At 41.2% G+C, this 72,089-nt stretch overlaps 1 protein-coding gene across 1 annotated transcript; it reads left to right on the top strand.

Annotated features, from left to right (window-relative positions):
• Window positions 1-19,010: 19,010 nt before the first annotated feature.
• rnf180a (ring finger protein 180a) lies at window positions 19,011-71,586 on the top strand. Its single transcript, XM_007892231.2, has 7 exons — window positions 19,011-19,043; window positions 27,555-27,674; window positions 28,662-28,757; window positions 32,477-33,523; window positions 65,509-65,737; window positions 69,755-69,880; window positions 70,451-71,586. Exons 1-7 carry the CDS (start codon window positions 19,011-19,013, stop codon window positions 70,651-70,653), a joined length of 1,854 nt encoding a protein of 617 aa, XP_007890422.1. The 3' UTR covers window positions 70,654-71,586.
• Window positions 71,587-72,089: the final 503 nt, after the last annotated feature.

Genomic DNA, 72,089 nt, shown 5'->3' with positions numbered 1-72,089 from the left:
AAAAAGACCATGGTTCATCTATTTCGCCTTCCACCTTCCTGGCGGTCCATGCATATATTGCCCAAACTACCCATGTACTATATCCTATAATGTTATTACCTAAAATAAAACTATCTAATCTGTGTTTGAAAGAATAAGGGACAGGGGAAATCATCTGTGATTTTCTTGCTTAAACATCTTTGCAATGTTTGAAAATAAATGCTTCAGTGACCAGTAATTTGTATTTAATTCTTCCTCTTGAATCAGATAGAGCAGATGAGGGCTCCAGACTCTGAATTCATGGTAATATGAGTTCTTCATGTTTGTCTTTCATCGTATCTGATTCATGCTTTCCTGCAGGGCCAGATGTTCCTTACGTCCACTGATATATTGTTACATATTTCAGGCAGGATGGCATCTAAAACCAAGTGTGACCATTTACTGCTGGTATTAGGGAAAAAACAGTGGCAGAAGCTGTAAATAATTTCGATCTAGAATATATCATATTGTGCACTCGGGAGATGATTTCCCTTTAACCTATACCCATATAGATTCTGCTACAGAATATCTGAGGCTGCAATCAGTTACAGTATAATGACATTGGCTGCAGCAATTCTACTAAGCACTCTCCACTGCTCTCTAGAATATCAATCAAAACTCTAGAATGAAAAGCCGATTTGAAGAGTCAATGAATACAAATATTACCTTCTACGTTTTCGCAGCTGATTACGATACACTTTTCTTTCATATTAGGCATTATGCTGGCTCTGAGTCAGAAAGTCGTGGGTTCATGCCCCACATTTGGGAACTCACAATTTTCGGAGCTCCAATAATGGCTCAGTGTTGATTTTCCCTCTGATTCTATTAGCATATTAAGTAACCCTAGTAATTTATTGGCTATATTATCCCAGAGATAGATTGTTGGAATGGAAAGTGCACTCTCTCCCTAAAGGGACGCATCCGCTTACCTAATTTCGGAAAATATTAGGCACAAGTTGACAAGAGCCTAGGCTTGGGGACCCCAGAGTGTGCTTGGGGTACTGCTGTGTCTAACCAGCTAAAGCCGTATAGCTTGCCATTGATGCTTTCCAGCTGCTTGTCCAGCTACGACCACCCTACCAGTTAGGGCTTTGGCTTTCAGGTTAACAGGAGAGGAATGAGCTGACTCCCTACCATCAGTGACTGGTCTGCCTTTCCAGATCCTGCTGATGAGCCAGGTTGGCTGTTTTATATTTGTAAGCTAACACAGCAGCCCATTTGCCCACAGAAATGCCTTGCAAACAGCCATGATGTCAACGAACAATTTTATTTGGGGGATTGTTAGCCAAGACACCAATTCCTTCTCTTTTTGACTAGTGACAAAGGATTTTTAAAGTCCACCTGAACTGGCAAGCAAGCCTATGGTTTAACATCTATTCCAATGTAATGCACCTCCAAAAATGCAAAGCATCAGCAGCGATGCCTTGGAGTATCAGTGTAGCCTAGACCATGTGAGTTCAAAGTCCTGAGGTGGGAAATAGAAAGGCTGCTCAAGTTAATTTATTCTTCCATCTGGGTGTTGGAAATGCCAGATGGCACTCTTGGCTATTGGGAGTGTACATCAGAACAAAGTGATAAAGCAGAAATTAGAGAAATTATAATTGCAAAATTCAGAGGTCGGTTGGATACAGAGGAATTGCGCAATCAATAATAGCATCACCTGCTGTAGCACCAAACTATATTAACTAGAAGTTTCCAATTATGAATCCCAGTTTGAACTGAATTAGCTGTTCTGAGCAGGATCTGTGGTTGAAGCATTAGAATTGGCTATATGATGAATAAAGAGTGAATTGAGATTTTCTAGTAAATTGCCCTTCCTGCATTACCCTTTCTACCGTAAATGTTTTTGTTGTTGCATCTAAACAACTGTAAGGTGAGTTGTCGATTTCTTGTTTTGTATTTATCTTTGGATTTAAACAGTAATTGGTTGTGATGTGTCAAATCTGCACTGCTACCTCATAATATTTTGATAGCAAAATAATTTTAGTAACAGTATAAACTCAATCACATTTGTAATGTTTCAAGCACCTACATCCACTCTTCAGTGTGATGCTGCAGCATTAATTAAGGTCTAACTTAATTATTTGTTAATATGGATTATAACAGGTCGATCAAAATTTTGTTACTAAATCCATAACTGTTTGTGGGACATTGCTGTGCGCAATTGACTGTCCCGTTTCGCCCACAAAATATACAGTCAATTCACTTTGCAGTATATCCTGTGAAGTGCTTTGAGATGTCTCAATCACGTGATAAGGCACTATATCAAATCCAATAATTATTATTATTAAATAAACCTGCACTCATTCAGATATGGACATAGTCAATTGGAGCAAATTGAGTTTTATATTCAGTTTATTATGTTTTGTATTCTGGTACCATTTCTAAGTCTAATTGTGAAATGTTATTTTTTAGCTGCCCCGTTTTGTGAGGTCTGTCAACTTCATCCCCTTACCTTCCGAAGGGCTTACACGTTCGGTGCTGAACAACAGATATACTCGAAATGTAGAGTATTAGACTCAAGGTTTTATTACAAATGGATAGGTGATCAAACTATACAAATTGTAAGGGTTGCGTCAGGATTCTCTGACTGTTCTGTCCCTTCAGACTTCCCTTTTGACTGTTCTACTCCTACATATAGTACATATTATATATATACTATTTATTATATATATATATACATACGGGGCAGCTAAAAAGTAGCTGCAAAACTGAACAAATTTGTCAGAATTTGCTAAATTCTAAACACTTTGAAATGCTACATAAATTTCCTTTGATTAACTATACCAGATGTATATACATATAATATATATTGGAACATACTCATAGAAAACAAATAAATTAACAATTTGGTCATTCAATCCACAGCTGTTTGTGGGACATTGCTGTGCGCAATTGGCTGCCGCGTTCGCCCACAAATATACAGTCAATTCACTTTACAGTATATTCTGTGAAACGCTTTGGGACGTCTAGAAGACATGAAAAGCGCTATATCAAATGCAAGGATTATTATTATTATTATTATTATTCTGTGAAGCGCTTTGAGACATCTAGAAGATGTGAAAAGTGCTATATCAAATGCAAGGAGTATTATTATTATTACATTCTCAGACTGTTCTGCTCCCATCAGCTTCCTTCAGCTCCCTCTCTGCTCCTACATTCTCCCTTCATCTACCACATTCTCACTTCGGCTCCCACATTCTCCCTTCAGCTCCCTCTCAGCTCTTAATTTCTCCCTTCATCTCCCAACGATTACTGGAAAAAGCTCTTCCTTATATCCCCAAACTATCCTAAGCTTGTTTTCCACAGATCCCTTAGAACCTCATGTTTTGATTCCTGTGAGGTGTCAAGTTATCAATGTCGGCTATTTGCCAAGGACCTCTTTATCATTTTCCTTGAGCTTCCATAACTAAGTCTCTCTACTATCTCTTTCATACAGTCCTCTGGGTGACTTGTATGAATGTTATGGTCAACAAGCATGGTCTTCCTTTGTGTCTCTGTGATTAAATTTTGGAGTGCCGGTACATCTGATAAGGTCCCAAGTGCTAAAGTTCCAACTTTTGAAGGAATGGAGATACCTTTGTTTTCTCCTTTATCCCTCTATCGTATATTTCACATATTTATTTTAGACTGAATGCAAAGTCAAGTACTTGTGATGGTTCAGTATTCATTTACTTATCTCAGGAGAAATCAATACTTTTGCCATTGGAGGATTTATAATAAGTGGCTAATTGCTTTAAAGCACAAGGGATCAAGAGCTCAAAGGCACTAATATTTATAAACTCATGAAAGGAATGACAATGAATAGGAAGGAATTGTGGAACTAAACAGGATTCCTACAGATGCCAGTTTAACCAGTAACTCTGGCATTGCAGGGGCCAGTGGCAATGAGTGACAATAAATGAATCAGTTTGATATATTTCCTTCTTTCTTTTGCTTCCAGGTAGCAAATCATTTCTCCGCATAATCCTACTGGGATGAATGGTTCAAAGTTGTTAGCCTTGAGAAGTATTTTACTTTCCTTTATATTAATTTAAGAGTTTTACCGCTCAAAGTATCTGTCTGAGGTGGGAATAAGCTCTCAAGATTGAATGTTTAGTATATTAATGTGTGACTACTGGGTAATTCAGTTAGTTGAGCACGAGACCAGGAAGGGTTCAAATCCTTGTAGGTCCACTCATCATTTTTAGGTTAATAAAACAAATAATAAAACAAATAACAATACTACAGATAAGTTCCTTAAGGTGGAGGATCCCCCTACTTGTGGGATCCAATACTGAGAAGACAAGTGTTACAAGTACCTCCATGGAGTTGAATACGTGCGCTCAATTCAAATATAAAGCCACACAGGGCGCCAGAACCTGGACAAATAGCACATGTTATTAATTATAGACTATGCTTTATATTGTGTCCATTTCTAAATGAGATTGGTGAGGTCTGTTGGGTTGAGGCATACCCACGATCCTCCATGTTACTAAGTCCTGATTTCAGCGAGGCACTGATGTGTGGAGAAATTCCAACTCAGTCTAGATTTACTCTGTTCATATGGCATTTTAGACCATCCATAATTTGACAAATTATTAATGTTGTCAGTTTTAACGTTGATGTTAGTTTACTGTAGTTCTTTTTTTAAATTTAAATTAAATAGAGTAAATCTAGAACAAGGTGGAATTTCTATCCAGGGTGTAACATAGGTTAAGAGTTGTCAGATGAAAAAATGGCATTGAAATCTCCAGCATTCGTTCTTTCAGTACATCAACTCTCCCATTGTTGCATTTAGTTGTATTTTGAAAAACTCTTAATGGGATTGAAGTAGCACTGATCTTGAAAGAGATGATGAAACTGGCACTTTGACATCAAATAATACCCATTGCAATTCAAATAGCATTTTCTACCGCTATAGACTTTGGCTCCATTCCAAGCTCTTTGCTGAACAAGATCTTTGTATGTCAACTTGAAGCACAGAGCAATGTGGATACAGACAATACAGACAACACAATTTATGTTTTTTTTTATAAGGTCGGTTTGGATGAAGAAGGCTCTTCAGCCCATTTGATATCATCCATCCGGAAAACCCATGTTAACATCTACCCATCACAGGATCAACCTTTTTTTACTAGCTGCCAGGCACAATAAACATTACCTCTTACCTCAGGAACACTTTGTCAGACTCCATTGCATTGTCTTTATTACCTTGTTTGATAACTTATAAATTGTTTGATAAAGATTTAGAATAAGCCAAGGCAGCAGGACAAGAGGGCTATGGTCAGGATTGTGAAGGCAATTTTAGAACAGACAAGTATTTTATGCAAGTACAGTTTTTCTCTACAGAACATCAATGAATAGCAAGAAAAGGGTTACTAGGAAGATACTAGATTCCACGGATGCTGAACTCATTTCAGAATTAGCTGATGTTATGATCTGAAGAAGGTATCCACCCTTCTCAGCCAGGCTCCAGCACACCAGACAGATACGGGGTGTTGTCACCTCCATAAGAAGGCACCTTCCTGCCCTGTGGTCCGAGTTCCCGCTACAATAAAAAAGAAAAGAGAATGGAGGGAAAAGAAGAGTAAGTTGGCATCACAGTATCAGTTGAATTGTTGTGAAAGGCACAACTAGACAGTAAAGTGACAGTTTCAGTGATCTACACATTACCTAGCTGAGGTCATGGTTCATTTTCTTAGTGACATCTGAAACAAAAGTTCCCAGAATGAAACCTAATGTAAAACGGTACGTCTATCAACAAACAGAGTCTCTCAATTCTAACAATTTTGTCCTTTAGTGAAGGAATTGATTTACGATTGAATTATAATCTGGCACCGTAACATTCAGTTCTGCAAGGCATTTATGATTTCCTAGCAGAACCACTATATACGAGATACAGTAAAAAAAAAACAACGCATTCAATGAAATCAAGAAAGATAAAGTGAAATAAATGGGAAAAGCGGAAAAACTGAACACTAATAAAATTATTACAGATTAATTAATAAATAATTAGATAAAACAGGAGGGGTCCCAGTACACACCCCTGAGTCATCACTTTAATATCTCCCCCGTTTTTGAAGCAGTTCCCCCAGTAAAGAACTTTCTCATGTCTGCTTCTTATCCACCGTCAATCAGTTCCTCCATTATCACTAATTTCCCTCCATCTCCAATGCTATTCAGTTTCATAGGAAATGTGCCATCAGGGCATATTCTTTGTGTCAGTGAAATTCTTTATTGATGCTAAAAATGAATAGAGTGCATTACTTTGTAGTATTTTCTGTCACTGTGAGATGAAGAGACAGCAGCAAATGGCCTTGGAAGGAAAAGCAGAAGAGGCTTTGAAATAGGTGGGAGCATACGATTTGAGGCGAGCAGGGGTTTGGAGGGGAAGGGTTTGAAAATATCACTAAATCTTGGGGAGGAGAGAACTGAGATTTGGCTCAGGTAAACAAAGAGATGACTTGAAACTGATATTGAATTGAAACAGTCAGACATTCAGCCATTTCATCAGCAGTTTCAATATCTAAATGTCAAAGAATATAATCTAATGCATGTTTAAGCATTACAAGTAGCAGTGAATTGATAACAGTGATAAATTATTAACTAACTCTAGCAAGTACAGTTCAATCACAGAGTACTTACAACTCTTTTATATGTGATCAAGGTCAATAGGGAGAAAGCCGAATGTGATATGTATACATTTCACTGCTTGTAGTCTAAGTGATAAAGTATTTGTAACAAATTCAGATGAATTGTGTTTTCTCAGCATAGTTCCGATACCAGTTCTTCCATTGTCCTTCTTATTTGTCTATTTTCCACGTATTCCTGCAATGTGGTTTTAACTTGCGCTCATTACTCTCGCTCCACTATTCAGCTACCTTATTAAGTCTTCATGTCTCCAAAAGCACAACCTTTTGTCCTTTCCAAATCTTTGTAAAATTACATGAATATGGAGCCTTTCTTTGACAATGTCTCAATGTCAGTTCATTCTACAGGGAGCACATTATTGTGTTGTGGGGGTTAAAGCAATAACGTGTCTATCAGAAGAATTGCTGATTGGAATCTTTAGAAAATCAAAACCAGGCAGATTGATTACAATTATCATTTGGGAATTGCCACAAGATATTTCTGCAAGTAAGAAAGTAAATATCAATCAGTTTTCTAAATCATCAAAAGATGTACTGCGCAGAGGAGAAAGTGGCAGAAACTTCAATAAATAATAATAATAATCCTTGCATTTGATATAGCGCCTTATCTCGTCTTCGAGACGTCTCAAAGCGCTTCACAGAATATACTGTAAAGTGAATTGACTGTATATTTTGTGGGCAAGAATTATTGCATTTTATTATAATATATTATTACTAGCTGTACATGTTACAGCTTTGCCTGCAACTAAAGGATCCAATATGGAATGTAGATTTCAGTGATACCACTCACCAGTTAACATGCCATGTGTGTTCACCTTAAGCAAAACTGCCATACATGTGCGATGAGCTTGTTTGGGTCATAGCTCACGAAAGAAAATAACACTGCATTATTAGTGGGTAACGATTATTGATAACTCCACAAAAAAGCATTAAAATGTTTCTTCTAAATTATTTTATCCTTTCAGAGATTGTGCAATTAATAGCTGCTGTAAAATAATATAATGCAAAACAACCTCTTCCATCTTACAGGACGGGTGATTTAAATGACTCAAATGGTCGAATAACTCAATGTTCTGTAAAATATGTTGAGAAATTATATTGGAATTTTATTGTTAAAATGGGCAATTTATAGTTACTTTATCATTGACATTAATTGGCTGTTCAAGAGAACAGCATGATATTTATACTATAGAACAACTATTCTATTTACGAAAAATAATAATAATACTTGCATTTGATATAGCGCTTTTCATATCTTCTAGATGTCTCAAAGCGCTTCACAGAATAGACTGTAAAGTGAATTGACTGTATATTTGTGGGCAAAATACGGCAGCCAATTGCGCACAGCAGTATCCCACAAACAGTCGTGAATTGAAAATGACCAATTTATTATTTTTTTTGAGGGATTATTATCAGGGTGTGGAGCAAGGAAACTTGCCCAAGGTTTCGCCCTGCCGGGAATCAAACCCAAGAATCGGGTGCAGTACCCCAGGGAATTACTGATGACAGGCCGACCAGCCTGTCTCATAAATATGAGTTGGAAGAGCAGACCAGTCACTGGGGGCAGGGATTCTTCCATTAACCCTGAAAGCCAAAGCTCTAGTGGGTAGGATGATCCTAGCTGGACAAGTAGCAAAGAAGCTTGCCAGACAATGCTTTCAATGGTAAGCTGTGCAATTTTAGCTGATTGGAGTCCAGCAGTACTTCAACACATATTCTGGGGTCCCCAAGCCTTGGCTCTTGCCAACCTGCACCTAATACTTTCCGAATCAGGTAAGCAGGATGTGTCCCTCCAGGGAGAGAGTGTGCATTACATTCCACTAAATATCTCTGCAATTTATATGAGGGTGTGTCTGGTAGCAATGTAGATGCCAAAATAATAAATAGGTTGCAAGAGATCATGACGACATATAAATAATTTACTTTTAATCCAAACTTTGAGTAATTGTGCAGATGAACTTTATTTGTGCTTTCTCATTACAGTCAGTCATTCAGCACTTCAAATGAAAGATTTCATGGAATAAAAGAGCATGATTTTAAACTTGACACATAACCAATAGATTCAGAGTTGAGAACAGTGCCATTAACTAACTGAAGTCTTGGAAAGGATTTATGTCTAAAGTGTACATGAGACAACATAATTTATTTAATTATATATTATGGTTTAATGGCATAAGTAATATAAGTAATTGTAATATTATAGTGTATACTGGAGAGAAGAACAACAGCCACCCTAAGCAATCACTTTGGACAACATTTGTCAGCTTTCTTAAGACTTGCACCCATTAAATGCACACAACTTTCATTCCAGTGACAGAACAATTGCTGAATCATCCAATCTTGATCTCATCACTACCTTTCAATGGGCGATAAAAATCTCATTTCTTTTCAATTCAAGAAAAACTGTTTCTTCATGTCTCTTACAAATCGGACCAGCTCACTCTTTTGAGAGCTCCACTTTTAATCCTTTTTCATCTGTTGACATCCTTGGCCTCACCATGTTGTTTGGCTTCAAATGGGATGCTTATATCATCTCCATGCCTAAAGTTGCCTCGAAGAAGTTCAATTTCTTCTTTCATGTCAGCCAGTTCTTTTACCCCATCAATAACTCTTAACCTTCAGACTGACAGGAATGTCATGTCTCTGTACAGTTTGAGCTTACATACTGCGGTGCTGACAAACTATTAAAAGCAGCTTTGATATTGTATTGTTAATCCAAAGGTCACTGAAATGAACATAAAAATAATGATTTTGTTTTTAAATTATCATTAAAACATTGCCTATGTTCAACATGTTAGCATTATTTTCAGAAAGATACAAAAAAGTGGAAAATTCTATAAATCTGAAATCATGGGGTTTAAATTGCAAATGGGGTTTCTTATTTAGGACTCCATCTTGGGAATGGCGATCAATTCCAGTAGATGGAACTACAGATTTACATAGATTTACTTAGGCTGTACGGCATAGAAACAGGCTATTCAGCACAACGCGTCTGTGCCAGCGTTTATACCCCACGTGGATCTCTACCTTCTCCTTATTCCCTTTCATACCCTTCTATTCCCTTCTCCTTCATACCCATATAATAATAATCATAATAATAATAAATAATAATCCTTGCATTTGATATAGCGCTTTGCACGTCTTCTGGATGTCTCAAAGCGCTTCAGAGAATAGACCGTAAAGTGAATTGACTGTATATTTGTGGGCGAAATGCAGCAGCTAATTGCTCAAAGCAGTGTCCCACAAACAGTCGTGGATTGAAATGACCAATTTATTATTGATTTTTTTAAGGATTATTATCAGGCGTGTGGAGTAAGGAAACTTGCCCAAGGTTTCACCCTGCCGGGAATCAAACCCAGGTCTCTCGCTTGCAAAGCGAGTGCCCTAACCACTGAGCTACAGGACTCCCAAGACCTGTCACATAGACCTGCAGGAATGAATCCAGATGACATTGGAGAGGAATTCCTGTGAGTCTATTAGCAGCTTGGAGTTCTGATCAAGAAATCTCTTTCAAAAGGGCAGTTTTTCAGATCTCAATAACAGAAAATGCTAAAACTCCAGCCGGTCATTCAACATCTTGAGAAGAAATATAGGTTAACATTTTGGGCCTGAGCAACATTTTTCCTTTTCAACCACTTTTTCTCATGTATTTTTGTTCATCTGTATTTTTTCCTTGAACTTTTTCTTAATTGTAACTTTTTTTCTCCCAATTTTCTACCTTTTCAAATCTCTTCCCTAACTTCATAGCTTTCATATATCTGTTCCTTTCTGATTGCTTTCCACTTTGGCAGATGGGAGCAATTCTTTGTGAAAAAAAAGTTTGTCAATGGCTGAAAATGGAGGTGAGACACCAGGCGTTCAACAATGAAAAGGTAAAATATTCACAAGGCCACATAGGAGATGTGACCAGTCAATCTGTGACCCAATATTTCCATCTAAAAGAGGAAATGTGAGCCGCAAATCATTAAATTATCTGTGATTCCTGAGAGGGGTGGTGATACAGAGAGAGATGGAGTGAGGGAGAGAGAGAGATACAGTGGGAGGGAGACAGAGAAGAGAGAGGCAGAGTGGAAGATAGGCAGAGAGAGAGAGAAGGATGGAGGGTGAAGAGAAAGCGAGAGACTGAGTAAACTTGTCTCTCCCGCTCTATCTCCCTTTCTCTCTCTGACTCCCTCCCATTCTCTCTGCTCCTTTTCTCGTTCTCTCTTCTTCTGCTTTCTCTTTTTCTTTCTCTCTTCTCTGTCTCCCCTTTCTCTGTCTCCTTCCGTCCTTCTGTCTCTCTTTCTCTCTCTTTCTGCTACTGCCACTCTCTGTCTCTCCCTCTTTCTGCCTCTCCCACTCCCTCATTGTCTCCTGCTCTTGGTGTCTCTCCCCCGATCTCCCTCCCTGATTCTCTCTCTGTCTCCCTCCTCATTCTGTCTCTCTCTCCCACTCTCTATGTCTCCCCCTCTCTCTGTCTTGCTGTCTCTCTCCTCTTTCTTTCTCCCCCTCTTCTGCCTTTCTGCCTTCCTGTCTCCATATTCTGTCTGTGCTGGGGTTTTAATTTTTTTTAAAAAACTTGAATGTATTTACAATATATGCCTATACAACAACAACTTTCATTTATATAACACCCTTCACACCAATATAATCTTGGAGTGCTTAAGAGCTTGCTTTACAACAACAACAACAACTTGGATTTATATAGCGCCCTCCATGCCGGACGGCACCTCAGAGCGCTTTACAGTAATGGATCCCGGGACCGAGCCAGGGGGAGGGGGGGGGAAGGTGACCAAAGGCGCTGTCGAAAAGAAAGGTCTTCAGCAGAGAAGAAAGGTCTTCAGCAGAGGTCTTTAACAGTGGCGGAGCTTGACTCCGAGCTGGCGAGACAGATTGTAGTTATGGTCAAAGAAGATCTTCAGGTGTGATCTGAAGATGAGCAAGGAGGGATCAAGCAGAGGGATTGAGGTAGAGACTTCCAGAGTATCAGAGTATAATGGCTGAAAGCATGGCTGCTGATGGTGGAGCTGAGGGGACCAGCAGGAAGCCAGAACCAGCTGAGCAACTGGGGTTGATAGAGGGGTGGGGTGTAAGCAGGGTGTACACCATTATAAATATTTTTTCCCATTGTAGGTCCATTTGAAAGCAGGGCACTTGGTACTTTGGAACAGTAGTCTAGAGTCTGTCAGGAAGGATGTGCAAATTGTCTGACAGGTTGTCAATTAGATCTACCTGGTAATTCCATCAAAGAGGCAATTGTTCCAATTGGTTTGGGAACCCCAGTTTTAACTCCTTCACGGGATTACCTGGCATTTGTTTGCAGGAACATTCATACTTATTTAAATTTCATAGAAGTTGCTAGTGTGTGAGTTAATCATGTCCAGTTACCTGCATATTTTAAATTCCGTTGTGAGACCCAGCAGATTATGCGATGAATCTTGTTGTTAACTTGTTAAACTGACAATGTCCAGTTTATATATCCCTAATTGTTGCAAAAAAACAGTACAAGTAAGGTCTGAGACATATGCTCATAAATAGATTGCACAAGAGCCCAGCTGTCAAACCTATCTTGAGGAGATGGTTTCACCACACTATCAATTTACATTGCTGCAGCATAATTGCAGGTGATAAGAATCAATTTGGCTTCTCCTCAAAAGTACAACTAGGATGATCCCAAGACATTTAAGAGACCATTTTAAATTTTATTAGAAAGCAGATGGTGGAACTCTGCACAGTTGTGCACTATCTGAGTTTTCAACCTTCTGTGATAATGACTTGAAAGGCAAAATACAAATCCAGTCTACAGCAGTATAAACTGAATGTGAGAATGCAATGTGAAATGAATTTAGAATCGCCTCAATACTATCAACCGTACACTTTATGGCCATTTATGGGATATTGCTGCGTGCAAATTGGCTGCAACATTCACCAACAAAATATATAATCAGTGCACTTTATACTATACCCTTCTTGTGAAAGGCGTTATAACAAATGCAAGGAAAATAAAATAAAAAATAACCCAGTTTCAAGTACTATGAACTAAAACTGCCAGCAATTTTGTAATGTACATTGGAGGCCGATGTTTGTAAGGGAGGGGTATGTTTGAAGCAGAGAGGGTATTTGTAATGGAGTGGGTGTTTATAGCAGTGGGGGTTGTTTATAGCGGAGGGATTGTTTGTAGCGGAGTGGAGTGTTTGTAGTACAGGGGTTTGTTTGTAGCAAAGGGGTTGTTTATAGCGGAGGGATTGTTTGTAACAGAGTGGAGTGTTTGTGTGGAGGGGGTTGTTTATAGCGGAGGGTGTTGTTTTGCAGCGGAGGAGAGTGTTTGTAGTGGAGAGGGTTGTTTTTAGTGGAAGGGGTTGTTTGTAGTGGAGGGGGTTGTTTGTAGCAGAGGATGTTGTTTGTAGCAGAGGGTGTTGTTGTAGCAGACAGAGGGTGTTGTTTGTAGCCGAGGAGATTGTTTGTAGCGGATGGGTTGTGTGTAGCGTAGGGGTTGTTTGTAGTGGAGGTTGTGTGGAGTACAGTGTTTTTAGCAGTGTGTTTGTGGCAGAGGGAGTGTTTGTGGCACAGGGGGTGTTTGTAGCGGAGGGGAGTGTTTGTGGTGGATGGGAATGTTTGTAGCGGATTCCACAGAAACATTGCGGCGGCACTCTTCTATTGGCCCAAGTAGTAGAGTTAAATAATTTTGCCAGATCAAAGGCAACAAAGGACCAAGTGAAATTATTACAACTCTTTACAATGCCAAATGCAATAGAAATACACATTCATCACTGCTGCTAGACACACCTCTGAAAGGATCATAACACTCCATGACATTCAAATTATACGTTTTTACCCAACATTTACACTTAAGAACACCTGTTGCTAGATTGTTTTTTGAAAAATAACCTCCCCTCCGTTACCCCCAACCCCAAATGCTGTACTCTGTCCAGTGCCTTGGGACGTCCTCCCGACGTGAAAGACGCTATACAAATGTAACCTTGTTGTTGTTGTTATCAACGACAATGAGACAACCTTGAGAAAGATAATAGAGCTGCAGTTTGGTCTGTTACAAAACAAAAATTTGTTTTAAAATTAAATTGTTACTTAATGCTCAAAGGCAATACAGTAAAATTAGAATCTGCTCAATAATCTGGAAATCTAGAAAAAGATGTGTACAAACCTGTCCATTCAGTGTACCTTCGATTCAGAATTATCATTTTGGTGTCCACTGGAAGTTCTACTCTCCAATTCATTAAAAAAAATGAACTTCACTGTACTCAAAATATTCACGGGAGGTTTCAAGGGCGAGAACAAATGCAAGCCTAGGAAACAACTCTTCAGCCAACAACCTTTCTTTGTACTATTCTGCCTTAGTAATTTCAAATACTCACCCGTTGGTTCTCACTCATCATGTGGCAAATTGCCTATTTTTTGCTTCTTACCTGGCCACAATGACACAACTTTGATTAGGAAATCACTATTTAGAGAAAGGTGGGTATGCAAACAGAACGCACTACCACAAAAAAATGATTAAGTTAATGAATAGGAGTGTTCTGGTGGCATAGCCTCATGGAGTAACATAGTGTGAATCCAAGAAGTGGCTTTCATTCGACAATGTTGCTTGTGCGAGTAGACGATGAACAAAGCCAAGGTGACTGGAGAAAGGCAGGAAAAATGATCAGATCAGCCTTCGCCTGGTAGATCTCGCGCACCTCCTGGTGGTTTAGAGAAGCAGTACAAGAGGTCCAGGAACTGGTGTTGCACCTTCTTTTCATCTACAGGTGGTATGTGACCCCTTCATGGATGTACCAAAGGAAACATTTATAAAAGAAGAAAACACCTGTAAACTCAGACTGAAAGGATAAAGGCATTCATGCGCTTTGCTGTTCAAAAGTGCTCTTTGCTGTTCAAACTATATGTTGTTTCATAAAAAAGAAACCAGCACATATAATAATAGTCCTTGCATTTGATATAGCACCTTATCACGTCTTCGAGACTTCTTAAAGCACTTCACAGAACATACTATAAAGTGAATTCACTGTATATTTTGTGGGTGAATATCTTATCTTTTAGCCAATGATACATTCCAGATTTCCTTTCAGAAGAACTAGGTTGAATGCATATTCTTTACAATATAAGATGGCTCCACAGCGTGTTTTAGCAGAAATATTATAATAATAATCCTTACATTTGATATATTTCCTTTCACATCTCAAAACACTTCACAGGATTTACTATAAAGTTTAGTGACTATATATTTTGCAGGCAAACAATACAGCCAATTTGCATACAGTAAATGGCACATTTTATCTGGGGTTTATTGGCCCGATACTTGGAGAAATTTCCCTCTCTTTTTGAATATTGCCATGGGACCTTGGTTTAACATTTAATTTGAATGACAGCGCCTGCAACCATGCAGCAATCACCAGAACTGCACTGGAGTGTCAGCCTAATCTATGAGTTCAAAATGCCCTGATATGGGGGTGTGCTTCGTTGTTTGATGTGCTTTCCTTTGAATGAGATTTTAAACCAAGGACCTATAGTACACTTACCTACAAAATATACAGTTTACACAGTCACCTCACTTTAACTCGTCGGTGAGAGTGCTACCAACTGAGCCAGGCTTACACCTAATTATATTTTATCACCTTTACCAAGGCCAGTTATTCAAGATCAATCAATGGTATCTTCATTTTCTCTAAGTGAGCTAATATGCAATTAATTTTGATATCTGCAAATAAATTGGAGATTATCTTCAAGAACACGAAAAGAAAAAAGGTACAAAATGGCTTCAGGTGACATGGTAAAAATTCATGTTTCTGAGAAACTAGCAGCAGGAAAATATAAAGCTAAGACTCAACGAGGAAAGTAATAAGATCCACCTTCAGTACCAGAAATAGAAATATATCAGTCCTGTTCAGAAAATATATCTTCCAAGATATTTGTCAGCTTGACTCAGCTGGCAGGATCCTTGCCATTTAAATCAAAGACAATTTTGGGCTCAAGCCCATGTCTGGATTTGAGCTCATAAGCTTCTGTAAGCTGACACTCCAACACAGTATTGAAGGAGCATTTGCGCAATCGTTGGTAGTTAAACCAATGTGGTGCCTGCATGTCCTTTGGTATTAAAGATTCCATGATATTATTTTTGTTGGGAAGCTGTTCCATACATTCGTTTCTGTCTGAAGATTTTATAATTTTAAACGTATGCCCTTTAGCTCCCTCTAAATTATGAAGTGTGGTCAATGGGATGGTGGTTTGGTAAACCAATGGACCTTTGTGCACATAAAAGGGAGAGGCACACCATCTCCCCCCAAAAACATCCATTTAAAAGAAAGATTATCTCATTCTAGTTAGAAGGTCATAGACTCATTACTTAATACTGAAATAGGTACAGTAGCATGAATCTCTCAGAAAGAAGTCTAATATACCCCACCCAGACCATCCACACTGCCTTCTCCCTCTGCCACGGCTCCTGCCACTCCTCCCTCCTCACACTCCTTTGCCCCCATTTCTCCCTCCTCCCTCTCAACCACAATCACCCGGTTGAAGTTCACCACCTGCTGCCTCTCCCCTCCCCACACCCAGCTGCTGGTCACTCAACTCCCCTCCTCTCCCCTCTGCTGGCCGACACAGTCAACCAGTCTCTCTCCTCAGGCTCTGTTCCACACCCCCTGAAAACTGCTGTTATCACACCGATCCCGCTAATCTTTCACACTATGGTCCCATCTCCAACCTACCCTTCCTTGCCAAAGTCCTGTAACGCATTGTTGCAGGTCAACTTCGGCCTCTCTCTCCACTCCCTCCTCGAGCTTCTGCTGTCTGGTTTTCCCCGTCCACAGCACAGAGACAGCGCTTGTCAAAGTCACAAATAATATCCTCTCTATCCGTGACCAGGGCTCCCTCTGCCTCCTCATCCTCCTGGATCTCTCTGCCGTGTTCGACACAGTCGACCATGCCATCCTCCTCCACCACCTCTCCTCCCTCATCCACCTTAGTGGGACTGCACTCGCACGGTTTGAATCCTACTTAACCAACCGCCTCCATTTCATCTCAGTAAACAGTTTCTCCTCCCACCCCTGCCAGGTCACCTCCGGGGTACCCAGGGCTCCATCCTTGTCCCTCTTTTTTTCCTTATCTATATGCTCCCTCTGGGCGATGTCATCCGCAGACATTAGATAAACTTCCACATGTATGCGGATAACACACAAATCTACTTTGCCTCCTCCAGCATCGACTCCAGGTCCGTCGCTGCTCTATCTGTTTGTCTGGCAGACATCAAGGCCTGGATGAGTGTAAACTTCCTGCAGTTGAATATGCACAAGATGGAAGCCATACTCCTTGGCTCCCGTCAACGTCTTCACTCCTGCGGATCTAAACTCTTCAATCTCCCTGGGCTCTCCCTCAGACTCACCGAACCAGTGCACAACCTAGGCAACCAGTTCGAACCCCAGCTGTCCTTCCTCCCCCTCATCCAGCCCCTGACCAGGACTGCCTTCTTCTACCTCCACCACATTGTCCGCCTCTGACCATACCTTACCTCAAATGTAGCCGAAACCCTTGTGCATGCATTTGTCACCTCCCACTTGGATTACTCCAACGCACTCCTCGCCGGTCTCCCCAGCTCCACTATTCAAAAGATCCAGCTCATTCAAAACTCTGCTGCAGGCATACTAACCCAGACCAAACTCCATACTCACATCTCAACAGTTCTGGCCAGGGTCCACTGGCTCCCCATCACTGAATGGATCGACTTCAAGATCCTCATTCTCATGTTCAAATCGATTTACTCTCTGGCACCTCCTTATCTCTCCGACTTCCTCACTCCCCAATCCATCACCTGAGTAATCCTATTATAAATGGTTACAGATTTTGCCCCCAATGCCAATTGTTCCCTGAATTTAGATTTATATCCACACATTAATGCCTCCAGGTGGCGCCTGAATACTGTGCTTCTATAGGATCCAGAATGTGCCAAGATGTGGGATGATTTGATCATGCAGGTCAATGTTTAAGATAAGATAGCTCTGTCTGAGATGTGTGCAAATAGAGCACAATCTGAGGGTAAAATCATATATTGAGACCAAAAGAGAGCAGATATTAAACTTCTTGATTGAAAAATGAAAATGTTGGAAAAAGGAACACAGAGCACTACTACAGCAACAACAACAGCTTGCACTTATATAACGCCCTCCGCGCAGTGTAGCGTCTCAGAGTGTTTAACAGTGGCGGAGCCTGACTCCAAGCTGGGGGTGGGGGGGAGGTGGCAGTAAACATGGTCGAAGAGGAAGCTTTTCAGGTGGGACTTGAAAAAGGGGAGCGGGTAAGGTGGAGGGCTTGAGGGAGTGTTCCAGAGCTTTGGCGCGTAGTGGCTGAAAGCACAACCTCCAATGGTGAGGTGCAGGGTGCGAGGGATGAGCAGGAAGCCAGTACCAGTCGAGCGGAGGTGCCGGGTGGTGGATTGGGGAGTGAGGAGGTCGGTGAGGTAGGGAGACGCCAGAGAGTGAATGGATTTGAACACAAGAGTGAGGATCTTGAAGTCGATCCATTCGGTGATGGGAAGCCAGTGGAGCCTGGCCAGAACTGGTGAGATGTGGGTACGGAGTTTGATCCGGGTCAGTATGCGGGCGGCAGAGTTTTGAATGAGCTGAATTTTTTGTATAGTGGAGCTGGGGAGACCGGTGAGGAATGTGTTTGAGTAATCCAGACGGTAGGTGAGAAACTCATGCACAGTATATAGTATCTCCCAATCTCCAGTACAGATGCCTTCATTTCAAAGAAATGTATAGAGGGTAAAATCATATATTGAGCTAAGCTAATTGAAGCTTAATTTGGATTGTTCAGTCTCAGACTGCTTATTATGTAAAGGGAGACAGATTTACAGATAAACTGGCAGAACTCATCTTTAAAAGCACTGAACTGTGGCGTAGTTTGATACCTGGGAGAAAGGGGAGGTAAGGTCAACGAGAAAGGTGCAATCTGAAGATGACAAAGAGGGGCCAAGGTGAAGAGATTGAGGCCGGGAGTTCCAGAGGTTTGGGGCTTAGCGACTGAAGGCCCAGCCATAGATAGTGAAGCAGAGGGGTTGAGTGACTCACGGAAGGCCCAAGCCGGTTAAGCAAGGGAGGTGGGTAGGAGTGAGGTGTGAGCAGGTTGGAGAAATGGAGAGGTACTAGGACATGAAGTGGTTTGTAGATAAGTGTGAGGATCTTGAAATCAATCCATTCTGCGGTAGGGAGCCAATGGAGCCTGACAAAGACTGGCATGATGTGAGTTTGTTTCAGTGAGGATATGATTCTGTTGGCAGCAGAATTTTGAAAAATCGAACTTTGTGAATGGTGGAGCTGGGGATACCGGCGAGGAGTACTTTGGAGAAATGGAAGCAGAGGTGACGAAAGCATGGATAAGGGTTTTAGCAGCATTGAGTATGAGGTATGGTCAGAGGTGGGTGATGTGAAGAAGTAGGAGAAGAGGTCCTGGTCAGGGACTGGATGTAGAGTAGTAAAGACAGGTGGGGACCAAACTGCATGCCTTGGTTGTGCACAGGTTTGGTGGGATAGACCAGGGAGATTTTGTTGTGTTATTTTTGGCTAAGAACCCACATTGATGTTCCAGCAATGGTTCATCTTTCTTTCCCTAGGTGGAGCACTGAGGTCAATTGTGATACCACTACAACTGAGATTAACTGTCTCAGCGTAGACAGGAAATCATCACCTTCCTGTAATAATATAAATAATAACCCTCCATTTGATATAGCACTTTATCACGTCTTTGAGACCTCAAAGTGCTTCACAGAATATAATAATAATAATCCTTGCATTTGATATAGCGCTTTTCACGTCTTCTCGACATCTCAAAGCGCTTCACAGAACAGACTTTAAAGTGAATTGACTGTATACTTGTGGGCGAAACGCGGCAGCCAATTGCGCACAGCAGTGTCCCACAAACAGTCGTAGATTGAAAATGACCAACTTATTATTGTTTTGGAGGGATTATTATTAGGCGTGTGAAGTAAGGAAACTTGCCCAAGGTTTCGCCCTGAATATACTGTAAAGTGAATTGACCGTATATTTTGTGGGCGAAACGCAGCAGACAATTGCGCACAGCAGTATCCCACAAACAGTCGTGGATTGAAGCAACCAATTCATTACTTTTATTGTATTCAGGGAATGCCATGGTTCACAATTTTTAACAATTTTACTGGATGTTTCAAGGACAAAGAACTCCTTAATTTCCTGGTAATTTACATGAAACAGTTTCCATAAGGTCTTCTTTCAAGACTGGAGTCCTAATTTGTCTAACTGTGGCTCATGGAAATCATCCTTGGTGCTCCCCTCTGAACTGTCATTGGGCCTGGGAGGACCCCTTATGTTGAGGGGCCAGAAGTGTACACATACGTGTATACAAAAATACAATACATACACAAACCCATAAATCAAACTAGTTTTAATAAACTAATAAATAAATTACAAAATACAATTTGTTACTGTTTCCATAGGCCAAAACCCCAGGCTTGCCTGTAGACTCCTGCTAGACTCCTAGCAAGTTAATATTTGATATCCGATAAGCACAAGATTGAGCACTCATTAGGTGGATCGCAGATACCAGAAACTCCCTGCGAGCTTCCTGGTGAACACAGCTCAACATGAAATGCACGAGAGAATTGGCAGCATCTTCCTTCCCACGGCTCAGACACACACCCCTTCCCCTGAGTAATAGTTCCACCAGTTGGGGGTGTGGAGCTTGAGCAGCAGCTGCTTACTTCTCTGCAAACTAATCAAGGTGGATACCAAGCGTTGGATATTAAGAAAGTTAAATCATAGAACTCAATTTATAATAATAATCCTTGCATTTGATATAGAACATTTTCATGTTGTGCAAATGTCTAAAATTTTATTGGAAAAGGGTAGTGATTGTGCATCTGTAGGCAAACCTGTTTGTTTGTATTGGAATAAGGGATGATTAAAATGAATGGATAATAGAATTATTTAGGTTTCAGTATGAGTATTAAACCAGAGTATAAGAGTATAAAATAGTGAACCTCAGGCAAGGCAATACATGAGAACATGGTTCATTTGGAATCATAGAATCTTACAGCACAGGAGGCCATTCGACCCATTATGCCTGTGCCAGCTCTTTGAAAGAGCTATCCAACTAGCCCCCCCCCCCCTCCGCCCCCTTACCCTTTCGTCCTGCAAAGTGTCTGCCTTGCTTCTACCTGTCTCCAAGATTTTCATATCATTGTCACTGAAATAGCTCTGTACACTACATGACACTGAGATCTGTTCTATTTCTCCAAGATGCCAATGCCCATTCCTTACCTCCAGGATTCCCATACTACTGCAATTATTACAACATGCATCCTCATTTCCCTTTCCATTCATCCTCTTCTTCTCTATCCAGCCGAGGCTAAAAGACCTTCTTCCTCCGTGGCTCAGTTTTCTGCCTTCTGTATCCTCTGAGTCTGCAAGAGCAGGCTATACACTATATAAAAATGTACGTCACTATACAAAACGTGTTTCATTGGTGCTTCAAAACTTCTCTCCTAACTACTAAAATCCAGCTTAACATGGTGCTGTGCATAAATGCTGCTCCATTTGCCTACCAACACAGTTACTACACTTGACAGTAATTACCTGTAAAGCAATTTTGAGACATTTCAACATTATAGGCTCTATATGAAATGCAAGTATAATAATAATAATCTTTGCATTTGATATAATGCTTTTAACGTCTTCTAGACGTCTCAAAATGCTTCAGAGAATATAAAGTGAATTGACTGTATATTTGTGGGCGAAATGCGGCAGCCAATTGTGCACAGCAGAGTCCCACAAACAATCGTGAATTGAAGTGACCAATGTATTTTTGTTTTTTTTCTTGAGGAATTATTATCAGGTGTGTGGAGTAAGGAAACTTGCCCAAGGTTTTACCCTGCCTGGAATCAAACCCAGGTCTCTCGTTTGCGAGGTGGGTGCTCTAAACACTGAGCTACAAGACTGCACTAATAATATTATTATTATTAAAGCGTTTCCCCTCATTAAAGTTGAGCATTATGTTAAAAATCATCGTGTAATGCACTATGTGTTGCAATGATGAAAAAAATAAGTATTCTAGTTGTCTAGTTACTTCATATTTGAGTTAATTATTAGCATTAACCAGGGAGGCTATTAATTGAGTGTCTCATGAGTACAAATATTTATTTTGAGGGTTCCCTTAGGTTCTATGAGGCAAACTATAATTGCAGCTGAAAAGTAGTAAGAATTTGTATATTACGTCACAAGCATGCCCACTTGGTTCAATTGATGGTACTTTTGCTTTTGAGTCAGACTTTTACATGGTCAAGCCACACGTTGGGACTTTTAGCTCAGTCTCGGTTGATATTCTCAAATACGAGCTGCATTGTCGAAGGTCGTATCCGGTGTATGAGACATTAAACAAAGACACATCTGCCTGTTCGGCTGGAAGTTAAAGATGCCACAACGCTCTTCATAAAGTGAAGTGAGTACTGTACTAGACAACAATCCTCCAGATCAATTGGTTATTCACTTCACGGCTTTGTGTGGCTTTGGTATGGATAAGGTGGCTGCCTACAGTAGCACAGCCACTACACTTGCAAGCAATTACCTGTCAGATCCTGTGTTGTGGGGGTGATATCAAAAGGCAGGGTTATAATAATATGTGTGTGACGGAACAGGCAGACATCCTGGAGGATTGACAGCTGACATATAGGGAGTGAGACAGCAGACAGAGACATAGACAGACTCACAGACACACACACAGACAGACAAACACACACACACACACACACACAGACACAGATAGACAGACACACATAGACAAACTGAGACACACACAGACAGTCACACACAGACAGACTGACAGACAGACACACACAGACAGACAGACAAACAGACACACACAGACAGACACAGATAGACAGACAGACACACAGACACAGACTGACAGACATACATAGACAGACTGACAGACACACACACAGACATACACACAGACACACACAGATTGACAGACATACAGACAGACACACACAGATACTGACAGACACACACACACACACACACAGACAGACTGACACAACACAGACAGACTGACAGACACACACAGACTGACAGACATACACACACACACACACAGACTGACAGATATACACACACACACAGACTGACAGACACTCACAGATTGACAGACATATACAGACTGACAGACACACACAGACTGACAGACACTCACAGACATATACAGACTGACAGACACACACAGACTGACAGACATACACTCAGACAGACTGACAGACATACACACAGACAGACTGACAGACAGACATAGACTGACACACACACACAGACTGACAGACACACACAGACTGACAGATACACACAGACTGACAGACATACACATAGACATACTGACAGACATACACACAGACAAACACAGACTGACAGACACTCACAGACATATACAGACTGACAGACACACACAGACTGACACACACACACAGACTGACAGACACGCACAGACTGACAGACACACACAGACTGACAGACACACACAGACTGATAGACACTCACAGACTGACAGACACTCACAGACTGACAGACACTCACAGACTGACACACACACACAGACTGACAGACACTCACAGACTGACAGACATACACACAGACAGACACAGACTGACAGACATACACAGACTGACAGACATACACAGACTGACAGACACACACAGACTGACAGACACATACACACAGACTGACAGACACATACACACAGACTGACAGACACATACACACAGACTGACAGACAACACGCAGACTGACAGACACTCACAGACTGACACACACAGACTGACAGACACACACACACAGACTGACAGACACTCACAGACTGACAGACATATACAGACTGACAGACACTCACAGACATATACAGACTGACAGACACACACAGACTGACAGACACACACACACTGACAGACACACACAGACTGACAGACATACACACAGACAGACTGACAGACACACACAGACTGACAGATACACACAGACTGACAGACACACACAGACTGACAGATACACACAGACTGACAGACACACACAGACTGACAGACACACACAGACTGACAGACACTCACAGACATATACAGACTGACAGACACACACAGACTGACAGACACACACAGACTGACAGACACTCACAGACATATACAGACTGACAGACACGCACAGACTGACAGACACACACAGACTGACAGACATTCACACACAGACTGACAGACACTCACACACAGACTGATAGACACTCACAGACTGACAGACACTCACAGACTGACACACACAGACTGACAGACACTCACAGACAGACAGACACATACACACAGACAGACAGACAGACGGCCGCAGGTCGGGGTTGTTCCGGAGGCGGAGGCGGAGGAGTCACCATCTTCTCCTCTTAAACCGCTGGTCCCGGTCCCGAGAAGCCGCGGTGAGGAGCAGCCGTCCCCCCCCCTCCCCCCCGCGGGGCCCCGCACCGGGTAAGGAGAGGAGAGGAGAGGCCGAGGCCGCGGGGGGCGAGCGCGGAGGCCCGGGGGCTCGAGTCGGCAGACCGGCCGGTGTAGGGGGTGTGGGGGCCGGGCCGGGCCGGGCCGGGCCCGGGGGGCAGGGGGTTGGGCGGCAGTTTGTGGTGTCGACACTCACCACAAGGCCGTCTGTAGCCCAAAGTCACCCCAAACACCCGCCCAAAAAACAGCCCAACCCGACCCGGTGCGTCGGCTGTTTACATTCGGGGCCGCCCCGGTGTCCGGGGTCAGGTTTCAGTGGAGTTTGTAAACTCTGCGAGAAAAAGGTCTTCAAATGGGGATGAAAAGGGGGGGAAAAAAATGCGACGTGTGGGCAGGTTTGACTGCAACCGTTTTTTTTTCAAAAAAATTTAAAAAAAAGATGAGGCGCCCGCCCGAACCCGCGCAGTTCAAGACAAACCCGCCCAATTGGGCGTGAAGCCGCCACCATAATAATAATAATAATAATAATAATCCTTGCATTTGATATAGCGCTTTTCACGTCGGGAGGACGTCCCAAAGCGCTTCACAGAACACACTGTAAAGTGAATTGACTGTATATTTGTGGGCGAACGCGGCAGCCAATTGCGCACAGCAATGTCCCACAAACAGTCGTAGATTGAAAATGACCAATTTATTATTTTTTTTTGGTTTTGGAGGGATTATTATTAGGCTCTGTGTGGAGTAAGGAAACTTGCCCAAGGTTTCGCCCTCTGCCTGGAATTGAACTCAGGTCTCTCGCTTGCAAAGCGAGTGCTCTAACCACTGAGCTACAGGACTCCAATGAAGGTTGAGGTGAGAGAGGTGGTGAAGGAGGATAGAGTGATCAAGAAGGATGAGGCACCTTGTGGGTCAGATCCACAGGTTGAGTTGACTCAGGGTTTGCCCTCTCCCCCCCCCCCCCCCCGCCCCCCCCCTCAACCCATTTACATTTACATGTACATCACCACAGTACCGCAACAGGACATCCGTCCAGACCACGTGGCGAGGGGCCTGAGCATGTACCCGGGTCCCCTGTCCTGCGAGTGCGAGTGCGCGCGCGGTCAGTGTGGCTTTCCTCCAGGAGCAGCAACAAGTTTCCTTCCGTGATCTCCGGGACGGGTCACCTCTCTCTCTTGTTCCCCCCACCCCCACAATCTCAACCACGCGGTGCTGTGTCTTAGTATCGGGAATACTAACCGAGAGGGAGGTGTGTAGCGGTGGTGTCCCTCAGGGGTCGGTATTGGGACCACTGCTCTTTCTGGTCTATATTAATGAACCGGACCTGGATATGGGGAGCACAATTTCCAAATTTGCAGACGATACTAAGCTACGAAAAGTAGTTAATAGTGAGGGGGATAGCACCAGACTCCCAAGAGGACTTCGACAGATTGGTAAGATGGGCAGAAACGTTGGCAGATGATGTTTAATGTGGAGAAATGCGAAGTGTTGCATTTCGGTAGGAAGAATGAGGAGCGACAGTATAAGATGATGGTACAATCTTAAAGGGGGCAAATGAACAGAGAGACCTGGGGGTCCACATAAGCAAATCTCTGCAGGTGGCAGGACAGGTAGACAAAGCTGTTAAAAAAGCATATGGGATACTAGGTTTTATAAATAGAGGCATAGAATTCAAAAGTCAGGAGGTGATGTTGAATATTTATAAAATGCTGGTTAGGCCTCAGTTGTAGTACTGCGTTCAGTTCTGGGCACCGCACTTTAGGAAAGATGTTAGGGCGTTGGAGAGGGTGTAAAGGAGGTTTACCAGGATGGTACCAGGAATGAAGGACCTTAGTTATGAGGAGAGGTTAGCGAAACTAGGATTATTCTCCCTGGAGCAGAGAAGATTAAGAGGGGATTTAATAAAGGTTTTCAAGATCATGAAAGGATTTGATAGGTTGAACCAGGAAAATCTGTTTCCACTGGCGGGTGGGTCAGTAACCCGAGGACACCGATTTAAGATAGTTGTTAAAAGAAACAGGCGAGGTTAGGAAAAAAATTTTCACCCAGGGAGTTGTTCATATCTGGAATGCATTACCTGAAAGGGTAGTGAAAGCCGATTCAATAACAACTTTTAAGAGAGAAGTAGATGAGTATCTGGGGAGGACAGGATTACAGGGTTATGGAGAGAAAGCGGCCCAGTGGGATTGAGTTGGATTGCTCTTTTAGGAGCCGGCGCAGACGCGATGGGCCGAATGGCCTCTTTCTGTGCCGTATGATTCTATGATTCTATACCATAGTCTAGCCCTTCAAACCACCAGAAGGTAGGAGTGTAATAATAATAATAATAATAATCCTTGCATTTGATATAGCGCCTTATCTCATCTTCCAGAAGTCTCAAAGGGCTTCACAGAATATACTGTAAAGTGAATTGACTGTATATTTTGTGATCGAAACGCAGCATCCAATTGCGCACAGCAGTGTCCCACAAACAGTCGTGGATTGAGTGACTGAATTATTATTTCTTTTTGGAAGGGTTATTATCCCAGGTAGAGTGATCCCCCAATCGTCTAACAGCCGGGTTCCTACTTACTGCTAGGTGAACAGTGGTGTGTGGAGTAAGGAAACTTGGCCAGCTTTTCGTCTTGACGGGAATCAAACCAGGTCCTCTCGCCTGTGAGATGAGTTCTCTAACCACTGATCTACAGAACTCCACTGGTTCAAAGTCAATAACTGCCACCACCATCTCAGTATGATCTTTTTTCAATTGATGTGTCACAAGTTTCATAAACACAGACACAATTTAAATCAAAGCTGTTTTAAATAAAGGTTGCTACTGCGGTTATCTGCGTAAGTATTGCTTTCACTTTAAATAATAATAATCCTGACATTTATATTGCTCCTTTCACATAGGAAGGATGTCTCAAAGCTCTTCACAGGATATACTGTAAAGTGTAGTGACTATGTATTTTGTAGGCGAATGTGGCAGCCAATTTGCAACCAGCAATGCCCCACAAACAACCGTGAAGTGAATGCCAATTTTACTTGGGAGATTGGTGACCAGAACACTTAGGAGAAACTTCCTTCTCTTTTTGAATAGTGCCATAGGTTCTTTAACATCCACCTAGACAGGCAGAGGGGACCCTCGGTTTAAGTCTCATCCAGCTTCAACCTCTGGAGCGGATTTAGCCAAAACATGGGCTAAAATTCTACTCTTCTAGATAACCTGGCTCCTGGGGAATGAGTTTAGAACATTAGATTTTATTTCACATAGCTAATCCACAAAATAATCTATAATATATCCTCAAAATAGTTACATATATTATTCAGGTTACAGTTTTCCACTTGTTAGTTTGAATTTGATCATTATGCACAAGATGCTACAAAAATATAATTTCTTCCATAATGATAATTACTCTATAACTTAGTTTTTTTTTGTTCTCTTGCAGACAAATGAGCATGTGATGGTAATAATGGAGGGGAGTTTACGGTGCTGGAAATGTCGAAGATTTGTACTGGATGCCAATAGTTTGGCATCTTCCCATGGTGAACTGCCATCAACAGTACAAGTATGATTCAAGTTTAGTGATTCAGCAACACATAATCATCCTAATAATAATAATCCTTGCATTTGATGTAGCACCTTATCAAGTCTTTGAGACGTCTCAAAGCACTTCACAGAATATACTGTAAAGTGAATTAACTGTATATTTTGTGGGCGAAACACAACAGCCAATTGCGCACCGAAGTGTCGCACAAACAGTCGTGGATTGAGTAACCAATTTTTTTTTAAGGAATTATGAACCCCAGAAAAGCCATCTGCCAATCGACTAACAACCAGGTTCCTACTTATTGCTAGGTAAACAGATGTGTGGAATAAGGAAACTTGCCCAACGTTTCGCCCTGCCCGGAATCGAACCCAGGTCTCTCGCTTGCGAGGCGAGTGCTCTAACCACTGAGCTACAGGACTCCACAGCACCAGCAAAACGAAATTCAGAAGGTAATTTGAGAGGTGAGCTTTTTCCCTGTGTGGAAAAGCTCTTCAAACTAAAAACGCCTTTGCTTCAGGTGTGGAATCCCCAGGGATGGATGAACTGTACCCCAGGGTACTTAGAGAGACAAGACGGATGATTTGTGAAACATTGGCAGACGTTATGACCTCAATAATTGGAAACCAAACTAATGGAGTTAACCATCAGGAAGAAAATAGATTATCTTTCTAAAAATAATCTAATAAATGATAACTAAAATGGATTCAGAAGTGATAGGTAGATGTTGACTGACTAACCTCAGACGTTTTTGAGGAGATGACGTCCCAAGGTCACTGTGGGAAGCCATATGACATAGTATGCTTAGACTTTCAAAAGACAATTGACGTCCAACTCTGCCATTCTGATACATATCCTACATAAAGAGCACTGTATAAATGCAAGTTGTTGTTGTTATTGTATTCTTCATGTGTGAGTCTCAGCATAAAATCTTGGCAGGCTATTTTGCAAAGAGGGTCAATATTTGACCCTGAATATGTATTAATTGTGGATTTGTTTGTTCTTTAGAAATCTGCTGAGAAAGCCACTGTACAGAAAGTCTGCAATGTCTGGCATGTGAATTTAGAAGCTCTTCCAGGCTGGATAATAACAGAAATAGACAAGGTAATAGAGTTTTGATTTGTCTCTAAAATGTGCATAGAAAGTGACTGGGCATAACATTGTGGAAGCAAAAAATGCACCTTTTTGTCCACTCCGATTGCCTTAGTCCCAGTCTATTTTAGGATAATTGAAGTCCCCAATTATTATGATCCTATTATTTCTGCACTTCTCCCAGTTTTTTCTACAGATCTTTTCCTCTATCTCATTTTAACTGTTTGTTAGGAATTTAATGTAGACCACCAAAGTAATACTTCTTGTTTCTCACCTCTGCCCAGATACATTCAGTTTTCACCCACCCTTCCATCATCCTTGTGTTCCAGCACTGCAATAGAATCCTTGATTAGTACTGCCAGCCCCCTCCCTTTTTCCTACTTTATCTTGTCTAAAAATTTGGTACCCGTGAATATTTAGCTGCCAGTCCTCTCCTGGATTTCGTTTGTTCTCTGATAATGCTAATTCGACTGCTTTGTGCATTAATATATATACACCTCAAATCTGTCTTTGACCTTTTGAGTTCTTTCACAATCCCTTTTTCATTTTTCTCATATCACTTCCCGGTTCACCGCCTCTCTCCTCCACTCTGCCAATTACATTAAGATTATTTGAATTTCTGCATGCCCCTATTCCCACATTCCCCCTCGATATTGATATAATGTCTAAAATAAATAAATTATAACCTGTTATGATAAAAATGGATTAAAAGAAGGGTTATAGCTCCAGTTGATTATATAGTATCTTGTCACAAAATAGTAAGTGCCAATTTTACTATTCTTAGTACATGATCTGTCTTCTCTTGTATTTGCTATGCTAAATAGAAGGAATCTATAAGCTAATTTTAAAGTTTACAGGATCTTTCGTTATCCATCAACTGAATTCTAATTCCTCCAGTCATTATTATAGTATTTTAAACTGGAAATAAATGCTGCCTACTGTATCTTGATGATTGACTAATGGGTATCAATTATAGTATTATTTGCAACAGCTGCAGAGTATCATTTACCATATGACAGGTGAATAAAATAATTCTTCTGATTTCAACTAATTCATATACCCATGTTTGTTCCTTGCCATATTGAGCAATTGCATGAGATCTGTGATCACAGTGGATTAGCCTCATTACCTGAGAAGGAACTTTCCTCAATTTTGCACCCATCCTAAGGGTGGAAGGGGTAAGGTTGGTTGCTCGCCAAGTAGAGATAAATTAATGCAACTCTTGTTTCTCTATTGCCAATTTGGCTCAATTGACAGTATTCTTTCTTCTGGCTGGTTGTTGGTTCAAGCCCCACATTGGGTATGGCACTATGTTCAGGAAGTGCCCCAAATGTCACTTTCTGTGCAGGAAGCAGCAGCACTTCCCATGTACTAGCATATGCTCAGCCTGAAGGATGTCATGCTGGCACCTCCTTATAGTTCCGACCTCCTCACTCCCCAATCCACCACCTGGCGCCTCCGCTCAACTGGCACCGGCTTCCTACTTGTCCCTCCCACCCTTTGCTCCACCATTGGAGGTCGTGCTTTCAGCCACTATACCCCGAAACTCTGAAACACTCCCTCAATCCCTCCTCCTTGCCCCCTTTCTCCTCTTTTTCAAGTCCCGCCTAAAAACCTTCCTTTTCAACCGTGTTTACGTTCAACCCCACCCCCCCCCCCCCCCCACACTCCCCGGCTCGGAGTGAAGCTCTACCCTGCATATGGAGGGTGCCATATAAGTTCAAGTTGTTGTCATCCCCAAAGTAAGCTTCCATCAATAACATTTCAAGGGAGATTTTGTTATTTTGAAAATGACTTATTGACGACTCCCTCCCTCCTACAATGTTCCTTTTTTGATTACCATTTTTCTCTTTGTTTTGTCCACCTGTCTCTGATTTGACTTGTATTAATACAAGTCAAATCAGAGACAGGTGGACAAAACAAAATATAGTATGTTTTTCATCAGTATTTACTTTACTATTCATAGAATTTTGAGCTGCCTTACTTGGTATTTTTGCCAGAATGTACAGCTTTTCTCAGCATGGGTTTAGTGAGTAGCTCTGTCTCCATCAATTGAGAACTAATTTTAGATGGTAAATTGGATATGACCAAGTTATGCAACCACTTGTACGTCTCCCCATGCAATGAATCTTGATATCTACTGTAGGAAATGTACCTTGTAATAGTGACACATTTTATTTTTCTCTGAAAATTATTAATAAAAGATTATGAAAAATATTGGAAAATTGAGGATAAAAACATAAGTATAGTCTGAACTGTTATAATTTCTTCTCCTCTGCCCAACTTTTTTGCCTGAAATCAGTGACTCAACTGTACTACAGTTCCAGTATGCTGACTGCCCTTTGGTACATTGCCCAAGTGGTAAAGTTCCAACACACTGGAAGAAAGCGATTGCGATCCCGTTATCACTCAGTGGTGGGTTCCATGAAGTCAGACTCTGCATTCTAATGAGTCACACACAGAGTCTGCCCGAAAATATTTCCAGGTTGCCACTGCTGTCACCAAATTGTCCGTGTAAGCAGAACGCTGGCAGCCACTCTCCCAAACCTTTCCTTTAGTTACTGAGATGCTAGGAGACTTTCAGCACCTTTGTCAAACTTCCTGTATTCAGTGAGTCCACAGTACATGGTGGTATATAGTGCATCAGAGCATGGGGTCCAGTTGTAAAAGCCTAACCCAAAGCAAAGTTCTGAAGGGGGAAACAGGACTGATGTTTTTTCCCTTCCATTGATGCCAACATTTTTTCGCACCTTGCTTTTAATGCAGTCAGTGAGATTTAGGACCCAGCTGACAGTGCTATAATGAGATTTCCCAGTCTAGGTTTGTGAAGGTTCCTGCTGTCTCAACCATGACAACCAATCTATGCTTTTTTGCTAAAATAATGCTACTTCACAGGACTTCCATAGGATTAATATGTTCTGTGAAACTGACTTAACCAGCAAAACAATTATAGATGTGGAATATAACTAGTGAAAGGAAAATGTACCAAGTAAATTTCTGTTTAGGTTGGCAGAGTGGACAACCTTAAAATATACAGCGTGGGAAATCTCCTCCCACTCTGACTGGTATGTGATTGGTGCCATTTTTTTAAAAAAGTGTTCTTCAGGCATAAAATGACTGGAGTTTAGCAATTCAACAGTGTCTTGGAAATGCTCCATTTTACAGGGTAGCTGAGGCTGAAATAATAAGGAAGCATCTTCTCAGTTTTACTTATTTTAATTTGTAATTATTGAATTTTCTAAAGAGACAGACAGACTTGCTGGATAGTTGTTGGCGGTTTTGACTGGAAATCTCATTGAAAGCCTATACTATAGGCTGCTGTCTGGTGTCAATGAATCTGTATGTGCCAAACGCTGTTCAGTATTCAGGAGGCTACTTGCACTCTTCACTATTAAAAAGGTGGCTTTGTGTATTGCATTTTTTTCACTTAACTGGCGTAAAAAATGTGGAATTTTCAAGCACCACCATATGATTCGCATTTCGCACTCTATCATTAGTGCCTATATATTTTTAAAGTCTATTGAATTGATATACTATAAAACAGCACAATCTGCTAAATCAGGTGCCTCTGTCTCACTGTTCTGTGGGCTTTTCTGTACTGTACTAGTTTCTACAAAACATAGAAAAGAAAAAGCTGACCTCATGAATTGAATGAAAGAGTTGATGTGGCCATTTTCCCGCTTTTTTATTTTTTTACAATGAACAGATTGTTGTCTATTTCTTTTCCATAGGGACAGTGGACAATCGGGAAGCTGCACTGCTTCCATTGTGGAGCTCGTTTAGGGGGGTTTAACTTTGTCAGCAGTGCCACATGCCCCTGTGGACAGAAAGTGACTGTACATGTCTGCAAGAGCCGTACTGACTATGAACCACCCCACTTAATCAGAATTGGGAAGTCTACAAAGGTGAAATTCCCGCAGAAAGTGGAACATATTTATAAATTGCCAACTGTGGAGAACATGGAAAATGGGGAAGAAAACAGCTTGACTCACTACAGACAAAATGAACTTTTACACCAGGTGAAGAAGATGGAACTTGGAAGAGTAACAGATGCACTTTGCCTCGAGACAAGATCACACCGTAGAGGAGTTCTAGAAGCTGACAGCAACGAATTGCACTTCAAAGCTGCTAATCCGCAGCCGTGCTCCTCTGCTTCACAGCCAGTGAGGGCCAGATGTACAATGAAAGCTTTTCACAGAAAGTCTCACAGTCTGGATTTTAGCAGCCAAGATTCAAAGGATGCAGCCATTAGTTTCCCTGGTGTTCATGGATTGCGTTCACGAACTTCATCTTGTGGAATTACAATGCAACAAATAAATGAGATTGCCAGTCCTAGACAGGCACCATTGGTAGAAGCTGTTAATTTGCAGTTACCTGTCAATGAAGAACCCAATGTTTTTGTTTCTGAAAACCAACATAATCTGGAAGTTGATTTATCATCACATCTTCCGTCATTTGGTAATGGTTTCATAGCAGAAGGACAAGAGTTAGGTCCCGGGCCATCGGTGCAAAGACATTCCAACAATGTTTCTGCCAGGATTAGAGGTTGGTCACTTGATACAAGTACTGAAGAAAATGACATGACAGAGCAGGAGGAAGAAGGACGAGATGGAGCTACAGGCAACCCTCGTAGTGATTCAATACCATGTCTTTCTTTGCGCTCACCTCTAGATGAAAGAATATTGAGTAAAAGAGAAAGAAACAGGCTTAAGAGTTTAAAAAGAAAACAGCGGAGGCGAGAGCGATGGCATCAGAGCAAACTGCACGAGCAACAGCAGGTAAGTGCTGGAAAGCACTACATTCAGGTGGTTAACCTTTCACAGTAAAATATTTAATTGTTGATCAAAGCAACTACTGCTATCCCCATTTAAAATTGTGGGTATAATTTGAAGTTACAGTATTGCTAAAAGGTAAATACTATAAACCCAGAGCAATTGTTTAAATTCCTATTTCAATTACAATTCTGAAATAACTTTTGTGTAGTGTATTCAGTTTTTTTTTGCAATTATTGCAACTACTGCACACTAGTGTTTTCTAGAAACTAAAATGGTAAAAATGCACATGCTGGAAATGGTCAGTGCTGAACATTACAAGAATATGCTGTGAGAACAGTGGAATATCTAACCGTTTTTAGCCCATCATTGACTGACAAGAAGGTGTTTGTCAGTCATAAGTGACTTTGTTTCTTGTGAGTTAAACAACCTTCTGGTTATAGAAAATTAGGCATATTCAGCATTTTGTATCATGTGTTCATTCCATTCATACCAACCTCCTGGGTAGCTCAGTTGGTTTTGCACCTTACTCGCAGAAAGTTCTGGTTTGAATCCTGGTCTGTTAGCTCCTCACCTATTTGAAGAAACTCCAGGAAAGGTAAGAAGCATTTTACATTGTGTGAATCACATTTTGGTTCCCTATCGCCCAGTGGATTGACTTTAAGATTGCCTTTAAGATCCTCGTCCTTACCTTCAAATCCCTCAAGGCTTGCCTCATCTGTTCTCCGCAATCTGCTATCATCCTACTCCGCCCCCACCCGCAACTCTGACCTGCATCAGATCCTCTGGCCAGTCAAGTTTCCCATTGACGCCGAGTTTATAGCCACTTTATCCTGTCCTTCTGAAATCTCTTCCCAAATCCCTCTATCTCCCTTTGCTTTTTAAAACCCGTTTAAAAATCTCTTTGACTGTACCTTTGATTCCCCCCGCCTCCCTTACTCCCCATATTTTCTTCCTACTTGGTCTTTGAAAGATACTTTGAGACATTTTCCTACGTTAATGATGCTGTATAAGTTTTGTTGTGTATATCATGTGTAAATTATGCTCTTGTGCAAACAATATGTAAAGATTGATACAGTCAGCGCCTGAGGTGAGGAGGCAATGAGGGAACAGTTCAACATAGCCTCAGGCTTGCCGACTTTGAGTTGGAAGAAGGTACAGCTCATTCAGAAATTGATGTCAGGCAGTCTGTCAGAACATCAGTGGTCTGGAGTTGAGGGCGGAGGCAGAAAGATAGAGTTGAGTGTCATCCCTCTACATTTAGAAGTAGGCTCCTTGCTTACAAATTATGTCACCAAGAGGCAGCATGTATAATACAAAATTACATTTGTACAGACTATGAAAAGGAGAGGACTGAGGATAGATCCCTGGAGAAGCCTGTACATGTTTGTGTAGAGGCAGGAGGAGAAACCGATGAGACAAAGTTGAGATACTGAGACACGTTGGAGTGAAATCAGGAATGTTTAGAGTTGAATCAGGGAGAAGAAATAGTGGAGTGGTTAACAGTATTAAATGTGACAGAGAGGTTGAGGAGGAGCCATAGGGAGCCCCTGCCACAAACATAAACAAATGTTATTATTGGCTTTGACTAACAGTTGTCTCTGTACAGTGAATGGAGTGGAAGCCAAATTGGAGGGTCTCATACAAGGAATTATGGGGGAGAAAGAAACATAATCAGGAGGCAACAACTCATTTCAGTACCTTGGAGAGGAAGGACAGATTGGAGATGTAACAAGAGAGTTGGGTGGGGTCTAGTGCAGTTTTTTTTGAGAAGGGAGCTAACGAAGGTGGTTTTGAGATAGATGAAGGAACCAGTTAACTGTGGAGGATTTAAATAAACTTATTTCATAGATTTAATCCAATGTCTGCTTTACATTTCATGAAGCCATCTGTATAGTGATCTGCTTTATTTGAATGAATGAACAGTGCAGGTGATCAAACTGCACTGCATCAAGGTGGAGTCTTGTAGCGTATTGGTTAGAGCACTAAAGTCCAATTCCCGGGTAGTCAAACTCTTAGGCAAGTTTCTTTACTTCACACACATCTGTTTACCTAGCAGTAAGTAGGAACCCAGTTGTTAGTCGACTGGCAGATCACTTTCCAGGGGTAATAATCCCTTCAAAAAAAAATAATAATATGTTCACTCAATCCATGACTGTTTGTGGGACACTGCTGTGCGCAATTGGCTGCACGTTTTGCCCAGAAAATATATAGTCAAGTCGCTTTGCAGTATATTCTGTGAAATGCTTTGAGACATCTTAATGCCATGATAAGGCGCTAAAGCAACAACCACAACAAACTTATATTTGTAAAGCGCCTTTTACATCGGGAGGATGTCCCAAGGCATTGCACAGAGTTACGGATCGGGGTGGGTGGAGGGCAGGGGGCGAAGCAGGGCGATCGAAAGCACTGTCGAAGAGGAGGGTGTTGCGGTGGGTCTTGAAGGTGGCGAGGGAGAGGGCGAGGCAAAGGAACTGCGGGATGGAGTTCCAGAGGGTGAGGGCAGAGTGGCGGAAGGTCCGCTTGCCGATAATGGGGCGAGCAAGGCGGGGGACGTGAAGTAGGCTGGAGCCCGCTGATGCAAAGATTATTATTATGAAATGTACTCCTGCCTGTAGTTACAACTTAGAAATTTGTGCTCAAGTCTATTCTATTCTTCGGTTGACATGGAGTTCAGCTTTACGGGAAACGAAAGTCAAGGCTGTACCATTGTTTATCTGCCAAAACCTGTATCTCTTCCTACTGAATCAGCAGGATTTGACACCATATTGATAGAAAATTCACCATTCGTTCCCTTTTACTAGCCTGCTAGGGATTGGACACATATTGCTCTCTCACATTCTAGTCTGGAACACGTTGACAAAAGTAACAAAAAATCAGCTTTTGTTGCTTTGGCACCAATCACAGACGCCAACCTGCCAGATACCACAATGGTTCGAGTGTCACAACAGAACATTGCAGGTGACATTAGATGTGTACAGAGAAATAGAATCCGTTGAACTCATGTTTTTTATTTGCCCAAATTCCTGGTTGCCCAACATGTGTTCCTCATCGGGTTTCCCCGTGTGGATGAGGGAGAGAGAGTGACAATGAGGAGGCGGAAGAATGGAGTACAGGTAAGAGGGAGAGAATGTTTTGGGCGGGTGCCATAGAGATTTTTTTTAATAGAGAGAGGATTATTTTTGACAGAGGCGCGGAGCGAGAGAGACAGGGAGATTTTCTTTAAAAGCTTCACTATTACTTAAGTCTTTTAAGATTTTGAATGGTTTAAAAGTTGGGGACTGGGACTGTTCAACTCTTCACCTTGTGTAAGTGTGAAAACTTACAGATGGCTGACTTTATAACTCAGTGGAAGAGTGGGATTGGATGGCAATACCAAATGACATTTTTGAATGATAGGAGTTATTTTGGTGTTTCGCTGAGAATTTTCAGGATATAATTTTTTTCTAACAGTGTAAGTTCTTAGAAAATAGACTATTGATGCACAATTTATATGTTTTGACCCTACTTTTGTTGACAGTAGAGGGAGAAATTGAAAAATGAGTGTGTGGACTCTACCAAAATTATATAGTCCTTGCATTTGATATAGGGACTGTAATGGTCTTCAAACAGTAAAATAGCACAAACTTATTCTGTAGCAAAAATAAGCGTGAAAGTCGTAGAGGCTTTCTTTGTAAAGGGTAACAATGATTCTGAGGAAATAACATGTGTTGACTATTTTTTAACACTTCATAACCCAGGTCCTATCCAAATTGCTAAAAAATATTCAAGCATGAAAGGAAGTGGGAAAGGAGAACACTTGAACTAAGGATGCAGTTCTAAATTGCTATCCTTGTAGTACTTAGAATATGAACCTGTAAGTCAGGAATTGCTTATTGTTTTGTAAAATTGCAATTGAACAATTATGTCAAAAGTAAAATTGGATCAACTATATCAGAGAACTGAGTTCAGCAAAACACTGTGCTGAGAATACATTTTAAAGTAATGGGGTTGAAAAAGCATTCCTCAGAACAGTGGTAGCATTTCTAGCACCTCAGTGCCAGAAAAAGTACCTTGTGATGTAAACTGTGTTTTAATTTCCGCATTAATGTAAACCGAGGCTAATAATTCTCCCTGATGATGACACTGCCAGAGGGCATCCCCACCCAGCATGAAATAAGAAATGTGGACCCAGAATATATTTAGCTAGTGTAAGATGCATTAAATAATAATAATTCTTGCATTTGATATAGTGCCTTATCATGCCTTTGAGCTTCAAAGAAGCACTTCACAGAATATACTATAAAGTGAATTGACTGTTTATTTTGTGGTGAAAAGCGGCAGCCAATTGCACATAGCCATGGATTGAGTGATCAAATTTTTTTTTTAAATTAAAGGGTTTATTATCCCTGGAAAAGCAATCTGCTAACAACCGGGTTCTTACTTAATGCTAGGTGAACAGAGGCGTGTAGAGTAAGGAAACTTGTCCAGGGTTTTGCCCTCCCGGGAATCGAATCCAGGTCCTCTCGCCTGCGAAGCGAATGCTCCAACCACGAAGCTACAGGACTCCATTTTGGCATCTAAAACACAATAATGTGAATAATTAGTATAGAACAAAAATGTAAGAAAGCTAAAATTCATTTTTATTCATTCTTTCTTGGTAGAAACCTGATTAAAATTGGTTGCAATGTGTTATTTCTAAGGTGAGATTGGGAGCATAAAGTGGAATTTCGACCAATTTCCAGATAATATAGTTATCAGTTAAAGTTCTGCATTTAAGTCTATTTGATTATTTTACTGCTGTACTTCGTGCAGCAGGAAAAAAGAAGGCTCTAGATTTAATTTCAATCCACTTGTACAATTATTGTAATATTGCTTTAAAGATTCAAAAATTCTCCTTTCATACACTAATTTAAAATGCATGTAAAATGCTGAGACAAAATGTAATATATTGAAATTGCAGAAAAAAATATAAGTAAGGAAGTGGGTAATTGTTACCATTAAATGCAGCTGAATTATAACTTTGCTGTAGGTTTGTAATTATATTATACTGTATTATGTTACTTTGTGGGACAGGAATCTATTGCAAACCATTCTCCAGATTTAGTAGGTTAACATATATTCTAATTCATAAATAGACATTACTTTATTTAAACTAAGAACAGTACCATAATTCACTTTCAAATCCCTCCATGGCCTTGCCTCAACCTATTTGCAACCTCCTGCAACCCTGCTAATATGCCCTTCGCTCAACAAATATCGTGATTCCTCTCCTATCCGACAACAACAACTTGCATTTATATAGCATCCTCACGTAGGGTAGCGTTTGACAGTGGCGGAGCACGATGCCGAGCTGGTGAGAGTGGCATGACCAAAGAGAAAGATCTTCAGGACACCATCTTTCTTTCCACCTCACCATCTGTTTTTATTTAGCTGTTGCAGCCATTCTGGTCCTGCTCTGGTCATCCAGAGTCACCTTCCTCCCCTTTAACTGCACTTTTGGTAATCTTCCATACCCCCAGCTCAGGTGCACAGGCAGCTGTTGCAAGAACTTTGAGATGTTCTCCAATGTGAAAGGTGCTATATAAATGTATCTTATCTTATATAATTATCCAGTGATTTTTGTGCAGTAACGCAGTACGACCCGAGCTGTCCTTCCCCAAAAATGCCCCAATCCCTGTAAATCTCCCGCTTTGTCCTCCTCTCTCTGCCCTCCTCGCCTCCAATCCCCACTTGACCGTCCCACAGCCTCCCTCTGCTCCAGCCTGGGAATCCTCCGCCAGGCTCACCGTGGCATTCGGCATTGGCTGTCCAGCAGCAGCCACACTGACTACCTCATTCCCCACTATCACTGCAAGCCCTGCCGAACCCAGACTCCGGGGGCCAGTCTCTCCTCCCTCATCCCTATTCCCATCCTTCCTCCCAATCACTCCATCACCCCTTCCCTTCTCACACATTCCCCTGGCTAGTGTTCCCTCTGCAACAGCCTTCAAAATGTCCGCTCCCTCTGCAACAAGGCTCTGACCATCAATAACCTCATCATTGATGAAAATATCGACATCATGGCCCTCACTGAAACCTGGATCGCCCCAGGCGACACCTCACCCCTCAATTAGGCCATACCACCTGGCTATAATTCCCACCATACCCCACGTCCCAACCGCCGTGTGGCCCCTCATCTCCAGCACCTCACTTGCTCCATCCCCTTACTCCTCTTACTCATTCCTCTCATTCACCTTACACTCTACCAACCCTCCAATTTTTCCCTCAAAATTCTCCTCATTTACCGCCCCCCCAAATCCTCCCCAAAATCGAGGTGATCCATTCAGCTGCCTCAACCCTCTTACCCGCCAATCCCTCCTCTTCTCCCCCACACACTCCGACCCTTACCCATCCCTCCCTCCACATTTTCAAACTTGTTTCCCCTCTCTCATCAGCATGAAACACACTACCTGCTCCCTTGGCCCCATCCCCACCCCTCTCCTTACTTCCCAGCTCCAACTCCTTGCACCTCTACTCTCCGACACCATCAATCTCTCCCTATCATCTGGCACCATTCCCACCTTTGACACCGTGGACAACTCAATCCTCCTCCACCGCCTCTCCTCCCACCTCAACCTTCAAGGTTCTGTCGTTGACTGGTTCAGGTCCTACCTTTCACACGGCCTCAACCTCACTAAGCCAGTCAGGAACCTGGGTGTCTTGTTTGATCCTGAACTGTCCTTTCTCGCCCACATCTGCGCCATGACCAGCACTGCCTACCACCACCTCCGAAACATTGCCAGACTCCTCCACCGCCTCACCCCTCAGGCTGCAGAAACCCTTATCCACACATTCATCACTCCCTCCTCATTGGCCTTCTGAACTCTTCCCTTCACAAGCTGCACATCATCCAAAACTCTGCAGCTCGTGTACTCTCACGCACCAGGCTCCGCCACTCCACCACTCCCACCATCGCCCGACTCCATTGGCTCCCCATCCCCTAGAGAATCGAGTTCAAGATCCTCGTCCTCACCTTTAATGCTTTAATGCCATCCATGGCCTTGCCCGCTCCTACCTCTCTGACCTGCTGACTCCCTACCAACCTGCCCGCTCCCTCCGTTCATCGGCCTCTGGCCTGCTCCATGTCTCCCGCCCGACCCGCCCTATTATCGGTGGCCGGGCTTTCAGCCTCTCTGCCCCCACACTCTGGAACTCCATCCCACGCTCCCTTCGCCTCGCTTCCTCCCTTGCCTGCTTCAAGGCCCGTCTCAAGACCCTCCTCTTCGACCGTGCCTTTGGTCTCCCTCCCACCTCTCTGCCTTCCCTCACCCCTACACCATCCCTCCCCCATGCTCAGGCCCCGACACATGATTGTTCAGCGCTTTGAGGCGTACTCCCGACGTGAAAGACGCTCTATAAATGTAATTTTGTTGTTGTTGTTGTTGTTGTTGTACAGTATTATCTTCTTCCAAGCACTGTCATTCAGTGCTACCAACTAAACCAGGTGTATCACCCTGGCTCAATTGATAGCCCTCTCACCTCTGAGTCAGAGGTTGTGGGATCAAATCCTACATCAGGACTTTGAACTCATAAAATCTAATCTACGCTGACATTTCAGTACAGTGCTGGAGGTGCCGTTCTATGGATCAGATGTTAAATTAAGGTACCATCTATTTCAGGTAGACTTTCCTTAGCCCAACTGGGCTAATAAAAGGAAAATAAAATTGCTATTTAAGTTAATATTCCATTGTACTATTTACAACAGCAATTCACATTTATATAGTGTCTTTCGCACATGAGGAGGATGCCTCAAAACGTTTCATACAGTTCACTGGGAAATCAAGCTGGGGGGAGAATGGGTGGCTTTGAGAGAAGGTGACCAAAAGTGTGAGCGAAGAGAAAGCTCTTAAGGTCGGCTTTCAAAGAGTGAATGAAGAGGGTGAGGTGGATGGACTCGGATGGAGTTCCAGATAAAGGGGGTAGAATGGTTTGAAAGCTCAGCAGATTGGGCAGGGAACAAGAAGCGGGTTGCTTTTAGCTGCATATGATACTTCAACCATATTTAATTGTTTGATTGATTGAAGTGGACTGGAGGTACCAGGTTTATTACATAGTTGAGGAATTTGCAGATAGCTTTGAGTGAAGAAGTTTTTTGGGTTCTTACATTGTTTGTTGAACTAGTCTGCTGTACATTATGTTGAAATTCAGTATTAGTATTCAAAGGTTATGATTTTGAAAGATTTTGCTTTGCTATTGCATTGGTAAAAGTAATTATATTATTATGTTGTAGCAACTAAATTATTCATTTGTTTAAGAAAATAATGATTTTCAATTGATAACCTGCAAAGTGATACCTTAAAATATCACAAATGAGTGATCTTGAGTATAGGAACAGTTCGTGGTTGGCACAATTTATTTGCAAATAGATTCAGAAGATTCTCAATGTTTAATACACTGAGACGGGTCGAAATTCATGCGTGATGTCATAATTAACATCTATGACTGGAAAATAAATCACGAGAAGATATGGGAGCTAGAGTTATGTATTTGTTTTAATTTGACCAACTGGACCTCAATGGTTTCTTCTGGTCCTGCATAATCTACACAGCTTAGCTGCCTTATTTACCTACATAACAACAGTCACTGCATTTCAATTCATTGTGTGAAGTAATTAGAGACGCTTCAGTGTGATGAGGTGTTATATCAAATGCAAGTATTTTTATTATTTATTACATGGTTCAGAGGTGATGTGTAGTTTCAGCTTTATCTCATTGTACAGTATAACTGAAGCACAATATCAACAAACCATTGTGGTCAAAATCAAAAATCGTAAACTACACTGTGAATTACAGGTTTAGTGTTGCCAAGAAATAATCGGGAAAATGCTGTTTGTATTACGTTTCTAGATACAGACATTGAGAAAATTGTGATGTTACAAAACATCGCATCAAATGATAAAATTGATGTTTGTGGTTTGATAACTACCAGGTCACTGCAACCTTACTCAGCACATAGAGATTGAGAGGAAGGATGTAGCACTTTTTCACAAGGGAAGTATTGAATAGAACATTGTATCTATGACACTGATATGCCATGTTCTCCAACGAGTTACAAATGTATAATTTAACAGATTATTCTAAAAAATTAGACAGTATTTTCCTTGGAAGACAGAAACAAAATATGATGCACATACAGCATGATTTCTTCAAAGTGAAGTCACTGATATGACCATTGCTGCACACTGGTTGGTTTATTGATTTTCAGTTAAATTGCGAATTCCCTGCAGGTCTAAAGTGTGTAATTTAATAGTTTAATACTCTTAATATAAGAGTATTATGCTCTTTCAATCCACGACTGTTGGTGGAACTGTGCACAATTGGCTGCCGCGTTTCGCCCACAAATATACAGTCAATTCACTTTATAGTCTATTCTGTGAAGCGCTTTGAGACATCGAGAAGACGTGAAAAGTGCTATATCAAATGCAAGGATTATTATTATTATATTATACCTTGAAGGTATAAAATTGACATTCTAAACAGCTAAAAACATGTATTTTGTTTAAAGAGACTTAAAGTTGTGTTCAAATCCCATTTTGTATTGATTTTTAATAGCCTAAGACCCTGTTGTTTCTCAAAACTTAATTGTGTTTTGATTTGCTTCTGTCTAAATTAATATAGTTATATCCTTAAATCATGTATTCCATACACAGGTGCTTGAAATTGCAGAATTTTTTGAAAAAAATACAGGTCGAAAATATATCCAAGAATTCTTATCCATAATTCACTTTGAGATCAAGAGTCAGACACTCCAGACACTCATCTGGCTCACTGATGAAAATGCTGCATTATTTTGGTGGAATGAGATAAAAATTACTCAAAAGCAAAAATAGTAAACCGGGTACTTTTGTATATGTATCACATGTCTCATCACAGTGGACAAATTAGAACAGTGAGTACAGTGGATTTTCCACAAGTAAGTCAGTTTTGCATATCAAGTACATTGTTTTTTAAAATCAAGTGAGGATCGAGAAGACATTTATTCTAAGTATTGGGAAGTGTCAATATAATTTTGCATTTGATATAGTGAATTATCATGCAGTCTAAAATAGCTTCACAGTGTAAAGTGTTGGTGAATGTGGAACAGCAATGTCCCACAAACAGCGGTGAACTTATTGACCAATCTTATCTGAGGGATTGTTAGCCATGACACAGGGAGGAAATCCCTTTTCTTTTCAAATAATGCCATACTTTAACATTTTCCCTGAACAGGCAGATGGCAACTCAGTTTAAAATCTCATCCGAAGAAAGGTACCTATGATAATGCAGCTCTCTTCCATACTTCATTGGAATGTCAGCCTAAATTAGGAGCTCAGAGTCCCAACAACCAAAGACTTGCAAGAGGGATACAGATGATGAAGATTCTTTGGCTGATTTGATCTCATTTGATGCTAATGGAAATGGTAGGGTAGATGTTCTGGAAATTATGAAATTGAGTGGATTGAAGGACCATCTTCATCTGAACCTCGCTTGTATTTTTGTAATCCCTCCAGAATATCTATCCTAATTTATTTCCAATGACTACTTTAAATTGGTTAATTGCATAAGTGCAGAGTCCTAGCCTCTATCATCTAGCCCGGTAACCACTTCCAACTATTGTCCTGTCTCAATAGACATCTACATGTGCATCTCCAGCACGACATTGAATACAATTGGGTTCAGCTTTCCCTTCCCTCTCTTGATTTTCTAGCCTTCTCCATCTGCCCCTATAACTCACACAAGCAAACAAACAAACAATAAATAACGCTCACTCTGAGGTCCCCTAAGCCTTGGCTTTTACCAACCTATCATAGAATTCTCAGTTTGGTTTGGATAGCTTTGGGACGTCCTCCCGACATGAAAGGTCTCTATATATGTAATTTTGTTGTTGTTGTTGGATACTCTTAAGCATGGTGATGGGTTTCCGCAAGTGTCTGATCAAAAAAACTACAAAACAACAAATTACACTTGTGTAGACCCTTCACGTCGGAAAGATGTCCCAGAGCGCTGAACAATCAGGTCTTCAAACGGGATTTGAAGGCGGCAAGAGGGGGTGAAGCAGATAGATTTCGGGATAGAATTCCAGAGTGTGGAGGCAGAGATACTGAATGCCCGACCGCCAATGGTTGGGCGGGAAGTGCGGGAGACCTGAAGCAGGCCAAGCGGAGGGACCGGACAGGCTGATATGGGGTAACATAGCCCCTAACTCAGTCAATTATCGCTTCTTGACTGAGATCTGCTAACTCAGTATTGCTCTAATTAGTGCCTTGGGACATCCTCCAAACATGAAAGGCGCATAAGAAATGTAAATGTAAATTTGTATTTGTAACAGTAAATTTGCCTACTGAATGTCACTACAGTATCCCAGCAGCTGCATTTGCAACAGCTTTGCTATAATGCTTCAAGCAAATTAATCATACACTCAATAATAATCCTGTATTTGATATAGCTATATAGTGCTTTATCACGTTATTGAGATGTCTCAAAACGCTTGATAGAATATACTGTAAAAAGTGAATTGACTGTATTTTGTGGACGAAACATGGCAGCTAATTGCATACAGCAGTGTCGCACTTTTTTAAAAATGATTTTACCCCTGGAAAGCGATCCGGCATTCAACTGACAACCGGGTCCTAGTTGCTGCTTGGTAAATACAGTTGTGTGGAGTGAGGAAATTTGCTTAAAGTTTCACCTTGCCCGGGAATCGAACTCGGATCCTCTCGTTTGAGAGGCGAGTGTGCTAACCTCTGTGCTACATGACTCCACTCCAACACTTCTCATTGCATTTAACCTTTTACCTTGAAGAAGGCATTCTGTGACAAAATGTTATCTTGATGCCCTATATAAATTTCCTTTTTTTTAAAAATTGCCCTTTGAGTATTTTGGACAAAAATCTTTATTGGATGAATTTGTTGACAAAATTTCCCAAGTTTTCTTTATATTCTCCATTTGAATCGTGGGATGAGATCCATCTTTATCCAGATTGTTGGGAATTTCAAGGAAACTCTTCCCCTTTTCATACTAGTCCCCTTGGAATTGGAAGCAGGAGTTGAGCTCATAGTCTAGACTCACATACCAGCGCAATACTGGAGGAGTGTTGTATTGTTGAAGGTCCTTTCAATTGAACTGTTTAATTGAGGTCAAATCTGTTTGCTCCACAAGCTCCCCAAGTTGCTCTATCAACCTAAATGATTTAAAACAATTAAAGTTTCATTCCTTGTTTGCTTAGTTTTTTTAATATATTTCTTACTAGCTCTAGTACTTAATTTTTATTCCCCGGTTAAGTCCTTGGCATAAAGCAAAACAAATGCTAATTCTATTGCAGTTTGCATTTAGGCCTTAGTTGTGATGGGGTTTTGGATCCTTGTAAGTTGTTAATTAGTGGTTTCTGGCAATATTTGGCTCCCAAGAGCTGAGAATGTGACACTTTTAATTATATCATCACTTCAAGGACCCAACCCAGTAAAATGGCAGTGTCTAGTGTGCCAAAATTTGCTTGAAAGGAAAATAGTTTGTAACAAAAGCTGGATAATGACTGACACAAAGTGTCTTGGAATCTGTTAAATTTCAGTCCACTCGCTCACTTCCAATTGGAATTCAAGAAACTAGATAAAATTGCGGAGATGGTTTAGTCAGCTGATTAATTAGTGTTGCATACCTACTGGAGGAAAAGACAAAAGCTGATTCTTAAGAAAATGTAAATCTTATCAAGGAAGAAACCAAGATTATATTTTCTCCTTGAGAAATTAACAGCTTTATAAAAGATCGCCCCAATACCTCTACTATTGTAAAATATTATTGTAACCCTTTGTGCTCTGAAAGACTGTTTCATCTTTCATCTTTTTGTTGAGATGTAAGACATAAAATTTGACATAATTCAAGAACATAAATTGACCACTGCAACCTGCAGAAAAAAGGAAGGTTAAAGATGTTTTTACACACACAGAGTAAGGAATGCTTCATCCCAATTGGTTGTTGAAGGTCAGAACTTAAAAGGAAATTGAATAACATTTGAAGGGATATTAAAGGTTATGCAAAGGAGCAAGGTAGTGGGATTAGACGAGACAGCTCCAGTGGATGATCTGTCACCTGCGGAGACAAGATGGGTCGAATGGTCTCCTTCTGTGCAGTAAACATTCTATGATTTTAATGCATTAATAAAAATTCACTTAATTTTTTTGCTGTAGTCATAATAAGCAAAGTAATAAAATCATTTTCAAGCAAATTACAGAGGGCTAGAATTCATTAGGACGTTGTGCCACTTGGAGGAGTTCAGTTAACATGAGAGGCCCTGGCACTGAGCTCAAGCCGTTTACTAGAATACTATCCAAGTCTTAATGTCTGCTGGATTTGAATATTGTCTCAAATATCTTCTTTTTCAATTATATTGGGGGTAAGAAGAAGTTTTGTTTCAAGTTTGCTTTAGAAGTTCATGTTTTCAGTTGTGCAAGCAGATTGTTCCCTTACTGCACCATCATGGCTGTTGAGTTTTGTCTTGGTGTCCTTCTTAACCAGAAAGAATGCTAGATAAAACACCATACAATAGAACCCATTGATAGGACAATAGTCTTTTTATTGAAAAACCGTACAATATTTTGCTGGGTGACATTAATTTATTCTTGAATAAACCACAACAGCAAAGCATGAACAATTTAAAATTATTTGAATGTTTCGGTGCATTCAGTTCAGCAATACACGATAATGTCTGTACAGAATGAAGACCAATTTTGACATGGTAATTATAAATATATCCAGTGATGATATGTTCACAGGGATATCTGCAGTCAGGGAGTAATGAATGCATAGACCTGTTCAGCTTGTTATTCTAGGTCATTTTGTATGCCAGGGGGAAAACTATTTTTGCACATGCAAGTTGAAAAGCAGTGAAGGATCAAATACTTTACACCTCACAACTTTTTAAATGTATATTCATTTATTTTCTGCTATGGTTCCTTTATGATGCCTAGCTTATGGTGCATGGTGCAAGAACGTTACCTGTAGTGAGCAGCAAAGGATGTGCTACATCATAGGTGAAATGGAACAATGCAGAACTGGAGTTCACCTTGGAAAATGTCCAGTCAAATCAGCTGTGTATTCTTTTATATGAAATCAGGCAATCATGTGTGTTAGTTCATGTATTCTTATGAGCAACTGAACTACCATGGCTCAACAGTTTCACCACAACTTATCTAGCTCAAATTATTGTTATAAACAATCCAGCATGTCTTATACATCTAGTAGATTAATAATAAAGCTTGCATTTGATATAGTGCATTATTGCATCTTCGAGATGACTCAAAGCACTTCACAGAATATAAAGCGAAGTGACTAATGCAAGATTGGCAGCTCAAGTCTCCTATTCCAAAAAAATGTGCTGGACCATTTATTTTTCCTATAGGGTAAGGTAAAAATACAGTATATTGGCAATCTATTAGAAGGTGAAGTACCAGTCTACAACCATAGTACAGTTTAGTATTAGGCTGCCTAAAGAAGGTACATAGTCTGATGAGACTAGAGTCTAACAACAGGAGCCAGCAGAGGGTAGGGGTAACATGTCCTGAGAAGTAAATCTGCAATACTTCATAGTGACTATTGTGTAATTCTTCCATTTGTATTATCTCCTTTAACATAATTACGTATGTTATACATGGGTATTATATGTTAATAGTACACAGTTCTCACTGAGGAAAATTTTCTATTTGAAATAGCGTGATTATGGGCAAGTAAGATTTTCTGTGTTAAAACAGGACATGCTTTTGTGTCTGATATGACAGGGTCACCTTCAATGTGACAGATGTAAGTAAGCACATACCATATGTCAAAACACTGATAGCTGAGCTATGATGAAGTATGTCTTAACTGGAGAGTGGACAAAGTAACTTTAGATTCCCACCAGTCTTATCCAGACCACAATCTGACAAGAGAGGAGGCACAAATCCTACCTTTGCTATTTAATACTTAAGTTAACCTTGTTTGGAGAAACAGGAAAAAAAAATTGTAATGTTCATTTAAAATGGAGGACATGAGGGTCTGCATGTTCCTCGTACCCTCCATTCCACCATTGGTGGCCGCGATTTCAGCCTCTACGCCCTGAAACTCTGGAACATTCTTCCTCTATCCCTCAGCCTTGCCCCTTCCTTCCCCATCTTCAGGTCGCGCCTGAAGATCTTCCTCTTCGACCGTGCCTATGGTCACCTCCCCTTCCCTCGTCATGCTCTGCTACACCTCTGGGACACTACCCTACATGAGGGGCATTATATAAATGCAAGTTGTTGTTGTAAATACATTTAACTCTTTTAATTTATTCAAGATTAATCTATGAATTCTAAAAGCTGAAGCTGCTAAAAGAAATTCATACATTTTTTAGTTGTGAATATAATGGTCTGCATCTATATTGTAATAGAGAAGGGAGTTTCTCTTGATGTCCTGGCTTACAGTTCCCCAAATAAAATTGGTCATTTGTTTCATGGCTTTTTGCAGGACATTGCTGTGTGCAATTGGGCTACTACATTCACCTACAAATATGCAGTCACTCAACTTCACAGTAAATCCTGTGAAGCATTTTGAGGCATCCTCCTGACATGAAAGTCGCTATACCAAATACAAGGATTAGATCAGTCTAATATTGAATAAGAATAAAATAATTATTTTTAAAATATACCTTATTTTATCATACTTCTGGAATTAATTTTGTGTAGAATTATATGCATCTGTTCAAAACATTGCACATGTTTAGGCAGTGGGTAGCTTTGCAATATTTTGAAAATAATATATTGCATATGAAATGTTTTAAAAAGTTGTGTCATGGCCAGGCCAGGCCAAGTGGTTCTTGGAGTCACCATTAAGACGTATGTAATCTCCATTATTTTCACAAAATGACAAGAGAGGTTATAATAATAATAATAATCCTTGCATTTGATATAGGGCTTTTCACATCTTCTAGATATCTCAAAGCGCTTCACAGAATAGACTGTAAAGTGAATTGACTGTATATTTTATGGGTGAAACACGGCAACCAATTACGCACAGCAGTGTCCTACAAACAGTCATGGATTGAAGTGACCAAATTATTATTTGTTTTTTTTCTTGAGGGATTATTATCAGGCCTGTGGAGTAAGGAAACTTGCCCAAGGTTTCACTCCACTAGGAATCAAACCCAGGTCTCTTGCTTGCAAGGCGAGTGCTCTAATCACTAAACTACAGGAATCCACTTTAGTTTTGGATAAAGAAGCCCATTAAATCTCATTCTTGCAGGATACTCACCCTACTGTCTTCCCATTGCAGCATCAAACTGTTTCATAAATTATTCCAGACTCCTGCCTCTGCCACTCTTCCTGGTAACATGTTCCAGTTGTTGAATTATCTTGTCTGTCCTTCCCAGTCTCTGTACTGAAATTGCTTTGAGTACTTGAAAATAAAGTGCTTCCCCCTAGGCTTATTTCTTCTTTACGATTATGGAATTAATAGTAGCTTGGGAATGATCCAAGTAGTTGCATTTAATATGCTGCGGTCTTTTTTCTATCATTCAAGTTATACAACATTCCCATGGAGTGCCAATTTGATGTCTTTTAAATGGCTAGCAATTGATGTAAAATGTGAGCAAAAGAAGCTTAGAAAATAGATTATGTTACAATGACAAATTCTAAGCTTCCTCGATGACTCAGCAAGTTTGTCAACTATACAGACAGCTGATCTCAACTAGGGCAGAACTAGGGGTTCCACAAGTGGCCTCATTCTCCTGGATTAGGGAAGGAAAGACCAGACTAGGTTTATGTTCCATGTTGTTGTACAACAAAAGCATAAATAATGTTTGTTTATGCAAGTTGTTAGAGGGATCCAGCACCCGTGGAACCAAACTTCCAGTGGAAGGAAAAAGGAGACAAGTAGTATTTAATAAAAATAATAATACTTGCATTTGATATAGCGCCTTCATCAAAACATCTCAAAGAGTTTCACAGGATATACTGTAAAGTGGTTTTGACTGTGTTATGTGGGTGAAATGTATTTGCAAAGTGAGAGAAGAAAAGTTCACCTGCAATTACAAGAATATATCTAACCCTACTGTGAGTTACTTCTGACAGTTATTTGGTTCTGCCAAGACAAGTAATGAATTGATCTGTGTAAGACAGATAGGATGTAGTAAGGAATCAGCCATGGCATAGAGATCTCCTTGTAAGTGTATCACAGAAGCATCATCAGCCATGTTTTGATGTAATTGAGATTAATTCATGCCTGAAACATTTTGTATCCCAGTAACGTTTCCTTCAAAGAATTCAGGATTCATTAGAAGTGGTAATTTGATTTGTTGAAGAAAAATTGTTCCACCTGTCCCGACGGAATTTGTTTCGGTCAGACTGTTGACAGCATTGCATCCAGTCTGTCTTACACCTCTTCCCTCAGGGGAAAACAAAATGTAGTGTGGTGGTCTGGCTGGTGTTGAGGATTTAGTCTGCTGTGATAATTGAATTTCATTCAATATCATGTCCTTTGTATCTATTGTAAGACAAAAAAAGACAGATAATTTAGACCGATCTACCCAATCTATCAGAACCCAGTTTTGAAGGTGCTGGCTTGGGTACTTACTCTTCAAGTGCTGTCTAAGTAATCACGTCTTTTACTTTCACTCAATGTAACTGTAAAATCTAGTGAAGCACTTTGAGACGTCCTCTTGATGTGAAAGTCACTATATCACATGTAAGATTTATTATTATTATTTTTGAGAAATAAATGGTAAACGTAACTTGGATAAAATAAAAGGTTCTACAGCAATTTTGCTCACGTATCATTTTATTGATGTAACCGCAACTATTAATGTGCTGTTAATAAAACAGGTTAACTAAAGCTAACTAAAATAAAAAAGTAATAAGGAATGTGACAAAGAATAATGCATCTGAAAAAGCTCTCCATTGCTGCACTGTTACCAGCAAATATGCTTGCTGGTAACCATGCAAGTAAACAGGGTCTTCTCTGGGCAGTTCTTTGTATGGCACATAAATACCTGGTTCAGGGCCTTTCTTTTGAATCGGCACTCTTTACAGGATTCCTTGGAGATATTGCTGTTTAAGCCACAGCCTTTTTTTTGGCCTGTTAGCATGCAACCATGAAGCTTTTTAGGCATCATTGTAATCATTTACATGCTCAGCATCAGTGGCCCGTTTGGCTCAGTTGACAGCACTGCCATTCTTCAGATTAGATTTTATACTGTTGTCCTGTCTACCTGCTCAGGAAGTTCACATGCATGCTAAATATACAATGGGACTATTATTATCTTGGAGGCAAAGGACATTCCCCCGGCTTCTCTTTTCCACCACTAACCATCTCCTCCGTCCACCTTCCCATACCTCACCCATCCTCTTCTCAAACTCCAACTGTGAGGAGATGCTGAACTTCCTCGAATCTAAAATCGAGGGGATACATTCAGCCACTTCAGCCCCGTCCCCCCCCATCCCCCCCCACCTATACTCCTTCGACCCTATCTCTCCCTCCTCCCTCACCACGACTGTCCGCAAACTCAAACCCACCACCTGCTCCCTCGATCCCATCCCCTCATCTCCCAGTTCCACATTCTGGGCCCCTCCTATCCGATATCATCAACCTCTCCCTGTCCACCGGTTCAGTTTCGACCCCCCTGAAAACAGGCATCATCACCTCCATCCTGAAAAAACCTTCCCTGGACCCATCCCTCCTCTCCAGCTACCGCCCCATCTCTAACCTCCCATTCCTCTCCAAGGTCCTGGAACGAGTCATCGCATCCCAGCTCCGCTCCTTTCTGTCTCGCCATTCTCTCTTTGAACCGGTTTCCGCACTGCCCACAGCACGGAAACACCCCTGGTCAAAGTCACCAATGACATTCTGAACATCTGTGATCAGGGCTCCCTCTGCCTCCTTGTCCTCCTCGACTTCTCTGCCGCCTTCGACACTGTCAACCACTCCATCCTCATACACCTCCTCTCTGCTTTACTCAATCTTCACAGATCTACCCTTGCCTGGTTCGATTCCTATCTCACCGTCTCCACTTCGTTGCCTCTAATGGTTTCTCCTCCAGTCCCCGCACTGTCACATCTGGTGTCCCCCAGGGTTCTGTCCTTGGCCCTCTCCTCTTTAATATCTATATGCTCCCCATTGGTGACTTCATCCGCAGACATGAGGTCAATTTCCACATGTATGCGGATGACACCCAACTCTATCTTTCTGCCTCCACCCTCAACTCCAGAACCACTGCTGTCCTGACAGACCGCCTGTCGGACATCAAGTCCTGGATGAGTGCAAATTTCCTACAGTTGAATGTGAACGAGACTGAGGCCCTCCTGATTGGTTCGCGCCAGTGCCTCAGCACCTCAGGCTCTGGCAACATCAACCTCCATGGCTGCACACTACAACTCACCAAGTCAGTCAAGAACCTCGGTGTCTTGTTCGACCCTCAACTGTCTTTTCTTCCCCACATCCAAGCCGTGACCCGCTCTGCCTTCCCTCACCTCCGTAACATCGCCCGACTCCGCCACTACCTCACCCCTCAGGCTGCCTTCATCACCTCCAGGCTCGACTACACAAACTCCCTGCTTGTCGGCATTCCCAACTCCTCCCTTCACAGGCTGCAGATAATTCAGAACACTGCAGCCCGTGTCCTCTCCCACACCAAACTCCGTGACCCCATCTCCCCCACTCTCGCCCGACTCCATTGGCTCCCTATCCTTCAGAGGATCCAGTTCAAAATCCTGGTCTTCACATACAAAGCCCTCCATGGCCTCGCCCCACCCTACCTCTGCGACTTCCTAACCCCCTACCAACCCGCCCGTTCCCTCCGCTCAGCCGGCTCCGGCCTGCTCCACGTCCCCCTACCCACCCGCCCCACCATTGGCGGGAGAGCCTTCAGCCACTCTGCCCCCAACCTCTGGAACTCCATCCCCCAGTCACTCCGCCTCGCCCCCTCCTTAATAATAATCCTTAGCCTCCTTCAAGTCCTGCCTCAAAAACCTCCTCTTCAACCATGCCACCGGCGACCCCCCTTCCCCTCCCCTCCCCTCCCTTACCCCCCTAACCCCAGCTCGGGTCTGAAATGCTGTACTCTGTCCAGCGCCTTGGGACGTCCTCCCGACATGAAAGGCGCTATAGAAATGTAATCTTCTTCTTGTTGTTGTTGTTGCTCTATTAGAAACCATAGTTGGTATCTTTTAATGTAATTTTTTATATAGATGAGAAATTATAGAACAGTATTTTTAACATTGATTCATACTTCAACTGTTTAACATATCTGAACTCCAAATGTTTGGTTGTACGTAAACAAAATTACCACAAATATTAAACCTTTGTGATATAATAGCCTCTTGTGAAGAGTATGGCTCTCTTCAAAGTCCTATCTGGATAACTCACCACAGAATGGAAAAAATGTAAGATTTTTCTAGAAACTGCAGATTTTGCAAGATATTACATTAATAGAAGTAAATTTGAATACAACTGCTGGCAAAATACTGATTATTTCAGTGAATCAATGATGAAATTTAATATAAAGCTAAATTGTTCTATTTTTATCTATGACTTGGAGACAATCTGTCCTTCACAGTGTGATAGTTTCATTCAGTGAGGCGCTCCATCAGAGTTCGAAAAACACTTGCTGCTTGTATTTTTAATTGCCGAAAGACTGCATTAAATTGAAACGGTTTTGACCTTCAATCGTTGTGACTAGGCTACCACAAGGTTCTTTATATTTTTATTGAGAAAGTGTAATTAATTTCCGTGTTGTATGCTGGTTATTTCATACAGTGGATTACTTCTCTCTTTTGCAAACATTGGGCAATGGATTGAAGGGTCCTGAAATAATCATGCTTGCACTAATGCTTCAAATACCACGTAAAGAGCAAGTGCTTTCTTGCATTACAATTGAGATACAATTGCTCTCAGGAGCTCTACAATTGGACAATGATAAAGGAAGAAATCATTTTTAAAGGTAAAGAATCATAGTAAGTTATTCATTATTTAGAGGTAGAGTAACTGGTTCCACGGTGTGTGCAAATCATCTTGTATTTAGGTGTAATTGAAAAGCTGAGATTTAAAATCGTTTGAAGGCTCTTTAATTCTATTCAGTCAGCTGACCTAATTTCAAGATATTCACACGTTTGGGTTGAGAATGATTTGCATGACCCAGATACATGGAAATATTCTAGCTGAGCCCTTCCCCTTTTATATCAGCAACATAACCAACTCTTTATAGCAAAAACGAAAATAAATCTCACACACAAAGCACTGTTTATTTGCACAATATGTGGGGAACCTGATTCATGTTTCTAATTAACCCATGACCACCTTTTTTTGTTTTTAGGGATAACTGCGAATATTGGCTATTTATCATATCGAATGGGCAGGAGACAGACTCATAAAGCGTTTCTCAATGATATTTATTGTATGAGAACTAGGTACAGGGTTTTGAGGCTTTTGTTTACTGTCAAGCTGGTAACTCATTAACTGGCATCCGGGAGCTGTGAGTCAGATGTTAACGCCAAGGATGATGTCGGGGAGGGGAGCAGAGAAAGAGAGAGCGAGAATCTGCCTGCAACCCATTCAATGATAAGTTTCACCTTTTTGTTTGGTCAGCTCGGTGTCTCACACATGCAGAGACCCATCACCATGCTTACGAGTATCCAACCAAGACTGCTTGGGGATCCTAGAGTGGACTTTCGGATATTGCTGGTGTTAATCAGCTAAAACTGCACAACTTGCCATTGAGAAGATCCTGGCAAGCCTCCCACTGCTTGTCCAGCTGGAACCATCTTACCCATTAGGGCTTTGTTTTGCAAGATTAACAGGAACTGTTTGGAAAGAATCTTGCTCCCAGTGGCTGTCTACTGATAAACCAGATTGGCTAGTCTATCATCAACAATGCCTTGGAGTACTGCAGACCTGCCTGCCTCAGCAACCAGAATTGTACTGCAAATCTGCTCCCTGGAAAGTAACCGAGAAAAACGTGAAAGCAGAAATAATTTCACTATCATTAACTAAGTACGATTATTCCTCCACAAACAAATGTGTGGAGCTAAGTGTTATATTAGATGTTAGACTTTGTATTTGGAGGTCCACAACATAAAATAATCCTTGCATTTGATATAGAGCCTTATCACGTCTTCAAAGTGCTTTGAACAAACTGTAAATAATAATAATCCTTGCATTTGATATAGCGCTTTTCACCTCTTCAAGATGTCTCAAAATGTTTCACAGAATACACTGTAAAGTGAATTCACTGTATATTTGTGGGCGAAACGCGGCAGCCAATTGCGCACAGCAGTGTCCCACAAACAGTCTTGGATTGAGTGACCAAATTATTTTTTTTAAGGGAATATTACGCCCGGAAAAGCAATCTGCCAATCGACTAACAGCTGGGTTCCTACTTACTGCTAGGTGAGCGGAGGTGTGTGGAGAAAGGAAACTTGCCCAATTTGTCACCCTAACCAGGAATCAAGCTCAGGTCATCTCACTTGTGAGGCGATTCCCAGGCAGCGTGAAACTAAACTGCAGGACTCCACGTAAAATTAATAAATTAAAAAATGAAAGAATTACACCTATTGCTTGTTTCATTGTGATAGTTAAGGAAATAAAGGAGGAAATCAAGGTAGCATGACAGAAGTGTAAGGCTTTAGCAAAATAAACTTTGAGTTTTTGAGACAAATTCTGCAGGGAATGAAATGAGAATTGAACTGGGAAAATAAAATGATGGGGTCTAATATGTGACGATTTCTAATGGAATTGCTTAATTGAGGAATCTGATTGTACGTCAGACCAACTCACGGGAGCTGATCTGTTCCAGTATGATCTACTTTCAGAGCAGGGTTCCCGTGGGTCAACCTGACACATTTACGGTTACTAGCAGCATACTTCACTTGAGTTCTTCCTAAAGGAATCGTGTTGGAAATTGTGCATATTGGACCTCAATAAAACAAAATTAACTCTCTTGATTGACTTAAAGACACATGGAAGAAACAAGGAGCAGAAGGGCCTGTAAAGTTAGGAAAATAGACTAAAAAGACCAACAGGATGAATAAGAATCATCCATTAATTAGAAATGATTCATAAATCTGAGATATTCATTACCCTCTAAGACATTAATTACCCTCCAGGTAAATAAATACTTTCTGGTGTCTTCTGAATTTGCCTTTTGGAACCATAAACCTGTGTTGTCTTGTGCTGCTGTCTCAGTGCATCCGAAATAACATAATCTTGATGAAAATTTTAGGAGCAACATAAATGCAGACATTCTGGGTTTTTTTTGGTAGGGGTGGGGTCAGCTAGGTGTCTGACATTTGCACAAACCCATCACCGTGCTTAAGAGTATCCAAACCAAACTGAGAATTCCATGCATTCCACCTAAACATGGAAATGTCAGAGATAGATTGTTGAAATGGATTGGCACTCTCTTCCTGGACGGACGCATCTTGCTTACCTGCTAATTCCAGAAAGTATTAGGCACAAGTTGGCAAGTTCTAGGGATCCCAGAGTGTGCGTTGGGATATTGTGCCAGTCATTATCTATGCAAATGCGTAGAAAACAGTTAATAATGCTATGTGAATCTTCAAGATAAAGTAAATAAATTGAATGTGTGGGGCAATGTACCAGATATAGTTTGTGTCCTAGGAGGATTTATTTATTCAAATGGGTCTTCACAAATTAAGAAAACAGCCTAAGACATGGCAGAAGAATTTAATGTGGATGGATATTGTATATGGTAATACATCTTAGAACAGGAAGCATATATGTTATGTTTTAAGCATTCCAAGACGCTACCCCATATGAAGAACGAATAAAAGCAAGTTATTGTTGTATATAAACCGGTTAGATGGGCCATTAGCAAATGTGGTAAAGGAAGATCATCTGCGTATGATTACTGAACATATCCAAAAGGTAGCCAGTTCAACATGAAGATTGTTATCAATAAAACACAAAAGGAAATTGCAATTTATGGCATCTATAACATTGAAATATCTCAAAGGGTTTCTCATTAATCACTGTAAAGTGTAGGAACTTTTTTTCTAGATAAATACAGAGGCCATTTTTTGCAAACCAAAGTCCTATCAATAGCCGTGAGGTGAATGATCAATTTATTTGGGGTATCGTTGGCAGGGGAAACTCCGGAGAAAACTGTTCTCGGTTAAATAGTTTCATGAGATCTTTAACGTCCACTTGAACAAGCAGAAAGGAATCAGTCATGCACTGAGGAGAATTTCAAGAATATTTGATCATCAGTTGAAATATTATGTTATTATAACCGTGTATAATTCAATGATAAGAAAGGCTAAATTTAAAATAGTGTGTGCAATTCTGGGCATCCTATCTTGAAAAGGACATTTGCGTTGGAATGGGTTTGGAAAATGATACCAATAATTTCAAAATTTAAGACTTAAATTATAATAATAATCATTGGAGATGATATAGTGCCTTATCATGTTGTTCAAACATTGCAAAGTGCTTCACAGTATTTACTGTAAAGTGTAGTGTGTACTATATATTTATAAGTGAATGCAGCAACCAATGTGTGCACAGCAATACCCTACAAACAGCCGTGAAATGAATGACCAATTTTATGGAGGATTATTGGCCGGTAAACTCAGCTATCTTTCAAATAGTGACCTGAGAGTTTAATGTCCGCTTGAATAGACAAACGGGACCTTGGTTTAAAGTCTCATCCGAGGGACAGCATCTCTGACATTGTAAAGAGAGTAACAGAATGTATCTTGTTTTTGTTGGAAAACTAAATATTTAGAGAGGACATGATACAGGTTTTTAAAATGAATAAATATCATCAGGAATAACCAGTAGAATTCAACATACCTCATTCTTTGATCTTACTGATGTATGAATGGGTCCCTGCCTCATCCTTTCTTTTTACTTTCAAAACAAGGATCCGAGATTTTTCTATAGTCAAGATGACTTTGCTGTCTCCACTCCACCATTCAGAACTTCTACTGTAGAAAACTGACAAACATTTTCATCCTTTATTTTCATTCGAGTTCTTTGATTTTATAAGAATACTATTCTCTGAATTCCAGAATGCTGTGACTGTTTGCTGCCAGTGTACATTTACTTTTTTCTGTATCCAATTCACTCTGCTTTCATGGTTCAATACTCCAGAACCCATAAGAGCTTTCAACAAGGGATTCATTTTGACACAATGCTATTCTCTAGAGCTTTCCTCTCATGGTTTCAGGCTTCAGTGGCATACCTTAATTATTGTAGTCCTTACCAGGTATTGATTATTATCTATGTAATAAAAGGGTGTCAAAAGGAACATAATACGTATGTCTTGAACACCTTTATTGGGTTTGAAACGGTGTATAACAACAACAACAACAAAATTACATTTGTATAGCGCCTTTCACGTTGGGAGGACATCCGAAAACGCTGGACAGACAGAGTTATGGACCCGAGCTGAGGGTCGGAGTGGGAGAGGGGAGGGCAGGGGGGGAAGCAGGGAGATTGAAAGCACGGTCGAGGAGGGTCTTGAGGTGGGTCTTGAAGATGGCGAGGGAGGGGGCGAAATGGAGGGACTGCGGGATGGAGTTCCAGAGGGTGGGTGCAGAGTGGTGGAAGGCCCACCCGCCATTAGTGTGGTGAGCAAGGCAGGGGACGTGAAGCAGGCTGGAGCCTGCTGAGCGGAGGGAGCGAATGGGGTGGTAGGGGTTTAGGGGTTGGAGAGGTAGGGGGGAGCAAGACCTTGGAGGGCTTTGTAGGTGAGGACCAAGATCTTGAACTTTATCCTCTGTGTGATGGGAAGCCAGTGGAGTTGGGCAAGGATGGGGGTGATAGGGTCACGGAGACGAGTGCGGGAGAGGATATGGGCTGCAGAGTTCTGGATGATCTGCAGCCTGTGGAGGGAGGACTTGGGGAGGCCAACAAGGAGTGAGTTTGCATAGTCGAACCTCGATGTAATGACGGCATGTATGAGGGTTTCGGTGGCCTGCGGTGTGAGACAGTGGCGGAGCCGGGTGATGTTGTGGAGGTGGGGGAAGGCAGAGCGGGTCATGGCGCAGATGTGGGGTAGAAAGGATAGTTGAGGCTCAAACAAGACCCCAAGGTTCCAGATTGGCTTAGCAAGGTGGAGTGAGATAGGTACGGGGACAGGTAATGTAGCAAAGTTCCCTCCCTCCCTCACTCCCTCTCCCTCTCTCATTGACCCACTCCTTCCTCCCTGTGTTACACTGTATACACTGCATAATAATAATAATCATAATCATCCTTGCATTTAATATGGCACTTTTCACGTCTTCTAGACGTCTCAAAGCGCTTCACAGAATAGACTGTAAAGTGAATTGACTGTATATTTGTGGGCGAAATGCGGCAGCCAATTGCGCACAGCAGTGTCCCTCAAACAGTCGTGGATTGAAGTGACCAATTTTTTTTTGAGGGATTATTATCAGGTGTGTGGAGTAAGGAAACTTGCCCAAGGTTTCACCCTGCCGGAATACCATGTAAGATTCATCCAAAAAGGGAGCCATAAATATCTATCCTATATTAACTGCATGATTAGAGGAGGCGATAGGGGGCAAGAGATAGGGAGCGTCTTCTCCAAGAGTGATAGCCAAACCCACGTGCAGAAGATGATGAGCTTGGGTCATCTGATTAGTGCCAGTCAACAATATCATCCACTCTATCTTCCTCAATTGCCTTTCCTCTCTCATCCACATTGGTTGGATCATACTTTCCTCGTTCCTCCTTGATCCATCACCTCCACTTTGTTTCCTCTGATGACTTTTCCTTTTTGCGCAGTCACCTGAGGTGTACCTTAAGGCTCTAACCTCAGGCCCCTCCTGTTCCTCATTTACATGTTTCCTCTTGGTGATATCATGGAGATAATATTCATAATAACGCAGATGACATTTAAATCTACCCTCTATTTCTGCCCTTGGTTCCAAGTCCGCTGATGTTCTGACCAGCTTCCTGTCAGAAATCAAGTCCTGGATTAGGCTAAACTTTTTTCAACTGAACATGGATAAAATGAAAACCATCCTCATCGGCTCCTGCCAATATTCTCTTCCACAAGCTTCCTGGCCTCTCTCTCCAACTCATTGAACCAATGCACAACATTGGCATTTAGTGCAATGGTTCAGCTGTTTCCTCCTTCACAACTAGCTGTGACCAAGATCTCTTTTCTGCAGCTTTACCACATTACCTGTCCCCGCGCCTATTTCACTCCCAATGCTGCTAAAAACCTTCATTCACAACTTTGTCACCCTTCCTCACCCTCACCTACAAATCTCTTCATACCCTCAGCCCCCACCTCTGTTATCTTATCCAGCCTCACTCTTCTGCTTGCCCCAACTACTCAGCCAAACTCAGACCTGCTGCACGTCTTTCGCATTGCCCCACCCTCTGGAATTCCATGGCTCAATCCTTCAGTCTCCATCTTCAAATCTACCTACGTCTTTAACGTGACTATAGTCACCTCCCTCCTCTTCCAATCCCCTTCTGAGTCTCTCCCCCCTCCCCCCACCCCCCCACTTGGTGTTTGACACTAGCTCTGTAAAGGCTCTGAGATATTATTAAATGTTCAATTCTCATTTCTGGCATTCACACCTATTTGACATCTGACTCATGGGATTACAGCTTTATTATGTGCTTTTTTATTTGGTAAAAAAATGTTATCCTATAAACTAGAAATCAAATTGTGTTTGCCGGTCATTTAATGTACATGATTTTGTTTGTCATGAGGTAAGTGTTGAGAACTTCTGTTACCATTTTATCCCTTCATGTCATTGTTCAGTTTATGATTAAATTGTGACTGTATGTGGCACAAACAAATGGCCCATTACAAGGAAATTCACTACCATAGATAAGAGAAAATTCTGATTAAAGTAGCTTCACAGAAGTGTGACACAAATATTCTGATCAAATCTATTTGAATGAATCAAACCTTCCAAAATAAAACAGCACATCAGTAAGCAGACTGGTAATCATAATGCAACTTGCCTCCCTCGAATTAATTGAGATCAGAACCTCAGAAATCATTCTACTCATAGTTTCAAGTTCGATTTATAATTGCCAGAGCTAGGATTCAGTGCTCTTCTTTGTCTTTGTGGCTCTGTGAGAGAAGATAAAATAATACTATTATGAGGCAGATTTATCCCAATATTCGTGAAGCAAATAAAAACATGTTAAAACTTTAGGTCCTGTGGCTTTAGTAGAAGTATTGATCCTGTGCGTTTTTTTGTTCTTGTGGAAAAATTTGGGCATGTTAATCTAGCGCTTTCTACTGTCGGTTTAATTTATATTGTCCAAGATTGCACAGATAAACATAGAGATCCAAACAGCATTTTAGTTGTTACTCCAGCTGATGATTGTTCAAGGTAATGGATCAGCATCTTGAAGTTTTCAAACCTTAATATTAAATTGAAGTAAAATATTAAATCTTAGCAATTCTTCCACATTAATCTTCAAATTATGCTATATCCTGTTATATATATATTTTTTAAAAATTGCAGGTAAATGCTGTAAATGTGACCTGAAGGTTTTGGAAACTGTGAGTGAATACAACAATGTACTGAATCAATCAGAAAACTGAGAATTATTGCACAAATAATATTGCTTCTTATACTCAAGAAGTAATATTTTACATTACAGCTTGAAAATTGAAATAGACAGATATTTCAAGAACATGGATTCTATACACCAAGGCTTCTCAGCAGGAATCAATTTTGGCGATGTGATCCATGATTAATGTGGATAATTTCCACAGCATGCGTGGTTCATACTCATTGGAAGTTAATGCATCTTCCTATGAAGTATCTTGCCAGACTTTTGATCTGATTTGTGAAAGCTATAACCTATGCCTAGTGACTTTGGCAGGCATCATTTTCAAAGAGTTTCTCACTCTTTACAAATGTAAGGGATTTTGTGCTGTCGGTGCTGTAAATGGTTAGTAAGAAGCTTTCCTATATAGGCAATTTGTCTGCCTTCATATAATCATAGAATTATACAACACAGAAGAAGCCATTCATCCCATCTTGTCTGTGCTGGCTCTTTGAAAGAGCTATCCAAATTAATCCCACTACCCCGCTCTCCCCATAGCCCTGCAAATTTGTCCTCCCCAAATATCTGTCTACTTCTGCCTTGAAAGTTGTTATCGAATCGACTTCCACCACCCTTTCAGATCCGAACAACTCGCTATGTGAAAAAATTTCTCCTCACCTCCCCTCTGGTTCTTTTGGCAACTATTTTAAATCTGTGACCTCTGGTTATCAGCTCACCCACTATGGAAACAATTTCTCCCTGTTCACCCTATCGAATCCCCTCATAATTTTGAACAGCTATTAAATCTCCCCTTAACCTTCTCTGCTCCAAGGAGAATAATCCTAGCTTGTCTAATCATCACATAGATTGCAATGTTTTCTTTAGATGAAAATATGTGGCCAGAAGTCAGATGCAATCCTCACACTCACTGGAGTACAACCATGAAGGAAATGGTCAAGCATCTATAAGAACTGTTAGTCGTGTTTGCCCACAAAATAAAAAAACGGAGACTTTTTCAGTCACATTTTTGGTTTAAAAAATGGGAGAAAATTGAGGGGAAGAGAATTTGAACACCAAAAACTCCAAGTAAATTCGTTGAAAGTCATTCTCTCTCATTCACTCTGAGTCTTTCTTTCTATCCATCTCTCTCTGAATCTCTCACTTTCTTGTCTCTTTCTATAACTCTAAACTGTACATAACTAAGTATTAAAGACTTATGATCTTGCTTTTAAAAGATCCAGATGTGTACATGCACAAAATTACCTGCAGGCATGCAAAATTACTATAGGGGTTTGCATCATTTCCCTAGTAAGTGTGCATGCCCAGAAACTGATGTGCTCACAACCATCCCAAACACCAACAATAAATCAGTTAATTTATTTATTATAAATTATGTCAGGCAGGAAATTGTTGTTTACCAATTGACTTTAACCGAAAAATTAAGGATTGTTTTAGTGAAAATTGGTAGAACAAACATTTCAATGGTCCTTAAGTATTCTGATCTGCAAACATTGCAAGTATTGAAATCTTAGATTAGTTAGTTAGACTGCTGAGATCAAGTGGGTCTCAATATAACTTCCTTTACTTCATTCCATTCTGCAAATTACTAATCAACATCCATGTCTTAAACATTCATACCCACTAACGTTAATTTTAGCTGCCATTTAATAAACAACTCTGCTATAGATTAGAGGTTGTTAGGGAGTAGAGAACTGCAAGGAGCATAATATTCACAAGTTGATCTGTAAAAATAGAAATTTTGTAAACAGTGCATCAACAAGAACAACACAGGATTATTTTGTTTATTGTGGAACCTGGTGGATGTCTTTCAATATTCAAGAATTCTACTTTTAAAATTTGCCTTGATGGGAACCAGTGGACTAAGAAAAACAAAAGAATGTTTAACCAGATTTGCAAAATAAATATTAATATTGTATAATTGAGGAATAAAATTGTGCAATTTGCTTACATTATAAATACATGTGCATGGATTTGCCTACAACACATTTTCTAGTCTTTGATAAGAGGACATTTTGACAAAATGGGATTGATATCAAGGTTTTACTGTACTTTTATTTTTATTTATGCATTTATTTCTGAAACAAATGATTGCAAGTGATTTGTTTTTCCATTTTACTCTTGGGTATCAGCATTAAACAGTTCTAAGAAAAATATAACATTGATTATATTACTACAAAATTCCCTCTCATTGCCTAACAGGCAGGGTGGTCTCAGCTGGACAAGCAGCAGGAAACTTGCCAGGCAGTGCTCTCAGTGTGGTTTTAGCTGGTTAGACTCCAGCAGTAGCCCAACGCACACTCTGGGGTCCCCGAGCCTTAGCTTTTGCCAATCTGCATCTCATACTATTAAATACTATTAAAAATTTATATTTTAATATTTATATTTAATCCAATTTACTGCTACCCACAAACTATAGAATTATTGGACGAGTCCCTCCAGGGAGAGAGTGTGCATTCCTTTCCGATAAACAACTATGAAATGTTGTATAGTTGGGATACATGGAACTGTCAGTTTGGCTTGGATACTCTTAAGCATGGTGATGGCATGTTTCTGACCAAAAAAACATTTGTAACTCATTTTCATATCTGAAAAATGCTTGAATCTCAACCTTGAAAGCAACCGTGAATGTTAGGAATTAATGGAACATTTCCATTAACCAGACTGCGTTATCTTTAGTTAGAGCCAAATTTGCTAGAAGATTTCAGCTATTGATTTATTCAAACTGAATTGAGATTGTCTTAAACACTTCTTTTCTTTCACTTGCTTCATGATGAGCGCATCTGAAAAGAACAGATATGATCATGCAGAATGAGTAGAATATACGTGCTCAGCCAGGGTAATACTCTAAGCTCAAAAGAATGAAATGAAGAGGCAACTGTCTAAACCTTACATTCTTTGCCAGATTTATACATATATGCAAATGTATTTTGTACTTGATACTTGATGTTCTAGCTTGAAGAGGAGATGGAGAAAATAGAAAGGGGAGCTTTTGTGCTGAGGGAGACGTATTTGATAAATAATAATAATAATCCGTGCAGTTGATATAGCAGCTTATCACATCTTTGAGATGTCTCAAAGCACTTCACAGAATATACTGTAAAGTAAATTCACTGTATATTTTGTGGCAAAAAGCCCACAAAATGACCAAATTGGCAGTATTGTGGGGGAACAGAATATCTTTCCCTTTAAATTCTTCTCAGCTTGGATGTGCCCACCTGGTATTCTGTCCTGTTCAAACTGAAAGAGGGATGGAGGGTTGCCCATTTGTGTTTTCTCCTTTTACAAATTAACATATAACATAGGCATTTGCTCTTGTGGCCTGATGTTTTGGTGAAGGAAACTAGTCTGCAGAGAATGATTTTGTATTAATAGATTAATTCATATTAGTTCATATTGCTCTGGATTTGGCCACCTTTTTGTGATTTTTAAACAACTTATGTATAATTTATTTTAAAAATGAAGAAAACTGGTTTTATTTTCTTTTAGACTTCCAGTGCGAACATGACAAGTACAGATGATGAAGATGACTTGAAGTGGGAGAAGGAAGGCTATATCTGTGCTGTGTGTTTGGATATTTTCTTCAGTCCATACGTGTGTTATCCCTGCCACCACATCTTCTGTGAGCCCTGTCTTCGAACGCTTGCAAAGGATAATCCTGCAAATACGCCATGCCCTTTGTGTCGCACCGTCATCACCAGAGTCTTTTTCCAAACAGGTAGTAGATAAAAAGGTTTTAATACAAAAACAAATTGTAAAGATTTTTCCTGCAATGCAAACTATATTGTAGAATGATTTAAAATCAGTGTCTCAGAAAACAATACCTCTTTTACTGCTGAATTGTATCAAAGTAAAAAGCTTTGATTCAATCATTGATGCGTTTATATGGTGCCTTTGATGAAAAATAAATCTTTCAGTGCTTTGCAGAACTAAACTGGATACGAAACAAATGTTATTTTGAGGTAAACTTGGCATAAAAAGAGCTAATTAATTTGAATGATTGCTGAATTTCATTGAGGATGGAATAGAAGCCATCTTGGGGTGGGGAAGGAGACACTCCACTTTTGAAATGATTCCCAGAAATAAGACATACCAAAGCTGCAGTTGGAAAATCCTCTGTCCTGTTGCTGCTACCCCTCTCCTTAAATCCCTGCTCCATCTCCTTGCCCCACTACTCGCCAACATCATTAATCTCTCCTTGTCATCTGGCACTGTTCTTTTCCCCCTCAAAACAGCCATTATCACCCCTACCCTGAAGAAACCTTCCCTCGACCCATCATAGCTATCTAGCCACCAGCCCATCTCAAACCTCCCCTTCCTATCCAAGGTCCTTGAAAGAGCCGTTGCCTCCCAGTTTCGCTCTTTCCTCTCCTCTCACTCCCTCCATGAACCCCTCCAATCGGGTTTCCGTGCTGCCCACAGCATGGAAACTGCTCTGGTCAAGGTCACAAACGACATCCTGACCATGTGTGACCAGGGCTCCCTCTGCCTCCTCGTCCTCCTCAACCTCCCCGCCGCCTTTGACACCGTTGACCACTCAATCCTCCTCCACCGCCTCTCCTCCCACCTCAACGTTCAAGGTTCTGTCCTTAACTGGTTCAGTTCCTACCTTTCACACGGCCTCCACTTAGTCGCGGCAAACGGCTCCTCCTCCAGCCCTCGCACCATCTCATGCGGTGTTCCTCAGGGCTCTGTCCTCGGTCCCCTCCTCTTCACCCTCTACACGCTCTCCCTTAGTGACATCATCTGCAGACATGGTAAATTTCCACATGTATGCAGATGACAGCCAACTCTATCTCTCTGCCTCCACCCTGAACTCCAGGACTACTGAGGTCCTGACCTACTGCCTGTCTAACATCAAGTCCTGGACAAGGGCCAACTTTCTCCAACTCAACGTCAGCAAGACCGAGGTCCTCCTGATTGGCTTGTGCCAGCGCCTCCACACCTCAGGCGCTGGCAGCATCAGCCTCCACGGCTGCAGACTCAACCTCACTAAGCCAGTCAGGAACCTGGGTGTCTTGTTTGACCCTGAACTGTCCTTTCTCCCCCACATCCGCACCATGACCGGCACTGCCTACCACCACCTCCGCAACATTGCCAGACTCCGCCACTGCCTCAGCCCTCAGGCTGCCGAAACCCTCACCCACACATTCATCACATCAAGGCTCGATTACGGGAACTCCCCCCTCATCGGCCTTCCCAACTCTTCCCTTCACAAGCTGCGGATCATCCAAAACTCTGCAGCTCATGTACTCTCACGCACCAGGCTCTGCCACCACCACTCCCACCATCCCCCGACTCCACTGGCTTCCCATCCCCGAGAGGATCGAGTTCAAGATCCTCATCCTCACTTTTAAAGCCATCCATGGCCTTGCCCCCTCCTACCTCTCTGATCTGCTGACTCGCTACCAACCTGCTCGCTCTCTCCATTCAGTGGGCTCCGGTCTGCTCCATGTCTCCCGCCCGACCCGCTCTACCATCGGTGGCCGGGCTTTCAACCTCTCTGCCCCCACATTCTGGAACTCCATCCCACGGTCCCTTCGCCTCGCTTCCTCTCTTGCCTCCTTCAAGGCCGGTCTCAAGACACTTTTCTTCAACGTGCTTTTGGTCACCCTCCCACCTCTCTGCCTTCCCTCACCCCTACACCACCCCTACACCATGCTCGGGCCCCGACACCTGACTGTTCAGCGCTTTGAGGCGTCCTCCCAACGTGAAAGGCGCTCTATAAATGTAATTTTGTTGTTGTTGCTATAATAATAATCCTTGCATTTGATATAGCGCCTTATGAAGTCTTCAAGACGTCTCAAAGCGCTTCACAGAATATATTGTAAAGTGAATGGACTGTATATTTTATAGGTCATGAAACTATCTGCATCAATGTTTGTTAAACACTGGTTGATCTGCTGAACAGCCATTCACATAGTGTCTCCTATTTGAGTATTTGGACAGCACTTATTTCAGAATAGTATAAAAACTCCAAAATCTCAAGGAGGCATGCAATTACACTTGAGAGTTAATCGCCTCTCTATCCTCTTCTATCTATAAAGCATGAGAATGGTATGTGATGCCTACATTTAGTAAGGACTCAATATTTACAACTCAAGCTACTGTGTTCCCAGACAACACCTGAACTTTTTATCTGATGTAACACCCAACTCTGAAATGCTTAAACCCTTAAACAAAAACAGAAGTCGCTGGGAACACTCAGCAGGTCAGGCAGATTTTTCAGATGTTCAGATGTTTCAGATTTCCAGCATCTGCAGTATTTTGAATTATGCTTAAACCCTTAGGTGTTTGTGCTTCAAATATGCAGTTCTATCTGACAAAATCTATCATTTTAACACTGCCCTGAAGGAACATGATGGTGGAGCAAGTAGTATTTTGATGCCACTTTGACAGAATTAAACACACAAGGCAGTACAAAATTTTGTGTTTGTGTATAATCGGGACAAGTATGTATCAGTAACAACCTTAATCCTTTCAATTCCAATTTCCCGCTTTCTTCCCATATCCCTTAATATCCTGACCTACCAAAAATCTATCAAACTCACTCTTGAAGGTATGGATGGATCCAGCTTTTTGGGGGAGAAAATTCCAGATTTCTACCACCCTTTGAATGAAAAAATTCCTGATTTCACTTTTAAATGGTCTGTTTTAATTTTAAGACTATGCCTCCTTGTTTTAGAAAGAAAGTCCATGTGGAGTTAGACCAAAAATAACCCACACCTGTGGTGAAAGAAAACCATCTTTGTCTCTGGGGGAGAAAAATGTTGAATAGAATAGCACAAAACATAATCTGCAGTGCTTGTTACCAAACAAAACCAATGGCATGCCTTACCAGTTGTCATCAAGCAAAGTTCATTTCACTTTTTAATAACAATTAATTTCTATCGTTTTTTTTAATTTTAAAACTCTTTATATCTGGTCCTTGACTAAGACCACCTTCACCTCCAGAATATTGCCCATCTTTGCTGCTATTTCACCTCCAACACAGCCTCATTCATGCCTTTGTCATACTGAGACAAAATTTCTCCAATGTTGAGCCTGCCCTCCTTTGCCCAATCTCAGTTCCAGTCAGCCAAACAGCTCAGCTGAGCTATAGTACAGGGATCCTGACCCCCAGCTTCTATGTTTCACCAGCTCCCCGCTCCTAATCAGCATGGGCCTGTTGCTCAACTTTCATCCCCTCTGTCCCAACTTCAGTGAACTATATTTAAGATACTTACCCTCTGCTGTATGAACACTCTTGTCAAACCTCATTGCCTTGCGCGCTGTTTCCCTGTCTTCAAAGCCCTCCTAAACACCTGTTTCTTGGATCATGCCAGTGATCCACACAATCTCTGCAAAGCACCTTGTGATGTTCTACTTTGTGAAATGCACTATATAATTACAAGTAGTAGTTGGAGTATTGGCATACTTCTAGAAATGTACGGCACAGAAGAAGGCCAGTCGGCCCATAGTGTCATTGTATCAGTAGCTTTTTGTTTTCAGGCCTACACCATTGTTGTTTGCCTGCTGATTGGGGAAGTCTTCATGGTCGGCTGGTAACAAACCCTCTGATTATATCTGCCTCACTGTGAGAAGGTAGTGGCCATCACTACACTAGACCAGCAGGAGCTCATCGCAACATGACAATTTAATTAACACCATTGTAATCTGAAGTTTGAAATTATGCATGCCGACCACATAATTAATATCAAGTTGTGATGTCCTTGTATTCTTCCCTGCTTTACAGAGTTGAATAACACCATGAAAAGTTTGTTCTCGAAGGAGTATCTAGCCAGAAGACAAAGCTTTCAAAAAGCAAGCTGTGCAAAGTGGCCTTTACCTGGCTGCAGGAGGTTTTTCAGAGTCTTGGGAGGTAAGGGAATCATTTTCACAGCAACTTAGATTGCAATCTTACCCATTGACTACAGCTAGTTTCTGAAGGTCTGTGATTTATTCAGATGTTAAAGGATTGAGATTCAAAAGAAGGATCCTTGTTAATGGAAACATTTTTTAAGTGAGGTACATTACACTGTTCCTGGAACTAATAAACCAACAATAAAGTTCTTTAAAAAATGGCTTCAGTAAGCTTCCCAATATGAAAGGCTCTACATTAAATGTAAGGATAGTATTTATTATTTCTTAATAAAATGTGTTAAAGTTGGATATGTTTAATAGAGACGATTACTCATACTTCTATTTAATAATCAATTGTTTTAAATAGCAACACATTAATAAAGTTGGAATTTGATATAGGTAAGATATACGTAAGAAAAAGGTAAGATAAATTTCCAGATGCACAATTGTTTAACAATATAATTAGTTGTTATTAAATTAGGCACCAAACCCATCCTCTGCATTCTGAGTATCACTGAGTCTGATAGGCTTCTGCTGAGTCGCCAAAGAACAATGAGCCATATGCCATTAATGTTGTGTAACCCCACAGGTTTTGGAAGACATTCAGATACCATTACAAGGAGACAGTTCCCTCATGGAGCTTACAGGCTGGACTCCATGGATTTTGAGGATGACAATCGTGGCTGGCGTTTTGATATGGACATGGTTATTATCTATATCTATTCTGTCAACTGGGTTATTGGATTCATCATCTTCTGCTTTCTCTGCTACTTTTTCTTTCCATCCTTTTAAAATGATACATGAAGAGTTTGGCACAATACTAAGGATTCAACCACAGAGTGTGGATCAATAAGTTTTGAAGAAATTCCTTGAAGTATTACACATGCTCAGTTAAAGAACAGCCAGGGCAAGCACATAGAAGAGAGGAGTTTGCAATATACCTTCTAGCTTCTGTTATCCTTTATCAGTTTTATCCATCAGCGATGAAGCCAAGGTCCTATTAGCGAAGTCTGCAGGGTGCAATTGATCCTAGATACAGTTTCCACAAGAAACTAGACACAACTTGGATTGCATTCAAAGAGCTTGGAAGTGTCCAACTCAAAGCATGATTTATTTAACTCAGAGAAAAGTGTTGACACTGTTATTCCACCACCAAGAGAATATGGTGCAAAGACCAACAATGCAAGTAATCTGGTCCCTCCGTCTCTCCCCCTCCCTTGCCACCTTCAAGATCCATCTCAAAACCCTCCTTTTCAATTGTGTGAGGAATTTCAAGCTAGAGAGGAATAAACAAATTCTATGTAAAGCATGAGGAAGTGATACAGATCTTAAATGAAGAACTGAATAGTGTTTTTACTCACTGCAGCAATACCGAAATATCCAGTGAGTATATTTTGAAAAGACTTTTGGGAGTACTTTAAAATCTCAAAAGCAAAAATAGTAGCAGAATGGAGGCCATTTAAGATCAGTTCTTATTTCCTAAACAATATGTTGATCTCATTCATGATTTATTGAAAGATCTCCTTTTACTTTTCTTATAATAATAAACATAAAGAAAATATTGCAAAACCTGCTGGAACACACCCACTAGTTTATTTGTTAGTAAATAACAACAGAAAAATTACAATTGTATAGTGTCTTTCACATCGGGAGGACGTCCCAAGGAGCTAGACAGTTAATGTTACGGACCCGATCTGGGGGTCGGGATCGGAGAGTGGGGAGGGAAGGCGGGTGATCGAAGGCACGATTGAAAAGGAGGGTTTTGAGATGGATCTTGAAGGTGGCAAGGAAGGGGGAGAGTCGGAGGGACTGCGGGATGAAGTTCCAGAGGGTGGGGCAGAGTGGCTGAAGGCCCGTCCGCCAATGATGGAGTGGGCGAGGCTGGGGACGTGAACCAGGCTGGAGCCTGCTGAGCGGAGGGAGCGGGCAGGATGGTAGGGGGTTAGGAGATCGCAGAGGTAGGGAGGAGCAAGACTTTGAAGGTGAGTACCAGGATCTTGAACTGTATCCTCTGTGTGATGGGAAGCCAGTGAAGTTGGGCGAGGATGGGGTTGATAGAGTCAACGAGCCTGATGCAGGAGAGGACACGGTCTGCATAGTTCTGGATGATCTGCAGCCTATGGAGGGAGGAGTTGGGGAGGCTGATAAGCAGGGAGTTTGCATAGTCAAGCCTGGATATTATGAATGCATGTATGAGGATTTCGGCAGCCTGCGGTATGAGACAGTAT

The sequence above is a fragment of the Callorhinchus milii genome, unplaced genomic scaffold (genome assembly GCF_018977255.1).
Source record: "Callorhinchus milii isolate IMCB2004 unplaced genomic scaffold, IMCB_Cmil_1.0 Scaffold1, whole genome shotgun sequence".
Taxonomy (NCBI): Eukaryota; Metazoa; Chordata; class Chondrichthyes; order Chimaeriformes; family Callorhinchidae; genus Callorhinchus; species Callorhinchus milii.
This window is presented reverse-complemented; position numbering and strand designations above follow the sequence as displayed.

Coding starts and splice junctions, on each gene's coding strand:
- rnf180a (XM_007892231.2), top strand. CDS start 19,011: ATGGATAAGGGTTTTAGCAGCATTGAGTATGAG. Junction 28,758..32,476: donor TAATAACAGAAATAGACAAG/GTAATAGAGTTT, acceptor TCTTTTCCATAG/GGACAGTGGACAATCGGGAA. Junction 69,881..70,450: donor GTTTTTCAGAGTCTTGGGAG/GTAAGGGAATCA, acceptor GTAACCCCACAG/GTTTTGGAAGACATTCAGAT.